Here is a 70,787-nt window from a genome sequence, read left to right on the forward strand (position 1 = left end):
CAGAGGAACATGCAGTGGAATCTTCCCTCATGGTGAGCAGGAGCAGACTCATGCATGGTGGAAGAGTTTTACAAGGCCAGATGGACTCCAGGATGGTGCCGGTGCCAGGAGCATCCCATCAGACTTTAAAACTTTAATGTGGGGATTTGAGCCAGAGCCAAGAATAGGGGTTAGCAAGCTATTTTATTGGGGATTTTTCTTTCTCTGTTCAAAGCCATCTGATTCCACTAGTAGTTAGCCTTGATGTCAACTGTGAATGGTCAATTTTTCAGAACACTAGTGACACCCTCTCAAACACTGGAACAATGAATTGCCCAGTTCAAGTTCTGTAATTCTTCTCAATTCCAGAAGGAAAACAATGAATTTTACATGTGTGTGATTTCTTCCCTGAGAGTACCTATGAAATATTCAGCATTCTCTTACTTAGCTGGGCAATTACTTGCAAAATATCATTTCTAATCCATCTTCATGTTTTCAACAGGGAGTTTGTTATTCCCATTTCCCAGATGGAGTAACTGAGAGCAGAGTCAGGAGACAGCTTACTCCAGGGACTCAGAACCACAGAACAATATGGTGGTGGCCAAAAGTCAGCTCTTATTTCCTGTCTTACAATACACTGCAACCTGGGAATGACCTTTCTGGGCAATATTAGAAACATGAACATATGAAATGGAGAATTTAGATCACAATCCTCTGGATCAAGGCCAGGGCACTAAGATGAGTGTGCTGCTGTTGTGAAATGTATTCTAAGAGTTATTTACTGTTTTGAATGTAATTTAAGGTGAAGCAGATCTTCCATGAAGGCTGCAGGCTAATCCCAACCTCATGGACAATGACTTGCAATTCATGTCAGCAAAGATTTAACCCCTACAGTGTGCAGGGTACTGCTGTGATGGATGTTTCATAAGGAAACCAAGATGAGAAGGAATTTCCCTTGGAAGAACAGCATAAAAATGGATATAGAGATAAAATTTTGGCTCCCAGCCTGTGCATGAACCAGTCCTGCAGATGTGTGTCCCATGCTCCCACCGACCCATCCAGATGAAACTGCCAGGGGATATTCTCTGCTCATTCAAGGACAGTTCCCCTCACTGAGGAAGGATGCAGTCCAAAGCAAGGTTGCCAAACATTTTCTGCAAAGGTCTTGTAAAAGAAGATATTTTAGGCTTAATATTTGTTAATTGCCACATGTTGTCTTTGTATTTTATTTTTATTCTAATCATCTTATAAAAATGTAAGAAACATGCTTAGTTCAGAGACCATAACTTGTTGATCCCTCATGTAAAGGAATGAACACAAGATGTGGATTTAGAAATGAATTCAGAATGATGCTGGGACATCAGAACATTGATTGCAGGTCTTGCATCAGAGGCTATATGCCACTGACTGTTGTGTGTTGGAAAATGATATTGACTTCTGAAGTGTTGAGCCTTCTTTCCAACCTTGCAATAAGAACACAATCAGCTTAAGTCCCTAATAAAAATTCATTTGAGAAGAACTTCAGATGCACTAATGAAGAAATAATTTGTTATTATAAAATTGATCTATCTGAACACTTAGTAAACAATGATAATTACACAAATCATACGCACATGTTACCAATATCTTTTTCATATTTAGGGCTTATATCATGATGCATTTTTAAAACACAAATATTAAAGGACATTGAAAAGTATGCTCCCAGGCCCAGCTTCCCTAGAGCCAGGGCTAACTATCTACATATTTTTCATTGTGTGAGTATTTGTTCAGCCGAAATAGTAAGCCTTTGTCTTTATGCTTTCAAAATAAGACTTCCTTGGTCATCTGGAAGGATGGATTCTCAAGAAGTGGGGTAAAGATAGAGATTACTAATCCCTTGCCTTTTTTCTACACCAAGACTGATCTTAAGTTCCCACACCCTTTCCTTAAAATGTAGCACAATTTAGCAGATGCCAGTCAGGTACAAGGCAGCTACACTAGGATTTACATATCCTTCAAAAATAAGAATGATGCCTTTGCTATATTCAAGGAATTTATAATTTAATTGGATGAAAGAAGAACTGATTAAGTTTTAATTTAAAAGTGTAGGAAAAATATCTCTTTGACAGGCATATGTGAAAACTATTAGAAGCTTGCTAAGTTCCTTCTGGAAATAACTGTTTTGGTTAAAAGTAGATGTAAAAGAGGATAAAGGTGTCTTTAGCATTGAATAAATTTTAGTTCCATGATGGACAAAATGAAAGTTTTTATAGTTATAGATGTTGATACATTTGCTTGCCTTTACAATGTAAAAGAGAAAAAGCTTTATAAACAGGGTTTTCCCAGGGCAGAGGGGAAAGAGCCAACCATGAAGAAATACAGGATTTATACAGAATAATACATTAGTCAACTTGGATGTCATAACAAAATACCATACTAGGCAGCTTAAACAATAGAAATTGTTATGTCTCAACAGTGTAGTGCAGCTCATGGACTATATCCAACTTTTCTTGCAGTTCTAGAGGCTGGAAGTCCAAGATCAGAGTGCCAGCATGGCACTTTCTGGCGAGGGTTCCCTTCCCACCATAAGTGGCGACTTTCTTGCTGTGTTCTCACATGGCAGGAAAAGAAAGAGCTGACTCTCTGACATCTCTTTTTTAAGGACCATCATTTAAGTCTTATTATTTCCCAAAGTCCCCATTTCCAAATACTATTACATTGGGGGTTACACTTTGGGGGGGGGATACACTTAAGTCCATAGGAGCAATATAAGACCATTGTTTAATATCAGATCAAAGATAAGTTTCTCTAGTATGTACTGCTTACGGATTGAGTTGATACACGTGAAGTGCTCAGAAAAGCACCAAACCCTTGAGGACTGCATTCAAGTTTACTATTATTATTTGAATTACATTTGATAGTGCCAAAAATTCACAGGACCATTCTCCTTATAAAATACTTCTTTATTTAATCATCATTACCAACTTTTGTTTTAGCATCAACAATCACCTGATTGTTGTCTGAGAGGAGAATTAATTTTTCCCACTTTATTTGCATGAACTTCAAATAACAATATAATTTAGTTGTATGGGGATTTTGGTAAAACTAGACTTGAGATTTTAATGTCCTTTACAGTAATTCAGTACTTAATCACTTTCAGAAACATTATCTGACAATTTTGGTCAGAACCTTGAGAGCAATGTTGATACTTCATCTCTAATATGAAGTAAGAAAGCCTTGGTTCAAAGCGATTAAGTGTTCAAGGTCAGCTAGGAATGAAGAATCACTGCCAGGATTCCACCAGATCATCTTACCTCATAGACAGTATTCTTCTCTTTAATCCACTGATACCTTTTAGGAACAAACAAAATTCTCCTCTTGAGGAGTTCTGGACAGTGTAGTACATTACCTACTGGAACAAAAACCAACCAAATGCATAGGCAGTTATTGAAAACTGAATGAGGAATAATGTATAGTATTAATGGACATGGTTCCTACATATTTCCTCACACACATCATCCGCTTGTGCCGTGAATAGCTGCCTATAGTCCACGTGCTGGAGAAAAAGGGAGTAAAGACATTAAACTCCTTAATATCAGAAGGTGTTTTCCAGTAATATGACAGAAAACATGTGAAATTAAGTTAGGAGTAAGCAGACTTTTCTTGCCTTCCCTGCATCTACATTTTCCCCCACTTCCAAGTCTACAAATGAAACCCTCTAATCTGGGTAGATAGAAAGGAAGGTTGAAGAGAAAATAAGAGTGTCAAATGCAGAATAGAATTTTTACATCCTTCTAATCCCCCCATAGTTGGATGGCAGATGTGGATGTGTCTGGTGGGAGTACATAAAGCATCCCTTTTAAATCTGAAGATCTGCAAATGGAGAGAACCTGTGTTTTGCTTCCTGCATGAAATCCACTCATTGTTATGTATTGACAGTGGAGCAGAAAGGGTGGTGTGATATAATGGAGCCAGAGGCTGTCCTGTATTCTTGAAGGGGAGCAAATGGTTATCTGAAAATATTCAAATTTCCTGAGTGAGACACAAAAACTATCTGGGAAAGGGTAAGGCCATGGGGCCCTGGGGCAAGTCTAAGGGAACACTGGATCAGAAACCGAGAGCCCAGAGACCAGACTGCTGAAGACCACACAGCTAAATCTTGGAGGATTGCTGGTCTGTAGCAGTCTATCTTGGTTGCTTATGTGGTAGGGTACCTCTGAAGCAGCTCATCAGCAGAGCACCAAGGCAATCCAAGGAAGAAGGAAGAAAGGTACTATTCTTGCTCACCTGTGTTTATTTTTGTGAAATGAATAGTTGTTACATTAGCTATTGTTTATCAACTGCCAACTTTATGTCAAGCACTTTGTATACATCATCTAATTTCATCATAACTTTATGATGTGTAAGTAACTGCATCCCCTCTATAAAACCAGGGAAACAACATTATTTACCTAAGATCACCTGCCAATCATCAGTAAAGACATGATTTGAATATGTTTCTGTATGACTCTAAAACATATATTCTTGAGATTAGAAGGACGAATTTAACTAGTGCACCATTTGTGTCTGATTTTTAAACCACGTGGCCATTTTCTAATCTATGTAACAATAAATGTAATTAAAATTAAAATAAAGTTAATGTTTTCATTAGTGTATTATTATACATAATAGTGAAGTTCATTTTGACATATTCATAAATGCATACAAGATGATTTTCTTCATTTCAATCCCTCAAATTTCTTCTTTCCTCTCCTTATCCCTCACCCAGATCCCCTTCCTTTACTCTATTGATTTTCCATTTATTTATTTAATTGGTGCATTATTGTTATATATAAAATTGGAATGAATTGTGATATATCTTTATATGCACATAAGCTAATGATTTTTTATGACAGTATCTATCTCCATATACTTCCTACACAAAAGCACATTGACATTCACAAGTCACTTAATTCCTTTTCCATCTCCTCTTTGTAAGAGCCCATAAAATGCTGACCCTGGGCAACTAGACTTCAGCTGGGCAGTAGAGCTTTCCTTTCATGGGGATGAGCAGTCAGTGCAGGCTGAGACAATCTCCTGCCCTGGGAGGCAAACAAGAATATATTTGCCTTTTAAGATGAAGGCCCCTTAAAGCATCCAAAGACCTGCAGTTCTTTCTTTGCTCATTACCTACATTATTCTAGCTTTGCAAAGGGTGGGAACATAGAAGAGGAATTCTGGAAGATCCCATGCATTGGGGGAAGGAGGTACAGTACAGTAGTGGTGAATCCTTTGCTCTCTACTCTGGTTTTTTTTCTGAACACATGCTAGTCAGCATCACTAGTTTCCTATCAGATTGCCTATCACTGTGTGGGACAAAGGAATGCCTTATATGAACAAGGGACAGAAAACAGGAAATCAAGTTGTGATCAAATGAAATTTGGGGAATTAGATTTTTATTTTATACCTAATTCTTGGTAGTTGGGGAGAAATAATTATTCCACAGCTGATTTTAGGGGAGGGGAAGAAATACAATGATACCTCAAATTCCTGTGATTCAAAACATTGACCATGTTCAAAATAGGAATGATGACCCATTCCTCAACATCTAAAACCATAAACTTTGAAAAATTAGAAAGAGAAAGAAAGGGCAATAAAGAGGAGAGTGGCAGCATTAGCAGAGGTGGGTTCATTTGTGAGTGGCTTACATTTGTACATGGAGTTATCTGTGTCACTAATTCAGGGTGCATTTATCTCAACTCATTTTCCAGTTAACCTCTGGTTCTTACATGTTGTGTTATCCAGAATTTTATTTTTTAATCTTCTTTCACAGCATCTGGACAATGCTCCCAGGCTGTCCAAATTCCAGGAGCTTAACAGTTGCAAGGAAGTTTTCAATTGAAGGAAGAGAACTGAGTATCACCATTATTCCTGTAGGACTTGTATGAGTTGACAGCTGTGCTTGACTTCTGATGTTATGATTTTCTTTTCCAGCTCACTATAGCATTCCATGTAAAGATCACAAGTCTTCTGAGCTCACATTTCCTTGCACAGCCATCATTCTCTAGGGCACAAACATTGATGCCTAAATGTTTGTGTCTGGAGGACCTCTGATCATGAAACTCACCGTGTCTGCCCTCCCTAACCTGGACAGATTGCATCATCAGTCTGAGTTCTCCCACCTCCCTATATCTAGGCCCTTTACCATCTAATTTTGGAGTTTCCCCACTAAAAAGAAAGTGTATTTCCCACCCCTTAAAAAGTTGGATTTGGCCATACAACTTGCCTTGGCCAACAGAAAAAGAAGGAGGTAAGACTGTGTCACTTCAAAGACTGAGTCTTAAGATGCTTCATGCTTTTTTTTGGTTGTTGAACTGAATTGAGCCACACCAGCCAAGTCCCTCTAGATGAGTTGATCTCTAGAAGACCCACACATATTTGAAACCAGTGGAGCCATGCAGCTATCTATTTGAAGCCAATGGAGCCTGCAACTGAGCCCAGCATGGATTAGCCAACCCTTAGTCAACTTGCCGAGTCCTGAGCTGAATAGAGTTTATGATTTTTGCTACTGATATTTTGCTGTTGTTTGTTCCAAACCATTAATGTTGTCATTATTAACTACTCCATGGACTATTCACCTGTGGTGAGCTCAGACCATCAACTTTGATTTCCCCTTTCCTCATGATAATTTTATTTTCAGACTTTATAAAGCTCTGCTACACCTGACAGTCGATCACTATAAATCTGCACTTTAGGTCACAGGGCTGAGGTCTCAGCTCTTGTCTTCTCAACAGGCCCCTGGGATTCATTTTCAAAAATTTCATAGCTCCTTGCCAGATCTTCTATTGCTAAGGGAACAGGCAAGTTTGTGAGGTCTCAAAAATCAGAATATTCACTTATCCTTATCCAAGAAAATGATAATCTGTTCAGCCAACTCTTCTGTGACTAACAGAGACTTCTGAAGATGTGACTTTACAGCACCTGAAGTGTTTCTAGAAATGCACTACATTATGTAAGCCTTGATCAGTTACCCTACTGTACATATAACTCTAGGGTAATTATTTCATCAACTAATTTTACATTCAAGGAAACTGAAACACAGAAAGTTCAGATGTCTGTGTTAGTCAGCATTCTGTCACTATATAATATACCTAAGATCTTCAACTTATAAAGACAAAAGGCTTATTTTGGCTCATAGTTTTAGGAATTTCGGTCAATGATAAGTTGGCCCTATTACCTTGGGCCTTTGAAAGCAGGAATAATTGTCAGAGTAGAACCATTTATAGCATGGGTATGAAGTGAAAGAATAAAGAGGAAGAGATCAGGGTCCCACAGTCCCCTTCAAGGACATATCCCCAGTGAACTCCAGACCTTGTACTAGGCCCCACCTTTTAAAGTTTCTACCACCTGCCCACAATGTCAAGCTGGAAACCAGGACCTTTGTGGATGTCTAGCCAACGTCTTCCCTAAATTCAAAAACCTAAGGAAAAACAAATACAGGATCAGAAGTAAGAGTTTAAGTTGTCCATTCAGTTTTCTTGGCACTTAAATCATGTAGGGGTGTCTAAGGAAGCCCAATAACTAGTTCCCCTCCTTGGTACAAATTGACAAATGAAACAAAAAATTGGTAGAAGGATAACAAAAACATCCTGTTATGGTTTAGATAGTATGTGTCCCCCAAAAGCTCATGTGTGAGACAATCCAAGAAAGTTTAGAGGTGAAATGATTCGGTTATGAGAGCCTCGACCTAATCCCTAATCCCTGATAGGGATTAACTGGGTGGTGACTATGGGCAGGTAGGGTGTGGCTGGAGGAGTTGGGTTCCTGGGGCATAACCTTGGGTTATACATTCTTTGGTGAGAGAAGTCAGTGTCTCCCCCCTCCTCCTCCTCCTTCTTCTTCTAATTCTTCTTTCTCGTCCTCTCCCCCTCCTCACCTTTTTCTCTCTATCTCTCTCTTTCTGCTTCCTGGTGCCATGTCCTAAGCTCCTTTCCTCTGTCACATGTTTCCACCATGATGTCTTCTGCTTCTGGGGCCCACAGTAATGGAACTGGTCATCTGTAGAATGAGATTTCTGAAACTGCAAGCTCCAAATAAACTTTTCCTTCTCTAAAACTGTTCTTGTCAGGTCTTTTGGTCACAGCATCAAAAAACAAAAACAAACAAACAAACAAACAAAAACTAACGACTAAAACATACCCTTTATTTCTGATGGAAGTTATCTCTCAGTCAGGTAGAACTGTGATACTAGACCCCAATGGGGGAAAAAGTCCTCCTCTAGAAGATCAAAATAAAATACTTTCTCTTTGTGAGCAACTCACTCCCAAGAGGAAGAATAATCTGAACTGAGTATGCCCAGATGTATCAGCCAGTAAGATACTCCATCCTTTCCCAGGGAATGGTGAGTAATGGGATAGAAGAAACCTGGAGTGACACTAAATTATTCCCTTCGACAAAAGGGAAGATTATGAGTTGGGTAAGATATTCCTAAAATATACCATTCTTTATTTAAAATCAATCTAAGTTAGGCTTCATCCATTCCACTTCCTTAAAAACAAGATATATATGACTTCTGTCTCTCTGTTAGTGAAAATAATAGCAGTTTTTCAGTAATCATATTCTGAAATGCAGTGAGGTGGGGTTGGTTGGGGTACATACTGAATCATACTGATATCATACCACATACTCAGCCTTCATCTCTGCTTCTGTATAAAATCAACCCAACTGATCCTAACACAAGAGAAAGCTCTGTCTTTCATTCATTTGTTAACTGATAAGAGACTATCTTATTTCTAAATAAGACTATCTTAATTCCAATAAAGTTGCCATTTCCCACCTTCACATGTAGTAGTGTACACTCGCATACAACTTTTTCTAAAAAACCCATCTGTTAAAAGAATTTAATTTTAAATAGGTTGTCATTTTAGCCTATTTCCAATCCCATTGCCAAGTCCAGCTGCTTATTAGCTTCTTGCAGTCAATGCACACTACACAATAACTGTTTAAAGAATAATAAATGATAGTGGATTCCCCAAACTGATTGCCAAAACCTTTTATAAAGTAGGTGGGAAACAGGAATGGTTCTCATCATATCCTGTCTCCACCATCTTGATTCATCCACAGTGAAAAAGAGAGAGTGTTTGGTTGTGGAAATGTGTATGTGTGTGTGTGTGTGTGTGTGTGCGCGTGTGTGTTTCAAATTGCATTTTTTGGCTACATCTCCAATGAGATGATTAAAGAACTTTAGTTCTTTGCAACTAGCTCAGCCAAAAGTTTGACTATGCTTCACTTTCTCAATATGGTTCTCATTTGCTTTCAACCTCATTCATTTCTTATTATTTGTCTTTCAGAGAAAAATCCAGCAAGAAAAATCAACCTTGAGCTTCGTTAATTAAGACCTGCATTCTTGTTGGTATATTTCAGTAAGACAATCGGTAACTTTTGCCCCACTCTCTGGAGAACCCTTATAATGTGGTTCTATTCATTCATCAGAGCTCCTTATGGCTCTGGGGCCCATCGCGGTTTGGTGGTCCCTAAATCTGTTTTCCTATGGAATCATGGACCTCACATCAGTTTGTAAAACTTACATTTCTCTCTGCAGATTTCCAGCAAGCAACCACTAGGATAATCTCATAGATCTTCATTGGGAAGAAGAGAAGAAGTAAGGATTTTTATGTGACTTTGTGATTTTTACAATAAAATGACAAAAGGTGAACACCAGATCTCTCCTTCCCCCCATCCCAAATATGAAGTATTCCAATTCCCTGTTTACTTGATATGTGATATCATGACCCATCTTAAGCTCAGTCTCATTTTTCATGATAAACAACACACAAAAAAAGGCAGGGAACTTTAGTGTTCTTTTTTCCCAAATGTGGGATGAGACAGAGTCAGGAAGAGAAGCCATATCATATGTCTGCCTCCTGGGCTCTTTCTTTTTCACAGTTATGTCTTGAAAAGAAGACTGATGTGGGTCAGTCATTTTACCCAGCCTCTTGTGTCACTTCCACCAAAATAAAACATTCAGACTGAGGTTCCTAAGAATGGATCTTTAAGGAAAGTCCTCCATCTATTTACTCAACTCTTCTGCTCAAGGCAGTAGTATGGATATTGTAGAGATTTGAAGATTAACTCATTATTTACATAAAAGAAGTCCATATACAGGACAGGGCAAGACAGATATGGAACAGAAAAATGAGATGTAAAGAGGAATGAAGTGTGGGGCAATTAAATATGTCCCTGCATGAGTTTGATACCACTGTGTCTTGATTTGGTTGACCTCAACATCATCCCAATCCTAAACTACTTCTTTTCTAGCATTGTAGCCAGGATAAACATGGTCCAGGTAAGTAGCCAAAACAAAACCCCTTGACCCTGAGGGCATGTGTGGGACAGTCAGTGGTCAGTCTTTCCAATTTTGACTGGGTATAGGGATAGGCCTGAAACATGAATTCCCATCAGCTGACACGAAGCAACTTGTAAGGTTGAGTCCTGGAGCATGCCAACGTTTAGAAGTCAGGAAAATAAGATGTAACAGCAGAGGAGGCAGAGAAAGAGCAGCAGTGAGGCAAGAGAAGAACCAAGGGAGAATTATGAACAAAAGGTCAACTGAGGAATGCATTTCTGACCTCCTGTTCAGATGCCCCTGAGAGCTCAGGATGGGAATGGAGAAAGACACCCTTGCTTTAGAGCTGACTTTGAACTGCAAGAGTAGAAACAAAAACCTCATTGAATAGACAGAAGTGGAGACAATGATTATAGACATCTCTTTTCTAAAAATATCTTGAAAAAGTATTTGAAAATAAAATTAAGGATGGCAGTCAGTGGTTGAAAGTCTAAGCTCTCAGTTAGATGCTAACCTTTTGATGCTACAAAATGATCCCTCCTCTGGTTCTATTGGTTTTCATTTTTCTAAAATAATAGCTAATACTGATTGAGTACTGACTCAGCACTAGTAAACCTTACAATCTTATATACATAATTTTCTTCCATTTAATCTTCATAACAATGCTTTAAGACAATAGTTATTATTAAAACCATACCAAAGATGAGGAAACTGAAGTGCAGAAGGTTCAATAATTTGGTCAAGAAAGTATAGCCATTAAAAAGAGGAGGCAGAATTCAAATAACCAGATTGCCTTTCCAGTCCAAGATCTTCCTCACATGGAGCCCTGCCCATGAGTTCCAGCCCTATCCATGAGTGGCAGAATCAGCCTTTGAAATTCTGAGGCTCTTTTCTCCAATGCCTACCTTGATGTGCATCACTCAATTCCAGTGACTGACTTGGTGGATGGAATCAAAAAGCTCATTGAAGCCCAGGTTTTCTCTGTTCTCAACACTTGTGAATTCTCATACAGCAGGCTTCTGTTGTCTGGTCCTTTCTATTAAACTTCCCATATGCCATCACTGTCACTTGTGATTTATTTAAAATCTGGAGTGATGATGGTGTGCAAGGTAGGAGGGGTAAAGAAGTACTGAAACCTGCCAGGCTATTGGGAGAGGAAAATAACAGTGCCCCTTGTCCCTCATGTCTCTGAAACAAGGTTTATCATTGGAACCAGGACAGGATCTGAGGCCACTATTGTTCCCACTTTTCCTGCTTTATGCTTTCTGAGATAAAAAAAACTGCCCACTGGGAATCAATATTCTGCCACATTCTCACTATCTTGCACACTCACAGCAAATATGTTAGGATGACTTCAACCAAAGTAACAGAAAACCCAACTCAAATGAATTTGAGGATATTTCATCTGAAATAACAAGATGTTTCCAAAGTACAGTGTCTCCAGGACTGGTTAATGCAGCCACTCAATGATGTCACCAAGAGCCCAGGTCATCTCCATCTTTTTCCTCTGCCATTCTCAATACATTGGCTCCTCACACTCAAGCACACTGTTAGGCCAGACACAACAATCTTCAGTGGCAGATCTTTGTGACCATGAGGAAATCTTTCTTAGAAGCTCCCCAGCAAACATTGCTTCATGTTTCTTGACTGGAACAGAGTAACATTCCCACTCCTAAACCAAGCACTGGAATAGAAAATGGACTTTCCTTGGTAAGACTGATCAGCTTTCACCTTGAATAATAGGATTAACTTTGATAAGTACATGACTACGAAGAAGAGTGTGGACACCTGAAAACACTCAAGATTTCAAGAAAGAAGTTGGAGCAAAGTGAGGATTGGTGGGAGGAAGATTTGGGTGTGTGTAGTCTATGGTGTTTGATAAAATAACACCTGAAAACAATTTATTGAATTTTACATCACCCAAACTTGAATCATTTCATCAGTTGTGGAATCTGAGCTATGAGGATATTGAACCTGGGTCAGAAGAGCTTTGATAAGGACAGAAATACGAACATACGGAAAAGGTTGGGAACATGAGCGCTCGCCCTGCTAGAGAGTCATGCAATCTACCTAAGGAAGAGCAGAAAGTCAACTGAAATATTTCTTTATGCCATGTATTGCATTAAGCTATCCACATACCTTATCCTATTAATTCTTATAAAACTATTCTTAAATAGAAAGTATTATTCTCCTATTATAGATGAAGAAATCAAGGTTCAGAGAATTTGGGTACCTTGCCAAAGCTCACATAGTAAGAGTGCGACAGAGAGAATTATGCTGGTTGCTGACAATGGCTATAGTCCTCCTGCAACCTCCAAATCACAAAGGAATTACAAGAACAGAAACCTCAGCCAACAAACATTTGTTATTATCTGAGGTTTTGGGCACCACTTTTGAAGGTATTCTCCTGGAGAGGTGGACTATTTGTGAGCAGGGAGATTTTAAAGAATAAGAATATTAGGGAGTGTTAGAAATGGAGAAAAGCAAGGGGAATTCACAAAAAAACCCAATTGGCTGAAAATAAATGAGCCAAAAATCAGTTTTATAAAATCATTAATGCTAAATGATTCATTGACCAAACTTGCTATTACTAAATTCTTCCTTCTGTTAGTTACTGATAGAGCTTATAGAAATTATGTTGCTTGTAAGAGTTTCAACAGATTTTATAGAGTTTTCCTAATATGGTTTTCCAGAGGCTTTGCCACAGAGGAACTAGTTATCATCAAAGTAATCTGTATATAAAAGAAATTTGTGAGTGTGTATCTTTGATGTAAGAGTGGTCTCCTGCTTTCAGGAATGTTTGAATGCACAACTTTGGGATGGATATCTATGAAGAAATGAAGATTTGCCATATAATCAGCCAGAAATCCCAAATCCACCAGGACATACATTAGGACACCAATATGGTAGCACTCCCCCGCTCCTGCAAGTTGGATTTAGATACTGAAGAATCCTAAATACTGAGTTTGAAATTTCCAGGAGGTGTTGAGGAATCACAGAGTACTGGAGTGACAAGAGTGTAGGTGACACCTGCAGCAGTGGATGGCACCTGTCAGATGAATAGCTCACCTTAAGATACACCATGTTGCTTCAACTTGAGCAATAAGGCTGCCAGCACTCTCCTCTGTGAACTAAAAGCCAGTTATAATGATGGCAGTTCTATTCTTGTAGGTTGGGGCCATGGTTACATCTTTATTTTGTTAATGTATAGGATTGTCACTGGTTGTTATGTTATTATTTAAATTACCATCATCATCATTTGGTAAGTAGTCATCCTACAGAATGGTTCATGAAAGGTGCTGGGCCCATAACTCAGGGGTTGATGACTCAAAACTACCATCCGCCACTAACATTTAAAATTTAGTGTTGGGGGAACCAGGTAGCTTATAAAATTAAGATATTTGTGGGGGTTATACAAAACAGTGCATATAAAATATCAGTTTTATTTTATTCTTTCTCAATCATTTGTCTATTATACTATCAATAAGAATATGAGAATATTCAGAATGTGTTTAATCCCACTGAAGTTGAATACTAGACATAAAGTGGTGAAATCTTTGGGTAACACTGAAATCTGTATCATCTTGAGCAAACTTCTTATCCTTTCTGAGTCCTACTTTCCTAAATATAAAACTCATAGCACCTTCTCCAAAACGTTGCTCTGGAGATCAAATAACATACTCCTACTCTGACCATACTGAGTGATTCTCTCCCAGAGTAGAATATTTACTTTTTGGAATAGATATGGCCAAACTACATTTTTTATTCTCTTAAAAATTATTCAAATAAACACAATAAAAAATAATTGCCTGATAGAAGCATTAAGTCAGCAGATTTCCATGCTCTTTGAAGATTCCTCTGGAATATCAGCCTTCTTCATATCTTCCTCCTTACTCTTGGCCATAGGAATAGGCACCTGCCTGCTGCAACTTCCTTGTGGCCCACTGCTGCCTGCTCAAGCAATTCTGGTCCTCAGCTGCCCCCACTGTAATTATACATCTTGACACCAGGCTGAGGACTTCCTTTCTGTTTCTTTCAGTTTCTTTCCAAGGGTGATCACCACCAGCTCTTTTTGCTGTGTTCTTGCCCCCCAACTTTTCCCCTTCCCCTTTACCCTGAAATCCAGGAACTAATGGGGGTAGATGTCTTTGGTAACCTCAATCTTCTTTCTTTTCTGAACCTCCCTTTTTCCTTCTCTAACACTTATATCTTGATTTCTTTTCTTTCAATCTGTCTTAGTAAACCCTTGTCCCACTAGTTCATCTTACTCTCTTATAGCAAATTCTTCTCCCCTTACTGTCCACCAATCCACTCCCAAAAATGATGGCTGACAGTTTCAGGTGTAACTTCAACTACCTCTCTGAAATTTTGTTGCTCACTTTTATATACACATGTAAATTGCATATATATTATACATATACAAGTTCTGTTATATAACCTAACTACAGTTGTACCTAGGTATCTATAGGAATTTTGTTCCAGGTTGCTCTACAGATACCAACCTCTGAGGATGCTCAAGTGCCTCACATAAAATGGCATAGTCTGCATATAGCCTCATATTCTTTAGACTATTTCTCAATTATTTGTAATACCTCATATGCAGACAAGCACTATACTGTATTGCTTAGGCAATAATGATATAAAGAAAGTCTGTATCTGTTCAGTACGGAAGGTTTTTTAAAAATATTTTTTCAGTTCATGGGTAGATGGATCTGTGGATGTGGAGCCCACAGATCCAGAGGCAGATTATACATACATGTCTAGCATAGGACTTGACACTTTGTGGGCCCTGAATTAAGGACATCTGTCTCATAATCCATTACAGTATGTTCAGTTCAGTAGCCACTAGTCACACATGGCTATCTAAATTCAAATTAAATAATGTTAAATACAACTTAAAGCTCACTTCCTCAGTCACACCAGCCCCATTTCTAATGTTGGTAGGCATATGCAGCTAAAGGCTATTATAATCTATAGGGACATCAATAAGGGTTTTGGGGCAGCATTGCACTGCATCATTTGTTGGTGTCTTTCTGCATCTTTTATATTATTACCAGATCCTTAGAAACCCAGAGACTATGTATTTATACTGCTAGAAAGTGCTCATTCTTTTTCTATTCTGCTAGGTAAAAATTAACATGTAGCTGGGGCTCAGCAGAGACAGAACCTTCTCCTGGGTTGGGAGTGGAGCAGAACTAGAGAATGCTGTCTCCTAGGCATTGGAAGGAATCCCAGGTTCCCTGTTCCCTGTCCCTGAGCTTCTGTGCAGTGCTCTTAAGGCTCTGAGTGAATGGCAGTGATGACATGTTTAATGAAAGGTAAATATTTATGGTCAGTCTCCAGCAGATGTGCTCTGTGGGTGGGTGGGTGAGTCAGCATTGGGGCTGGGGACCCACAGCTATGCTTTGGATCTCACCTGAGAGGCTGCTTGTGCCTAAAGTTAACCTTGTAGTTCTGAAATCAGAGCAAGTGGGGAGGGGTGATAAGGCTATCTGCAACCCTCCAACTCCAGAAGGACTGCAGTGTGCTTGAAGATAGAGCAGTTTTCATTGTGCTGTCTCTGAAAACTCAGAGAGGCACAGAACATCCATCCAGGAGGTGTCCTGGGACACTGCTGGCATCTAGTGTAAAGACAGAGAAATGGCTGACATGCAAAAGGAGGGTCCCAGCCAGACGTTGCTCAGTCCTGTAGGATGCACATTGACAGCTTCTCTCTGACAAGAATGGTAGTCAGCACAAGGAAAGTCTACAGGAGTGGAAAGCTACAGATTTCCATTTCACCCAGTTCACCCATACAACACCCATAACATTGACTTCCAGCACTACCAGGTCCAACCCCCTCTTTTTATAATATATAATTAGTTATTCCATTCACTACTCTTCTAAAATTAAATTCATAGACATTTAAAACATACCTATGTATGTTACTATAAAATGTGTATACAATGAATCAAAATGCAGCCTGTAAAAATAAAAAAGAATCACAACCAATCTAAATTATAATATGTGTTTAAGATTTGGACTTTTACTAGGATGATTTCTTTAATCTTTTAAAAAATATGAAATATAAAGCTTTTTCAGAATAAAAAAATCAGATTATATCTAACCGTAATATATAGGAGAAAACCGTATTATGTGGGAAAAAATTATTTCACTGTTTATGTATTCACAAAGGGAGTAGAACGAATAACTGGATCACATGCGTGCGCATACACAAAATGTTTCAGCAGGAATTTAAGAGAAGCAAGAATATCGGTAAGAAGTAAGAGTGCACAAGATGTGTAGGAAAATAAAAGAGCAAAAATAAAAATCAGCCTGGTTATTGGTATGTGATGAGAAAGAAAAGGAAAAAAACATTAAAGAGAAAAGGAGATGTGTTTTACATTTATATGAATGGAGAATGGAAAAAGGAAAAGAGCTACAGGTGGCAAAACACCAGTGGAGATTAAGAATTCAACAGAAATAGGAAACTAAGAAGTATATAAGGAGCCAGATATGTTGATGCATGCCTGTAACCCCAGTGACTCAGGAGGTTGAAGTAGGAAGATCTCAAATTTGAAGCCAGCCTCTGTAATTTAGCGAGGTCCTAAGCAATTTAGTGAGACCTTGCCTCAAAATGAAAAATAAAAAGGGCTGGTGATGTAGTTCAGTGGTAAAATGCCCCTGGGTTCAATCCCTGGTACCAAGAAAAATGTATTTAAAAGAAACAGATCTCTGAGAATCCACAGAAAAGTGGAGAGGAATTGATAGGAATTTCCCACCCTCTATGAGAGGGGAGCTAGAACTGGCTTACTTGCTTCTTAGTATTGAAGAGGGCATGATCCCATATGACTAGAAAACCAGGGACACTGAGTAGTCTGACACATGAACCACAGCCCAAGGAGTGCTGCTGTCATTGTGTGAGTTGTATGAACAGGCTAAAGCACGCATGCACCTGGTTCACTGTAGGTGAACCCTGAGTTGTCCACCCTGCCATTTGGTTGATGGTGCCCTGTATATCTTAGACAAGTAGCCAGCTTCATACTGAGGTTCTGGTTTATCAAGCACCCACTCTGTCAGAGCTACATTAACAAATTTAAATTTGTGTAACAACTCCATAAGACATATGTTTTAAGCTTCACAAGGATGAAAACCCAGGTTTGAAAAGTCAAACTCAGGTTTGGTCAAGTTCTTGACAGGATGTGGCAGAACCAGGATTTGAATGTAGTTTTATCACATTTGAATCTCATGCTTACCCCAGTAAGTAGGTGGTAGAAAACTACTTTGATTTTGAGTCACCTGAGGCCAGGGCAGTGACATGACTTGCTGAATGTGATGTTGCTGGTGTCTCATGTTCCTCTTTTTTTTTTTTAATTTTTAATTGACACATAACAATTGTACATATATGTGGAGTATAGCATGATATTTTGATACATGTATTATTAAGGTTTGGATATAAAATGCCTCCCAAAAGTTCATGTAAGATAATGCAGAAATGATCAGAGGTGAAATGATTAGCTTTTGGGAGCTGGAACATAATCAGCAATTAATTGATGGGTTATTAATATGGAAGGACTATTGTGCCAAGGGTGAGTGGCAACTGTGGGTAGGTGGGGAGTGTCTAGTAGAAGTAAGTCACAGGGGCTGTGCCTTGGAAACTGCATCTTGCTCTCCTGGTTACTCCCTTCTTTCCCCTTCCTCATAGCCAAAAGCAGAACAGAACTCCTCTGCCATGCCCTTCTGCCATGATACCCTGTCTTACCGTGAACCCTGAACTATGGAATTTGCCCACCATGGATTGAATCTCTGAACCATGAGCCAAAAATAAGCTATTTCTCCTCTAAATTGTGCTTGTCAATATTTTGGTTACAATGATGAAAATCTGACTAACATTCATGCAATGTGTAATGATTAAATCAGGTGATAATCTTATTCATCACCTTGAACATTCATGCAATATCTCTCTACCGATTGCAAAGTTCCTATCTTCTCAGCATTTGCATCATATTTTATGATATTTACATCATATTTTGTTCTAGGGAATCTCAGGAATCTGTTCCAATCTTAAGCGAATTAAATTAAACTTTACTGGCAGGATATGAGCATGGTAATTTATCAACTGTTTTATAATAGAGACCAGAAATCTAAATGTCACTTAGGGCATTTAGTTAAGATCTGTGCTCAGTATGGGAACAATTAGCTAACAGACTGCAAATAAATTCTCTGATTACTCTCAGGGATGGGATAGTGCCTTGTTACAAAGCCTCTCTTGGACATGATGGTGATCTGGCTTGAACATCTGTTGTCAGACTGGTGTTGGGTTTGATCCTGCCTGGTGGGCTTGCTGCTCTGCCATCTGCCCACATTTCTCCTTGAACAATCTTCCTGAACTTGCATGTAGGACCTAAGGTCTCAAGAGTGGAAAACTTTATCCCATCAAGAGTATCCAAGTGTGAAACATCTTGTGAGGGCAGAATATGCTGTGAAATTAGTTTTTAAGAACCAATTTTATGACTGAGTGAGCTGTTCTCTCTAATAGTGACTACAAGTTGTTAGAATGAAGCGTAAGTGAAGTTGAAGTAACCCCACCTTTCCTACTCTGGGAGCAGGAATGTAAACTACTTTGGAGAATTTTTTCTTACAAAGTTACAAATACACATACCCTCTTGCTCGGCAAGTTTCCTGGGCTTTTATCTAAGAGAAATAAAAACATGTTTACAAAAATAATTATGTAAGGAATGTTTGTAGCCACTTTATTCCCAAGAACCTCCAAACTGAAAACAATCTAAATGCCCAACAGCAGGTTAATGGATAAACAAATTTGCATTATGTTTATGTGGTAGGGCAGCATTTAACAATAAAAAATAAACTACTCATACAAAAAAATATACGGTGCATCTCAAAAGTATTTTGTGAATTGAAAGGGGAAATACATTAATCAAATAAAGAAATGTTTAATTGAATCTAGTAATTTAAATTCTAGTGTAGGCATGGTGCTGGAACTCTCCATACTGATTCCTTGTGCAAATGGGAAAGGAGGACCCCAGAATCCTGGAGTGATGAAAATGATAAAATCGTGCACTCAAAATGAGTTTGTTTTATTGTGTGTGGATTATATTCCAGTTGAAAAATGAAACCTCTGAAGTTGTTTCTGCTACTAGGAGAGCTTGTCTGTGTTCTCTTTCTATTCTGCCTTCTTTACTACTTGTTTTCATGCCTCAGACCTTCAACCATCAAGAATCACACCATCAACATTTATTGGGAGTGCAACCTTGCAGAAGGGGAATTGGATGAACTGTATTTTGATGTATAAAATTATGGTCAACCCATCATTCCAGAAATGCATTAAGCAGTTTTTGCATCAAATAAATTTGAACCACAACCAGTGATTGCTGCCTCCCCCTCTGCCTGCTGTCCCACCACCAGAGTATAATAAGAGCTCCAAGCAGCATGCTCAGGAACCCAAACATAATGAGCCCTGGGCATACACAGATTTTCCTGGAGGAGAATTTCTAAATTTAGTGTATTAAGGGGCATAAAGGCAGCTTCCAGCACCTTCTTTTCAAAAGCAACAAAGGCCCTATGAACCCAAGTGGCATAGCAGGCGTGATGAATGCACTTGAACTGAGGGCAGCTCACTCAGCATCCACAGTTTTGGGATCACACTGGGAGTCAGTGGTGCTGTGTATGGGTAAGGTCTGGGGATCTCATTAGATTCTTAGGACTTAATAAAGTAAGCCCCCATAAAGCTCATTATACCAATATAATCCAATGTGTATACTTGAAGTTCACCCTTAGATCTGCTGAAGTCCTCATAGGTTCATTAATACAAACATCAGTCATCAACCTGAGAACCAAACACATCTTGACTTCCACATTACATTGACCATACTCTTCAGTGGGACCATGGTAGAAAGGCAAGAGAGGAGGGAAAAATTAGGTAAAGATGGAAATAAATAATGCTGACTTCATTCTACCCCCGCTTCTGAGTGAATATTCAGTTTGTTTGTTTGTTTGTTTATTGGTACCAGGGATTGGACCCAGGGGTGCTTAAACACTGAACTACATTCCCAGACCTTTTTTTTTTTTTTTTGCGGTACTGGGGATCGAACTCAGGGCCTTATGCTTGGGAGCCAAGCACTCCACCAGCTGAGCTATCTCCCCAGCCTCCCCAGACTTTTTTAAAATGTTTTTTTTTAGAAACGGAGTATTGATAAGCTACTTAGGGCTTCACAAAGTTGCTGAGACTGGCTTTGAACTTGTGATCCTCCTGCCTCAGCCTCCCAAGTAGCTGGGATTCCAGGTGTGCACCACTGCACCCTGCAAGTATTCAGTTTTTAAATAACTATTCTTTAATCCCACAGTAAGCAATCATCATGCACGTACTAGGTACCAGGTTTGTGGGTTGAGTAGTGGGACTCAAGAATATATATATATATAAAACATGGTTCTTGGCCTCAAGGAACTCCAAGTTTGTTGAAGCCACCACTGTGATGGACCAACTGAAGTACAGTGACAAGTTTCTCACACATAGCCAGCTCTGCCCACAGTGCTGAGGAAGGCTTAATGGATTAAAAAATTAGACAAATTAATGGAGTCCTGGGAATGGGTAGGAGTGATAACAATATTCCAGGAAGAAGGAAAATCAAACTAGAAGGTATGGAGGCATGAAAACAATGTGTTTTGGTGCAAATAGAGGCAAGTCAGCCAGGAAGCCGCTAGACCTTTCCTGAAGACAATGGTATTAACTAAATGCATGAACAATTAAATGTACACTCCAAGGCTAAATCGCCTGGCTTTGAATCTTAGCTTTGCCATTTATTAACTATGTGAACTTACTATGTGAACTTACTTAACTATGTGAACTTACTTTCTCTCTGTGTGCCTCAGTTCTTTATGTGTAAAATGGAGGTAAGAATGGTCCCTACCACATGATTTAACATGTGCTAACCCTACAGCATGACCTGCCCTGCAGCAGATGTCTATACATGTTATTAATTATTATTATTGAGGATAATACTGAACACGACAGGTTCACTTCTAGGTGAATGTGAAGCCAATAAGCACAACCAGGAGATAAAAATAATGAAAAAGGCTCATTACTTGCAGCAGTTAAGGAGAGCACTGAGGATAATTCCCAAAACAGTGTCTGCTGGAGTAAAGAAAGCAAGGTTCCCCCAAAGAAAGATTTTATTTGGGAAACTCCTGTGCATATGCTTATAGAAAAGTCTCATCACATGTAGAGGTGGGTACATTACTGAGCATGCTCAGTTTGAAGTTACACTTCTTTATATAATGCAAGTTCAAAAATCAGTAAACAGGAATGCCTTGGGGTGGAGAATTTAGTATGTTAAAGAACAAAGTTTACTCAGTGTTACCTAAAAGGGGAGGGTCAGAATGACTTGGTGATTTGTGCTCATTTTTTATAAGTTTCTCTGAAAGGCCCTATTTGAAACAACAAAAAATTTGAAGGCATGTTGATAGTCATTAAAGGGAAAGTAGTTCACTCCCCTTCACAAACATAGGTGATTGCCCTTAAAAGTACTTGACTGGTAACTAGCAAATTACCCCCTTAAAACATTTCACTCCTTAATCTTGAAGGATTTAGGGACAGAGGTCATTCTTTGGAAACTACTTCCTGCTTAATGGAGGTGCTATTGTATGTATCCTCTTTAAATGAGTGAAACTCTCTTTAAAACCATATCTTGAGCTCCCTTTGCAATTATTTTACTATAACATTTTGAAACACATTTAACTATGACATAATTCACAAGTAAAATGAACATCCCTAATTTAAGTAACCTAGGAAATACAGACAATGATCTGGGAAGTCCAAGAAAACAATTTTAAGAACGAATCATTTATTGCAGGTGTTTCTGGTGATATCTATTAAAGCCAGGATGCCTGTGTTTTTTTTTTTTTTTTTTCTTAACCCTTTCGAGGTGCGTTACAATTTCAGCAGAAGTGTTTAAAATAAACACAACAGAAAGTATTCACAATAGCGCTGTCCATGTCTTGCTTGACTAGGATATAATCTAAAGCAATTCCATTATCAAGCACTACTTTAGCTAATGATTCTATTTCTTTCTGCTGAACAGAAATGGCACAGTTTCATGTACTCTACTCCCAGGGTGAAAGAGAGATTTCTATTCACATGTTCAAGAGCTCCTAATCTTCACCAGGGCAAGAAGGTTCTACCAAACATATTCTGAAATCCATCTATCTTTCTGGTAGCCAGATAAATAGTTATGAGGCTCTTTTCTAATTCTTGAGAACAATTTTCATAAGCTGACCTAATGCTTAGTTTCTTGGAGCCAGTGGAGAGAATGAAGCACAGCCAGATATCCAAACAGGTAAGGTCATCGAATTCTCCAGCTGTCTAGACATGCATATGCCTATGAGATTCCCTCAAAGCCCTACACAAACAAGCAGGTATTCTGATGGAGTATACAGGACTTCTGAGAGAGTGTTTAAATTTAGCACTGAGTTGAGCAAATCTTCCTGGACTGGATCAAATCAGGGGCCTATAACCCAGTGGGGTTTGAACTTTTCATTGGTATACTAACAAGTTCAAAGTTATTGAACAGGTCTTTAAAAATTTATCAGAGGAGTGTGTACTCTGAGTAAATAATGGCAATTCACATTCTCAAAGTTCTTGATGTAACTCAAGCTCCTCCACAGGGAAGTTAATAACAAACAAGTGTTGAGGTAAGTCAGGTCCCAGGTGATCACTCTTACTTCATTATGGAGAGCTTTTTATCATATCTCATAGTGAAGTTAGGAGCCATGGAAAAGTTAGTTACTGACTAGACCACAGGGTCTATATGGTCATGAACTGAGGTTTTTCAGTGACATATTCAACTCTTTGTTAAATTTCCCATCTTAGCCAGGATTTGGGAGATTCTTATCATAAATTTACCTTCCAATGTAAATGCAAGAAAACAACAATATAAACAGAAATCATACTGGCTGGTTCCTAGGGAATAACAAATCACAAAAAAGTCTTGCCCCATTTGTGATTGCTTGCAAGTGCCATTAGTTATAGCACATCTGCATTGAATATGGTTTCAACCTTTGGTTAAGACACAAGAGCATAAACATTAAAGACCAGCAACTATACAGGTAAACAAACCAAGAAAGTAGGGCAAAGGAATCAACCATTGCTTAACTCTACTTACTTATTTACTTTTCTCGCTTCAATGTGAGTCCCGGTCCCAGTTCACAGGGGTAGGCATTTCTGGGCTCACCCAAGTCTTTGTGTTCCTGCTTGTAGTTTACTTTGGTGTGATGAATCCAGGGAGATATGCCTTGAAATTTAAGGGAAGATTAAGTATTAAGATCAAATAAGGCCCTGTTCAAATTTAGATAAGCTGGACCTACAGGAATTCTGACTTACAGATTTTTAAATATACCAATTCCCTGGTTCATAGATGTGGAATCTTGTCATTGTAGGAGAAGTAAGATTTAAGTTTGCATACCTATTAAGATGGACATTACATGCCTTAGATTGACTCTGTGTTTTATCATCAGTTCTAAATTAAATATCAGGGTGTATTCCAGAGCTAGGTCCCTCAGAAAGAACTGAGAGCAGTTGAGCTTCCCATTGGGAACAGCTCTTATAATGGTCAGAGTAACAGGTAAAGTTTTGACCACATATCCTGAACTTCTTGGTACAATTTGGCCAAAGTGTTCTTAGGCATGCAACTGACCATTTGAAGTCTGACTTGGGTCCCCAGGCTGCATGTAATCTCCATTGCACTCCAAGATCCTGGGAAACCCCACCCACTATCTTTGAAATAAAGCAGGTCCATCCTCAGTTTGGATGGACCAGGAGAGCCTAAGCCTCAGGATAATTTCCCTTATGGTCCTTTTATAACTTCTTCAGCTTTTTCTGTTCTGCAAGTGAAGACCTCCGTCCACCAAGTAAAAGTATCCAAAACACCTAGAGATATTAAAATCCTCCTGGGATACAGTGACTGTAAAACCACTTTCCAGTCCTGTCTGTCCAGTATGTGCAGACTTGTACTTCACTTGCTAAACAAGGGAGTACAGGTGGCCTTGTTTAAAAGTTATTTTGTGGGCATTATATACAGTTCAGGCAGTTTCACTAGGATCCCCTGTAAGTTTGGGGTCCTTATTATTCTAAGAAGCCAGTTGTATAGGGTTTCTTTTCCATAATGAGTTGAATTATAGACAAATTTAATAATTGCCCAGGCCACATTTTCTGGCAACCAGACCTTCCCTTGCTTGTCTGTCATCCACCCCTCTGAGACAGGAGATGTTTGGAAACCTGTCATTTTGGTTTCTTCATGTCTTCTTCCAAGTAGGAGGGGGCACATTTATAGAGAGGAAGGGAGGGAATTGAAGGCAGATGGAAAATCTATCCAGACAGAGGTACATGCTTAGCTGTGACATCAGCAGCTCCTTCCTCCCACACCCACACCTTCCTCCCACTCTTTCTACAGTCTTCTTTCGTGATTCATTCCTTCTTTGCCTCCATACCCAAGGGAAATGACCCCATGTCTTCCCTGTGGCCCACATCTCTTAGCTATTTCACACCTGCCATTCCCACAGATGAAGTCCTCTTCTTCCATGGAGCTCTGCTCCCTTCCTAGAACTGTTCTCACTTCCCTGAACCCTGTTCCATTTTCCATATCACTACTTATTCCTTGGCTCTCAACTTAGCATGCCACTCTGTAACCATGTGCTTTTGTTCACTGATCTCTAGATCCTGGCATACCACTTGGTTGCCATCCTTCACAAACCTTCTGCCACTTGCTCAAACCCTTAGAACCTGCTTACATTTTTAGTTTTGTCCTTTCTTCCAGCCATTCTACTTAAGGACAGAAATTTTATTTTCCCATACAAAATTTTTTCTTACCCCCAAATATTCTCATACTTACAACTTCATTCATATGTCTCTGTATCCTCCTGACTGGTTTCTATCTACCTTATTTCCTTCCTTAAATTTAGATTTTGAAATAATCCATACAAAACATCCAAATTTAGATGGTTATTCTTTCCATCATAAACACAGCTTACTTTCTTTTCGTATTCTTCTCATTAGAAGTACATACATTAGAATTTTAGCTCTTAGTAAACTTACTTGTTAATTAAGACCCAGAAAAGAAGCCATTTTAAACTGTTTATCCACATGCCAACAATTTATGAAAGCACATTTATTAATAGACCCCAAATATGTTGCTTTTGATAGAATTTAGGAAGTCAAGCATACTTGAATTTATATTTAGCACTTGATATTTCAGTATTTCAATTTAATTAGAAGTGACTCAGATGTTTTCTCTATACATAACTTTCAAACTTTAAGTTACATGAAGAGTACACTTATAAACATTTAATCCATTTACATTTATTTATTTATTCATTTATTTTTCAGGGTACCTGGGATTAAACTCAGGGACACTCAAAGACTGAGCCACATCACCAGCCCTGTTTTGTATTTTATTTAGACACAGGATCTCACTGACTTGCTTAACACCTTGCCATTGCTGAGGCTGGCTTTGAACTTGCAAACCTTCTACCTCAGCCTCTCCAGCTGCTGGGATTACAGGCAAAGGCCACAGTGACTGGCATTGCATTTATTTTTAACGATTATGCCTAGGTTATCCATGAAACCAATCCCACAACCATAGTTATTTTGAACTATTTCTTTGTCAATGAAAAAAAAATTGCTAATAGTTGCCACATTTGAAGCATAGAAAGCAATGGACTCTGCATATTTTTAATCACGAGACAAGATGATTCAGTAAATAAATCTATGAGCTTATAAAAGATATTGAATCAAAAATTCAATCCAAATCATATTCCTGACAAAATGGAACAAGTTAAGGTCCCCTATTCATATGACTAAACTTGAAGATTTTCACGTGTTGCCTTAGGAAGGCTGTAAACCCATGTGGTCCACATCACAGGTTGGATAGATAAGAAACCAAAAACCTTAACATGTGAGTCCCATAATTGCAGTTTAAGAATTGTCTAGAGGTGTTTCCAAGAAATATTCTAAATTAGGAATATTGATCAAACAAAATATTTAATTAGGTGTACAGATCCAAAAGTGAATTCACCAGGAAAAAACCATAAATTGCTACCCTGAGCTCAATAATGCTTAAGAAAGAAAGAAAGAAAGAAAGAAAGAAAGAAAGAAAGAAAGAAAGAAAGAAAGAAAGAAAGAAAGAAAACACTGCCCCAAAAAGCTGCCAGATGGGGATACTTGTTGCCCACACTAGCTACCTAAAGGCTGGAAAGAAAGATTAGTCAAAATGCAAATCCCACAATTCTCTACCTACCTGGATCTAATTTTCTAATTTGGTTAAAATTTGGTCTAATTTTCTAATTTGGTTAAAAGATTTTAGAGCATAAAAGTAAATAACTGGGTTCTGGAACAACAACAATAATGATAATGATGATAACTATAAACATTTCCCTTCAGAGTTACTTTACTCTGATGTAGATCTGCAGGAAGCAGAGATCTTCCACTCTCCCAAACTTTCAATTGCCAACAACCAATACAGAGATTTTTCTTAATCTGCCAGACCTCCTCAGAGGCTTTCTATGGCCAGGTGTACCCAAACATCATCTTTTTTTAGGACAGAGTTGTCTTTTAATCTATTACTCATTTATCTGTTTTTCTTTTTTTTAATTACTGAGTTATGTACTGTCATTTATCCAAGGAAATTTCCAAATGAAAGTTACAGAGTGGCTGCAGAATTCACCCACAGGATGATGACAGTTCATGGTGAGTATCAGGTATGAAGAGAACACTTCTCCTGCCCTCTTGTGACCTGTTTCTGGCAACAAAGTAGAGTTAACCCAGGGCAAGCTGCCACTCCCCATTGCTTCTCCTGTCAGGAGTCAAGTACAAAAGGAGAGTGAGCTTTGAAGAGAGAAGTCCTAGCTGGGTCATCAATTGGTTAGTGCAAAGACAATAAACTCAACGGGAAGAGAAGAGAGGGAAGAAAAATGCATTATTTACAACAAGCAAGGAGACCACTGGGGATAATTTCCAAAGCAGTATTTCCCCAAGCAAAAAAAGCAAAATTTTCCCAAAGAAAATTTATCGAGAAACTCATACATATTCATATAGGAAAGGCTTATCATAGATGCAGAAGTGGGCTGACATTCTTGAGCATGCTTAGTTTGAAGTCATGCTTCTTCACACATTGCATTTTTAAAAACAGGCAGATAAAAATGCCTCTTGGTAGAGAATTTAGTATTAAAATGAGCAAAGTTTACTCCAGGTTATCTAAAAGACATGAGTCAGAATGACCTGGTGATTTTAGCTGGTACCTAGTAAGTTTCTCTGGAAGGCTTTATCTGAAACAGCAGCAACAAAAACCTTTGAAGGCAGGTTAACTATCATTGGTTGAACCACCCCCTACACACACAGGTGATTACCCCAAAAAGTACCTGCCTAGAGGCTACCAACACTATTCTCATTTGTTAGCATTTGCTGGTACTAAGCATAATGCTGGGCCCATTAAAAGGGGTTGCAGCTTTTTCCTAAAAGCACAGGTAAATCTCCTATGAGAACCTATAGTATTCTATCTACTACAGGCACTTAGATGTATTAACTCACTTATTTCTTATTATAGTGGCAGAAATGTGAGGGAATGAGGCACAAAGAAACTAAATAATATTTGGAGGTTAGTAAGTGGCCACAGATGGGAGCTCAGGCATGCTCCTATGAACTGCCTTCTGGAAGGGAGGAATGTGGTCAAAGATTGGAAAGTGCCATGGAAAGTGTAAACCAAGGGGTTGTAGGCAGGTTCATGAGCTGACCATGAGCACAGAACATGGGCTTGATTAAAGGGGAAACCTGCTATACATCTCCAGGTTCAGAGAGCAGCTTTGAAGGCATTTTTGAGGTAATACCGCCATCGAGTGGTCAGAGAACAGATAGCACTTAACTTCCAAGAAAATGCAAAGGAGCTTTGAGTGGGTAAGGGGTGAAAAATCAGAGGGAAGGTTTTTCTTTTTTGCTCTAACTACAGATTCTTTAAAGCACGGGCGGATCCCTCTGCCACCGTCATCAGATGATCCCACAGTTTCCATGTGCCATGTATGTGATCAGCCCAGGTTCAATGAAATCTGCTCATTATTGCTGAAAAGCTTTGGACAAGGTAATAAACCTGCTGTAAGATTCGAGTAAAATAATGCCCACAATGTGTCTGGTTCATCACAGCACTTAATAAATGTTAACTGCTCTTGCAAGAGCTGGGATAGAAGAAGAAAGGAAGGACCTGGACCAATTAGAAACCACTCAGCAATGTTTAGTGAACCCTGACAGGAATCAGTTGGAAAATTCATGGGAGAATCAATTCTTTTTGTTTGTGTACTTTTGTGTTTTCTCTGCTCAGCCTTCACATTGCGTTATTGAATTGTATCTCTTCTCGAAAACAGTGGTTGTCCCTGACTCCCACATTAATCTGTCTGAAGGGTATGAAGGGTATGAAGGCATGAAGGGTACTACACCGTGTGCCCCTCAGGTACTCCCATCCTGGGTCCCCACTGCTCCTAGTCTCTCTTCCCATCGCCATCTCCAGATAGCCCTTCCTTTTCAAACACCTGTTCTTTCGTAATTCTTGACCGAAAATCACCCACTCCCGTCCACTAACCATCTTTGATAAACAGGGGACAGCTTATGGTTTGGGAGTGAATAAATAACTAGTTTATTTAGAAGTTTAACTTTACAATGAATTCAAGAGTCTTGTAAGATTTTGTAAATAACTTCTTTTGATTCAGAAGTTTGACCAAATTTGACATTCAGGAAAACTGTTTCCTTACTCAATTCCTACATTTTTCTATCATTTATCATCTCATAAAGTAATACAGTTACAGATTAAAATTTTATTTACATGGCAGAAAGAGAGAGAGAGAAAACTTCTTTTGGGGTTGAATTTTGTAAAATCAAACAAGTTCATTTCAACTAACCTCACTCTGACCTTGTTACTTATTACCACAAAGCTAAATTAAAAGATTAATGTTTAATTTAGAACTTGTCCTTTACTCCTGAGCTATGGGCAGTGAGTTGCTGTTTCCTAGCACATCCAGCACGGAGCCAGGCTCTGTGTGACTGCTTCTAGACACCACATTCTCCAAGTGCTTGAAGACCTTAGGATCAGGTTTGTTGTGGGTGCCTCAAGTGTGCTTGAAGCTGGGGACGGGAGATGAAGCCACAGGTAGCACCCTGCTTGTGTGAGGCATGGTGAGAGCTGACTGTGAGTCCACAAGGCAACAGCTATGAACAAAGGGGGAGGTCATATGAAGACAGGTGGTGGGGACACTCATGATGTGGCAGAGGAAGCCTTGACATCAAAGAGATTACAGACAGAGAAGGTCAGGTACAGTGAAGTTAGATCTAACAAACACATGGTGGAATATTTACATGTGTAATTAGGAGGAAAAGTGATTCAAAATGTGTTCATTTGAAAGGGTTCTGAAAATCTAAAAGGCAAAGTTCCTGCCTAATATATTGATTACTATTTCCTGGCCACAAGTAGGAAAAAAAAAAAAAAAAACAATGGCAAGGCTACTACTTCTAAAAAGCAAAGTTAGTATTTCTCAAACAACTAGGCTGATGTTGTTTCTTTTGGAATATTCACTTGCTTGGATTTAGCTACGGATTCTTTGTGATGAAATGCCTCTGGGGTTGCAATCAGGTCAAGGCAAATCTATTCATCAATTTGCGAAGAACTGTACAAGAACAGTTAACAAGATAGGGTGGTATTGGTAGAAGGCGAGGGTGGTGTTGGCATAAAGATAGTTGAGTGAAACAGGATAGAGTTTGGAAATAGGACCAAGGGAGAAGTGGTTTTTAGGGTCAACTACCTCCCAACAGTAGGCACAGCTCCCAAAGCCTGTACTCTGAACCACTCAACTATTCCATCTTTTACAAGATACTGTGGTTCTCACAAGCTTCCTTAGGTAGATAGTAGTAGTCTACTGTAAAGGGGGTATTTCCTGCTGTGTCCCACTTGGATGAGGGAAGGGGTTTCTGTTGGAGGATGGTGCCAATTCTTGATTAATCACTAAGAAACTTAAATAAACAGAGGAGCCAATAATCCCTTCAGTCGGAAGTAGGTGTGATGGATTGAGCCGTGCCAAGATCTGGCCTCTAACAAGATGGGGAAGCCCAGCTTCCCTTTATTTATAGCCAAACAGGTAAAGCAGACCGGGAGGAGTGTCTTCTGTGAGGAAAAGGATGGGGTGGAGTTGAGGAAGTCATTTGCTTAGAGAATTAGCATTTCCTCAGGCAGTGAGCCACTTCTGTACAGAGTTGCCTACCCCAGGCTATCTGAAACAGTTTCCCATGTCTGCCAGTTCCTGGGAGTCAGACCTCTATATCCCATGGCTCCGCCAAGCCTGATTCTGCTGGATATGGCTGGCTTCCCACATTCTACTATTATAAATAGATGAGAATAGGAGCTTATGCAGATGAATTTGAACATCATCTGTGGGATACCATTTGAAAATATTCTCAAATTTCCAGGTAAGTCTCCCCAGAAAAGCACTCTCTCTTCTTATACTCTAAGTCACATCAACAAACACAGGATGAATGCTGCAGTCTGACTTCTCTATGTCAGAGACTGACAAGACCTAGGGCTTTTGGTTTACTCTTTAATGTTTAGTATAATGCCTAGATATTTTAGTTAGGCCAAGTTAGGCTAGCTTGTACTAAAAAATAGACCCTGAAATCTTAGTTGGTTAATACACAAGTATTTTTCTCTTGTTCATATAATATCAGCTGATGTCCAGTGCTACTCCTTTCCAGGTGGCACTTGGGGAACCCAAGCTACCATTATCTTAAAGCTGTACTTTCTGGAAGATATGACCTTTGATTTGTTGTAGTAGGAGAAAAGAAAGATGGAGGGTCACATACTGGCTCCTACAGCTTGGTTTAGAGCTAACACATGTCACTCCCATATCCTGCCCATATAACTCTGTAATATAATCCTGTCTGTCTTTCAGCAACTGGGAAGCATTAGGAGCTCAGGGAGAGCAGTACATATTTTGATTGAGAGCATGCTTTGATGAACCCTGTTGGATAAACTAACAAGCAAATCTGACACAGGGTAAAAATGACAGAATATAAGGTTTAAATCACAGTATTATTCTAATCTTGAAAGAGCTTTCAACTTCAGAGCCATGAAAATGTACCTTTCAACAGGAATGATGAAAGTAGACCTGCTATTTATTGACAATCTACTTTATGTAAGGAACAGTTCTAGACACTTTACATGGCTATAAGATTGAACCTCATGAGGAGCCGCATGTTACTATTCTCCTTTCAGAAACTAGTTTTTCATGGAGCCATGGTGAGTAACTAGCAAAGCTGAGATGTGAGCCTTCAGCCAAGTCACAAAGTTTATGAAAGAGTCTACCTTTTCTGCACTGGTTCCCTAAGCCTATCTCAAAACTATTTGAATAATAAACGATCTTATTATTCTTAATAGAATAAGAAAACCTCCAACTTTTCAAAACACCATGTGAACACTTGTACCAATGTCCCCCAGTATGCCTTGACTAGACATCTCTCTCCCCCTATAGAAATCACACACTGTACAGAAGGGCTGAATTTCAAAACTCTACTCAAAAAGCATTTGTTTGGAACTCAGAACATGTTTTGCCATAGAAAAAATGTTACTAAAATAGTGATTGTATTCTCAGATGACTGCAAATACTCACTTGGTTCATGAAGTAGCAGAAAATTGGCCTATTTGCAATGCAAGTGACTATAGAGTAAACTTGCTCTATTGCTAGTCATTAACCAACACTGCAAACTGAAAATTGTGTAATAAATGGTTTCTCTTATTTCTTATGATTGCTGATGGTGAGAAACAGCAGTCTTAATTAGAGAAAGAAAGAATTCAGTGGAAATTTTAAAAAGGACTCTTAGGTGCCTCTGAGGGCATTTCCAAAGGCTCTTGAATTCTTTACAAAGTCTAATATGATTTTAGCATATATTGACTTTTTTTTTTTTTTTGGTTTTTGACACAAGGACTAAGTAACATGAATTTCATCAACCATAATAGAGTTATTTTTGGTTTACAAATGGACAAGGGAAGGGAATAGGAGAGATTAGGGAGAGGGAAGAAGGAATGAGAACTATTTCCCTGAGAAAATCAGTCAATAGTTTGGAAAAACTGAGGAAGGAGGAAGAGGCATTTATATGTAAGACTGCTTTTGATTACCATGTCTGGAAGCAGGGAAAACAGGTACTCTGAGAACCTAGTGCTCTCCTCAAAGGTAGATGAATTGTGAAACAGTTCCTACTGGAGCCATAAGGTGGCACAGCAGGCCAGAACAGCTCGAAAAAGAATAAGAGAAAAAATAAGGTTGGGGAGAAGGAGTCAAGGCAGGCTGTGAGCACTGAGCTAGTCTTTGTTAGCAGATGTATCTAAATAATGTGCTAGTTCTCTCTTTTGTACTTTATAGCCATGAAGTAAATGCTGAACTAGAATGTTCATATGACCTCATCTAACCAGAGGCCTTTGTATTTATGGGAAACACAGAAGAGATTCTGAAGGACCTCACTCAGCCCAACCTTTAATTTCTGGTGCCTTTGAATTAAATATGAATTAAACTGAAATATACAAAAACCCTTACCTTTTCAAATGAAGGGACTGAGGTTTAGAGAGAAGTAACTTGCCTCCACTTGTTGAACTAGTGTCAGTCACCTTCTCCTTGAAGCAGGCTCCCTGCAGCTGCCACGAACACCAGTAGGACCAAGCAAATTTACTCCATATGTCCCACTTTAAGTGCAGCCTCCTTTGCTGACATTGGTTAAGCAGAATCAGCAGGAGGGAAGGAGGAGGCAGAATGATGAAATCAAGTGTAGAAAAGTGAGTTTCTAGGATTCTTAGCTCTATGCAGAGAATCTAAATCTCAAATAAGGAGGAGTGAATTCTGGTTGTCTAGCAGAATTGCTAGTTCATAAAGAGCACTGAGTGTGGAGGAAGGCCACCTGGGTTAATTTTTTAATCCTGCTATCAAGCTCAGACACAACTCTCCTCTCTAAGGTCTATCTCGACTCCATCAAGAGCAGCTGTTCTGTGTTCTGATACTGACGGATGGGATCTGTGGTGATTAGAACCTGAAGAGGCAGGATGGTGGGCAGGTAGTGACCTAATCCAGGTGACAAGAACTTCAGAATGAGAATCACATAAATAAGTCCTCTGACCCAGAACTTCCCAAACTCTTTTGACCCATGAAAGTCAAAGTTGTCTGATTTATTTCCAAGACCCCAAACATCACGATCCTTATGGCAAAACATGCTCACAGCTCAAGAGAGGATGTTTCATTACTAGGAAGGAAAACAGGCAGATGGGAGAGGTTCAGGGCTGGTGGACTGAAGAGGAGAAATTATTTTTATGCAAACCAGAATAAAACAAAGACATGACCATCATGATGTGGAAGGTCCTGAGACCTTGGCTCACAAAGTGTGAGGGTTCAGAAAGAGGCCAGAGTTGATCCTAGGCTAGCAGAGACCGGGAATCAGTTCTTGCCCCATCTAACTGGAATGGTGCCTGTCAGACCCATACTGTGTCCCTGTACCTTTCCTGCCAAACAAATATAATCCTTGGTTCCCTCAGGCCACCCCCATGTCAGAAACATTCTGGTTTCAGTTTTACTCTGAGGACTCACTTGCTGTTATTGGGAATCCAAGTTCTTCTCTTTCCCTCATCACCATAAGTTGGGAACTTCTTAGGCACTCATCTACCTCAGTCCTAGTGGCATTTTCCACTCCTGGGATGATTGCCTTCTGCACCAGGGATCACAGTGTCCCTGCAACTCTGGGCCCCTGATCCTTCTGCCACCATCCAAGCCATTGCCAGAGGCTTCCATGGTTATAATCTCTTTGATAATTCAGCTGACTCTGCCCTTTGAAGCCGTTATCCTTGAGGCTGAGGAAGCATCATCCCACGTAGGATAATATTCCACCAGCCTTGAACAGTTTAATGTCTCAAACCTGACTCTCAGAACGCAGCCTTGATATTATCTGTCATTCCAAAGAAACTTGGCATGAGTTCTAGGGAGGCAGGCCAGAGGTCTTGAAGAACACATCCATTAGTGACAAAGATATGCACCTTAAAGTGATCATCAGGGGCAGACTTTGTCCCCAAACCCCCTGCCCACCCTGTGTCTCTACAGCCTACCCTGAGATTTTTACCCTGAGATTTCCCTTCCATACATACAGCAACTCTGAGAACCCAGAGTTCCTAAAGTGACACCAATGTGAATCACATGAATAATTTGAGATGTTAAAAAAAATAAACTTCTTATGTAGCCTAACTGTATCATGTCAGATTGCATTACTAAAGAAAGCAAGGTCTTCCTCAAAGTGCTCATGAACTCCGATCCAAGTCTGTGATCAGGGAAAAGAGTCTGAACATCAGACTCTTTAGCAACAGGTACCAATGAATGTCTCTGCCCTTTTCACTTTCTTGTCACTGGTCAGCTAATTGTATCTAATTGTTTGTTTGTTTCAAAATAAAACAAAATGCCTGAGAAGGTTAAAAGAGGAAAAATGAACCAATGATATTAGAATAAGAGCTGGCACTTGGTCAATGTGCAAAAAAAGGACTTTAATTATTTTCCTCCTGTCTCTTCTTAGATAGTTGGAGTAGAAAACAAACAGAAGAAAAAACACTGGAATGGAAATGAACTAAAATGAGAATACAAGAAAACCAGTAGATAACTTCAATTTTCCCTTTAATTTCAGGGAGTTTCAAGTCTGATATGGTAGCAGACTGAACTATATAAAAACATATCGTGCTAAGTTCTTCCCTCCCAAATTTAGGAAAAGCTTTGAACAACCAAATTATCTTTCTCTTCAATTCTAAGTCTTATATTGTTTCTCTAATAAGAATGATAGACTAAGTACTCCACTAAGCTTCACATGGTATTGTGGGAAGCCATCCTTGTTCAGCAGAATCAGACTAGATTGAGCCACAGGATGCAGAGACCTGGCTTCTAAGAACTGCTAGGAAGCATGTGATGCTGTGTGGGAGTGGTTCCCGGTCTCCTTTTGGAATTTTCCCCCTAAGAGAATGGCTTCCCTAACTCCACCCTATCCTGTCCATCACAGAAGAAGCTCCTCCCAGTCCTTGCACCCTTTACGTGTATATTATAAAGGAGAGTTGGGTGACTCTATGTTGTTGTAAGGGACCAGAGCTGGTATGGCCAGACCGGTCATGTCCCCTCTCTCATAAAAAGAGTATTGGTTCTTGTGTGATCATTGAGTAGATAAGTTTTGGGTAATAGATAGGAAAATCGCCAACATCCTCCTCTAGCAGTTAACACTTTTCTCCTCCACGCGGGATGTGGCAGACAGGACCCCCACGTGTTATAAAAATAAAAAATGCACAATTATATTTTTGACTCTATAAAGTGATTTTAAATTCAATATCACATAATTTATTTGAGACAACTATTTTGCTCTTTACTCTTGAACTGAAAATGGAGAACATCATCTTACAAACCACCAAGAGACAGGATTCCAGAACCACATCCTATAGTAATTTACTGCCTAATCTTTCATGAGATATTCATTTCCTATGCCTCATTCTCTTCAAATGCAAAACAGGGAGATTAATACCTCATTAATTCTAATGCTTCATGGGGAAACAGAGAAACTAATGGATAGAAGAAAAGCTAAAGGAAGATTATAAAAAGTATAAAATACAATATAACAGTGTTTGTTCAACATAAGGATATTAGGGTTAATGCTTTAACTCCAAGCAGGGCTCCAACCTTATTTCCAAGTGGTTTTCAAAGGACATAATTTACACTATTCCAGGCAAGTAATTTTGAGTGAGTATGAGCCATTTCTCTTGGATTATCCATAAACTTTGTGTAGTTTCTGTGTTAAAAATATTCAGGAGAGCGTCTGTGAAGGTGTAACATACATGATTTCAGAAGTTAAAACCTGGTGTGGGGAATTCTCATCCAGTAAAGCAGAGAGACGACATATATGGGAATGTTCATTCAAGTAGTGAGCATCTATGAATGTTTACTTAGTGTCACATACCATCCTAAAGCCCAGGGATAGAGTATATTTGGGGTCCCAGGTTTGATGCTTCACTAGGAGGGTTCACAGGGCTCAGCATATAGTTGAGACTATGACTTATTATACTGAAAAGATGCAAAGCAAAATTAGCAGAGGGAAAGGCTCAGGGTACAAAATCTAAAGGAAAGCAGGTATAAGCTTCCAAGAGTTCACTCCCAGTGGAGTCCAGGCAGGATGCAGTTAATTTTCCCAGCCCTGAGATGTGAGCTTATTAGAAAGCTGTCTACCATCTGTCTACCAAGGAAGCTTATTAGAGACTCAAAGCTTAGACTTTCATGTTGGGGATGTTCATTTGGTCATTCTGTACCAACACCCTAGACTCCCAGAGAGTAAGCAGATGTTCAGCATAAAAAATGCTGTTTGTACAAATAGTTCGCATACAGTGAGCCGTTCCTATCAGGGACCCTGCTGAAATGGAAGTTCATAAACACCAGTCAAGGTCTAACATTGCAAGCAGGACTTTAAAAAATAGCATTCTTGGACCTACTATATTAATTCCTTTATGCATACAGAATTATAAACATGCAATTGCAATATAGGTGGATCAATGCAATGATTAACTCATTGGACTAAGGTTTATTGATCCTTCAGTTTGTCAGACTCAACTCAGCACCAGAATAGCTTCCTGCCTATCCAATGACAAGGCTACCTATGGAAAGATCCTCATCCTTCCCTCCATCTGGAACCCAGAGGCAATTTATTTCTGTTACGTAACTTTCCATTAAGCTCCTTAGGTTAATGTTACAGGCTACTTCTCTGTTTGACTTCACTGGATTTTGGCTTAGTTCAGGATGCCTTCAGGACAGTTCTGCCCCATCTCTACCTCAGCTAATATATCCAGCATCCACATTACATCAGCCTCTTTGGTCCCCTTGCCCATTAAAGAAACTAAACCCATTCCTGTTTGAAGTTCTAGTTCCTGGGATCTGTCCCTTTTCTCAGTCAAACTTAAAATCCTTTCTGTTTCTACTTGCAGTCTTTGGCTAAGAAGGGAGTTGACTGGAGCTTTGAACTTCTGGTTTCTCAGCCTTTCCTTCTGGAGTTCTTTCATGTAGGAGCCCTATGTACTGTAACTGACTGTAACTGCTGCAATTGCCCACAATGACTGATCCCACAGTCCTTGCTCCTATTAAAGAAATGAACTGATGACCCCAAGTGCTCCCCTCTTTCTTCTTTCTGGAACGGGTGTATCAGAAGTACCAAGCTCCAGGTTTATGGTCAGACTATACATGAATACATGGAAGCAACGTATGCTATTTTCCTGGCCTCGAAATTAGCAAAAATAACAAAGAGATAGGTGATGATATTTTGATCTCCTAATGATATAAACAAACATGTTTAATGTCCCAGACAAGGAGTCACCAAAAAATTCAGCTGCTTCTCTCCCCTATGTCACCCATAGTTTCAGGTAATTCAAATACCTGAGGTTCCTGGGAGCTCCCAGTTCATTCCCTATTTTCCTCCACGGGAAAGGAGAGAGTGAATCTGGAGACAAAAAATAAAAAGTATTTTTTGTAATAATCTCTTAAGAGGTGGTAGGATCTCAACTTGATCTGGGGCAGTGTGTACTTTGTAGGGACTGAACATGAGGGACATTTAAAAGACAAAATAAGCAGGACTTAGGAATGGAGGTGGGACATGGAGGAATAATACATGGTTCCCTGCCTCCTGGCTTGGGTATCAGGTCTTGGACAGTAACTCCATTAAGTTAAAGAAAAAAGAAGATCAATATGGCACCCAAGCAACTTCACACTTCGGTTTCCCTTCTACTCTTCTCTACATCTGAAGTGTTCTTATGAGATTTTTTATTTTGTTTTTTGAAGATCCAGAAATGCCATTGGTGTGTTTGAAAGACTTTGAAGCACATGCACGAGAGCGGCTGTCTAAGTCATCTTGGGATTTTATCGAAGGAGTTGCTGACGAAGGCATCACTAAGGATGACAACATTGCAGCATTTAAAAAGTCTGTTCTTCCATATTCTTCCTATTGTTAAGCTAAGTTGCATTGGTTGGGAGCTCCTTAGATACTGGTAGTGCTGGTTTCTGCCTCCAAAGAAAAAAGAATACTCAAGATATAGTAATATGGATTTTTGTTGTTTTGATTTTTTTTTTTTGGTAGGGGAGACAGGGAAAGGAAAAGGGCTGGAGAGAAGATGGATAGAGGAAGAATATATCTTAGAACAAACACAAGTGAGTCATCCTCCCTTTGTATTCCAGCAATTTTGCAACTTGAAAAGATAGGACAAGGTCCCAGGAAGACCAGCCATAGGGCAGGGAACAGAAGCATGCTACACAAGTCTAGATGCCCTCAACTCTTAAACTTCTATCTTGGAGGAGAAAATGTGAGACAGGAAAGTGGACTTGGGTTTGGAGAAAATATGAAAACCCAGCAAGTCTCCAGGATAATAGAAGATTGTTTCAAGGGAGAAGAGATGGACTTATAAAATGGGGGATAGAGCATGGATCAGCCAAGAATAGCTATAGACCAAGTCTGGTCCCCTACCTATTTTTGTTTGTGTAGGCCACAAGCTAGGAATGGTTGACATTTTTAAATGAGTTGGGGCAAAAAGTAAAGGAAGAAGATATGTAAAACTTACAGATGTGTCACTTAAGGATGGGATACATTCTGTGAATTGCATTGTTAAAGAATTTCATCATTCTGGAAACATCATAGAGTGTATTTACACAAGCAAAGGTGGCTACAGTGTCACTAGGTGATATAATCTTATGGGACCTTGCTCATATATGGGGGTCTGTTGTTGACTGAATCACCTTTATATGGCACATGACTATATATAAACTTCAAATCTCAGTGTCCATAAATAAAGTTTTTACTGAAATACAACCATGCTTAGTTATTTACTATAGTCTATGGCTACTTTTGTGTTACAAAAAAAGAAATGAATAATTCTGATGGAGACCCCCTGACTCTAAAATTCTAAAATCTGACTCTTTATAGAAAGTTTGCCAATACCTGTGATAGATGAGTCAGGAGAAAACTGACAATGGGACACAAAATGAACCTTCTATTCTGTATTTTCATACTAAGCTGGAACAACACTGGGCACTTTAAATGCTTTATCTCAGTTTGTCTTCACAAAAGTGTTAGGAAATTGAATTATTGCTCCTATTTCACTGATGAAGTAACTAAGACTCACTCAAGCTTGCACAATCAATTTTGAGAAAATCCTTCTAAGTTTGTGTACAGTTTTCAATAATGAGACTCAGTTTTCATTCAACTAAAAATTATATTTTACAGATGTGTTACATATGTATTATTTATAATTCTCTTACCTTTCTCTAAAGCAGTTTTAAACCAAATAATCAAATGAATTACCATCCTGCAACAAAGCCATGATTATTTTTTGTCATTTGTCGTCTTTTAGTGGCTCCTTCTTACTTACGAGAGAGAGTTCTTTCCCAGGAGAGAATGAGCCTGGAACTTCTTCCTACCTCTTCTTTCCTTTTCTAGTCCTTGTTAGGATAGATCAATCAAGTTGTCCAAGCACTGAAGAGTCTAGTAAGGGAGGCAGACCTAAAAGACACAGACTCCGGTTACAGCATGGTGGGGCCTGGCATGGAGCACCGTGCACTAGCAGTTCAGAGAGGGCTGGGTTTGTGTGGAAGTGGATGTTGGGAGCAGCTGCCCAAAGATGAGCCTGGACCTACACTGCTTACTCAGGATCAGTCAAATGAACCACCAAGGATTCATGGGACCTAAGCTGACTTAGACCCGCCAGGAATTAGGGGGCCCCATCACCATGCTGGAGCATAATCACACCAATAGAACTTTTCCTTGTTGTCTAGCACAGAATCCGCCTTCGTCCCAGGTTCCTGAGAGATGTGTCAGAGGTGGACACCAGGACCACAGTCCAGGGGGAGGAGATCAGTGCTCCCATTTGCATCTCGCCCACAGCCTTCCACGGCATCGCCTGGCCTGACGGAGAAATGAGCACAGCCAGAGGTATAAACTAACCCCATCTTTAGACTTCCTTCCCAGAATGCTTAAAGCTGTTTGTATAACATTTTACCTAAAGTTGAGGAAACACCCAGTATTCGTAATAGGAAATAGAGTGGGAGAAGGACCACTGATGAAGAGGAGTGTGCTAAAATCCCACCAGGTCATCATTCAGAAGAAGGGTGCTGTCCTGCTGAATTGCAGTATCTGTGGGGAAAGGATGCTCCATGAGTAGGCCCCAAGGAGGATCCCCCGGGTAGGCCTGTCTCTGGCCCTTTAGGGATCAGGGATGGGGCTGAATGATGAATTTCTGAATTTAGAGTGACAAGAAAATCATATTAGGTCCTAACACAAAGCCCTGGCAATTTCTCTTGTGTAAATGTTCCATTTCCCTTCTCAATTGACCTTGTCAGCTTCCTTGACAAAAAGCTCTTTTTTTTAACTGTGTGTTTATCCTTCCTAGTAATTTCTCCATTTTCTCCCCCATGTCTTCTACCAATACCAATAATAATATTAATATCAATAATAAAAATGAAAAGAGATGGTACTGAAAATCCTCTTGGGATTCTGTAATCTTCATTCTAGGCTAAATCTGGTTTTGTTTTGTTTTGTTTTGTTTTGTTTTGCTACTCAGAGCTTCTCTGGGGTCTTTTTCGTTGACTCTGTGATGCAGGAGACAATGAGTCCAAGGATTCTAGAGCTGAAAGTGACATAACCAGGTCTAGTTAGGGTGAAACATGAATTTCTTACAAATATGACTAGTTATTAAATCTGCACAGCTGAATGTATTGGTTTGGGGTAGTGTAAGAGAATGAGGTACCTCCCACTGACATGAGATACTGGTATTAATTTTTGGTTAGGCCAAATTCTCTGCCCATCGTTTGTAGCATGGTGACATTATCTGTCAGAGTAGCTCCCTGAAATGATGAAAGTAGGAAGTGAGAAATGCACAGTTCTGTGGTAGTGGTGACATCAATATCATCACCATTGTCACGATCAACCACCTTATCACTAGCTTTGTGCAATACTTAGGTTTGCAACTGAAAGAATGCTTCCATATCTAGTATGTTATTTAGTCTCCCAACAAAAGACAGATATTATTTTTTCCACCATTTTATGGATAAAGAAAATGAGACTTAAGGTCATACAGCAAGGAAGTGGTAGAGCCAGTATTCTTCTATCTGAGATACCATGCTGTTTCTATTCCACCTTTTAGACTTTTCCACTGGAACTGAGTTCCCCTTCCTCTGGCCTCTCTAATTCCCTTCCTTCATTAAGGAATTCTTAAAGTTGCTTTCTTATCTGAAGGCTGTAATATACCCAACATAGTTCTGGGGATTAAATGATATCTCTGGTTGGAAACATTTTATTATGGGGTATAGTACTTGTAAGACAAATGGCACGGAAGAGGACATAAACGGTCTTTAGACCTCTCAGTCTGACCAAACCATCTCCAGTCCCTGCCCTACAGGGAAGCAGAATGAAGTCAAGTTCTAACTTCACTCAGGGTAAGTTGGCCAGGGACAACACAGACTCCTAGGGCTTCTCACGCCCTCCAACCTAAGTCATGTCCTTTCCTTTGCAGCTGCCCAAGCAGTCGGCATCTGTTATGTCACCAGTACATTTTCCAGCTGTACCCTTGAAGACATTGTCACTTCTGTTCCCAAAGGCCTCCGATGGTTCCAACTTTATGTGCAGTCAGACTGGCAGCTAAACAAACAGCTTATCCAAAGGGTAGAATCCCTGGGTTTCAAAGCTTTGGTAATCACTGTGGATGCACCCATAATTGGCAAAAGGAGAGAGGACATTAGAAATCAGTTCAATTTGAAGAAGAGATTACTGCTACAGGATCTTCGATCACCTACAGAGGTAGGAAAGATACCAGATTCAACATGCAGGCAGTACAAAAGGCAAAATTCCTTCCTTCTTTCCTCCTTCCCTTGCATCTTCATTTCCACAATTATTTTTTGAGTGCCTGTCCTGTGCCAGCATTAGGATGCAGCTGTTCAAAACAAAGATCTGATTATCGCTCCCAGACAAGCAGAACACAAGACCAATGTTCTCACTTCTGGAGCTGCCCAACTTCTGAACACCAGTAGTATTCAGGCCAGAATTGGATGTTGAAAAATAGGAAAGCCCTGGAAAGGAATTTTTCAGGATTAGGAGAGTAAACTAAAGTTATCCAATATTTTCTAGGTCATGGCATACTTAGAAGATGACAATTGTAGATAGCACATGTAGGTACACTAGCTTCCTGAAGAGGATGCTCACAGTCAAGCTGATTGGCCTATTAATCCAGGCTCTGCCTTGCTGCCTTGAAAACTAAGGAGTCAGTATCTCTGCACACTTACTACTCACCCCTGGAGCATCAGAGTGCTGCAGCACATCTGTTTGGAATATTTGAATTAAGTGACTGCATGGGCACTTACTTCATTAAAATCTTATATTTGAATGGGATGGAGTACTCCCATCTCAGAGGGGGAATACCACAGTAAAGCTGGAATTCCTTTGACTATCAAAGAGGTGGTAATGACAGTCAATGGGCAGCTGTGGTACCCAGAGCTATTGGAGATCCTCAACAGCTCTCCTTAACCACAAATTGGCCTTCAGATGCTCTGAAAACTTTATCCCAAATTAGGTACATTAGGATTTATGGATATTTGATGCTCATGGTGAGTCAACTGTAAATATTGGGTAATATCTGATTTAGGATTCTTGAATTATTGCTTAGGACTTAGCCTGTGAATGTATCAACCACAAAATGTCAAACTGACCAGAAGATATTTCTGCTTATCCATCTCATGTGATAAACTCTGAATTCTTTTAAGAGAGACCCTATCTTATCTTCTTTTGTGTCCCCATATTTTAGCATAATTATTAAGCAAGGACATAATCAGTGGTTAATGAAAAAGGAACTGAAGTAGAAATTCCTTTATATGAATTTCGTTAGAGAAAACAGACAGAAGCATTTTGGATTTCCTTGTTCTTCCTTTCTAGCTTAGAAACGGCAACTCTCTAAATGTATCTCTTCTTTGGAATAAGTCAAGCAGTCTTATAGGAATTCAGGACTGACTTACCTTTTTATTCTCCACAGAGAAATTCCATGCCTTGTACCCAGTCCTCTTCCATAAATGCATCTCTCTGCTGGAATAATCTCTCCTGGTTTCAGAGCATAACTCAACTCCCCATCATCCTCAAAGGGATTTTGACAAAAGAGGATGCGGAATTAGCAGTGAAGCACAATGTCCATGGCATCATTGTTTCTAATCATGGTGGGAGGCAGCTTGATGAGGTTCCCGCTTCAGTAAGTAGCATGACTTCAGAGGGAGGGAGGTGTGATTGTGAGGCTGTGTGTGTGTGTGTGTGTGTGTGTGTGTATACATCAAAAAACTGCAATCTGGTGCCATTCCCCTCTCCCTTACCCTATGTATCCCCATGATCTTAAGGATTGTTAATCATTACAATAGCCTAGTGTTTACCAGGCTATTTTTTTTTACAAGCTTCACAAGTATTGTCTTTATGTCTTTTGACAGTGCTGCAAGACAGGTATATCCTTATTTTACAGATGGGGATATTAGAGTTAAAAAATGTCAAGTAACTTGTCCAAATTCACATAGATAACGTGGTTGAGGTAAAATAAGAGCAATGCTTCAGGCACGGCAGTTCCTGCCTGCTGGAAGAAGCCTTCAGATTGAAGTCTGTATGTCTGTGTGGATTGTAACCTTATGTTTTTCCACCTGACACATCCCAGGAAGAGGCAGTGCCTCACTTAAGCTAATAACTAACTGTCTTTCACATTAAAACCAAAAATCACCCCAATGAATTAATTACTAAAGCCAACAAAGGCCTGTAATTTTCTTCCCTAACCCATATAGATGAAGTTTTGCAAGAAGATAGGGAGGAGAAAGGAGGCAGGAAGAGTCTTTAAATCGGAAGTAGCTAATGACTTATTTTCATGGAGATGTATATGTTATCTCTTTTCAAAAGCCTGTTTTATTGCTGTTTGACTTGTGTTAAGAAAGAAAAGTGAGGTTTTTTTGTCCCAAGGTATTTTGGGCCATTTTATTATGTAAACAAAATGTGCAGATAAATTATAAAATATACATTAAAAAAGATAAAATCACCCAAATTTCATCCCTATTATTAATTTCAATATTTTTGGTATTTCTTTTTCTTAAAAAAATTTTTGTTCTTTTTAGTGTTTTTGGTACTTTTTGCCATCAACTTTCTTAATGCAAATACTTTTTCTATTAAAATACATAATATTTTGTAATTTTCCTTTTTAGTTTGATAATGTATTAGGAGCAACTTTTTGTTTCAATAAATATTCTCCTCTTAATTGTTTTCATGAATACGTATTTTATTTAACAGAGATTTATATGCTTCTTACTATTTGCCAGGCACTGAGTTAAGCACTTTACAAATGTTAATTCATTTAATCTCATAACATTAGTCTGAGTTTGGCTTAATTTCATTTTACAGATGAGATAACCAAGGCAGGGGGAAATTTGTTCAAAAGTTGTTTAAGATTTGGCTTCAGCTATTTTTGACTTTACCTCCTTCACTACTTTTTATTTTTATTTTTTAAATTTTGATTCAATGGGGTACAACTTTCGTTTCTCTGGTTATACACGAAATAGAGTCACACTATTTGCGTAATCATACATGTACATAGGGTAATGATGTTTTCCTCATTCTATTATTTTTCCTTCCCTACCCCTCCTCACCCCTCATTTTCCTTTGTACTATCCACCCTTCCTCCATTCTTGCTTCCCCTCAGTCCCCAATTTTTGTATTATCAAGAATACAAGCAACAATAGGTGTTGGCAAGGATGTGGGAAAAAGGTGCACTCATACATTGCTGATGGGGTTGCAAATTGGTGGAAAGCAATATGGAGATTCTTCAGAACACTTGGAATGGAACTATCATTTGACCCAGCTATCCCACTCCTTGGCCAAACCCAAATTATTTAAAATTGGCATACTAGAGTGACGCAGCTACATCCAAATTTATAGCTGCTTAATTCACAATAGCTAGATTGTGGAACCAACCTAGATGCCCTTAACAGATGAATGGATAAAGAAACTGTGGCATATATACACAATGGAATATTATCCAGCCATAAAGAAGAATACAATTATGGCATTTGCAGGTAAATGGATGGAGTTGGAGAATTTCATGCTAAATGAAATAAGTCAATCTTAAAAACCAAAGGTCAAATGATTTCTCTGAAGTGGATGTTGATCTCCTACTTTTAATAGTACATCATATGACTGGACAGTTTATGTAACTATCTATTGTCCATCATCTGTATTACTACCAATCTCATTATTTAAACTAATGCATTGATGACCACCTTTAAGGTTAAAATCTTTAGCACATTCTCAGTTACTTCTTAAAGATAAATTTCAGGAAGTAGAAACACTGCAGCAGCCCTTTGATTTGTTCCAAGATTTGTGATGCTTGGAGGGTTCAGGTGTCAACCAGTCTCCTCCTCCTCTCCCCTTCCTCTCCCTGGTAGAAAGCACAGGAATGACCAGTCCACAGGGGAAGCAGAGGGTGCACTTGGCTATACCTCTTTGGTAAAAGCTGGACTGAAGGGACTGGGTCCGACCTCCTACTTTCCATTCCAATTCTTTCATTTTTTTTTTAATTGCTTCTTTTTAGTTATATTTGACAGCAGAATTCATTTTGATATAATTATACAAGCAAGGCATATATCTTATTCTAGTTATGATCCCACTTTTGTGGATGCACATGGTGGGGTTCACTGTGTTGTTTTCATATATGTATGTGGGAAAATTATGTCAGGTTCATTCCATTGTCTTTCCTTTTCCTATTCCTCTTCCTTCCTCTCTATTCCCCATTGTCTAATCTACTGAGCTTCTATTCTTCCCCTCACCTCCTGCCCTTATTGTGGGTAGCTTCCACATATCAGAGAAAACATTTGACCTTAGACTTTTTGGGACTGGTTTATTTCACTTAGCATGATGGTGTCCAGATGCAGCCATTTGCTGGAAAATGTCATAAAGTCATTCTTCTTTATGGCTGAGTAATACTGCCAACTCTTGACCTATAATCATAGAGGAAAGTGGGTCTTTAGTGAACACACTGAGCTCTCACCCAACCCTGGCAAGAATGCCTACAAGCCTACTTCTAACACATCCTGTCATTGACATACAGAGAATGCAAAAACCTTGCAGGCCTCTTGGATTGCTGAAATGTGCTTACCAGATAGGAGGAGAAAGCAAGAGCCCACAAGCAGCAAGCAGGGTAGAAGGTAGGTTACTGAAACAAAACTAAAACAAACATTATACTATATGTTTCAGGATCTCATTCATCAATTTAGCTAGTCCTATTCCCTTGGGAGGACTGAATAGTGAGTAGAGAAAGAGGCCAACTAATTTCCCACTGTACTTCCTTAATAGAGAACAAGTTCTGGCTTACACACTGAGCCAGAGAGAGATTTAGGAGAATTTCTTCTTCCAAATTACGGTGATCAAGGTGATCAACCATTTGTCTTAACAATCAAATCCAAGGTCATCCAGGGACAGCATCAAGATTAGTGTGAAGCTAGTGAGATGCTCACCTGGATCCAGAACTTTAAGTGGGTGCCAAAAGACTTAGTAAGATAAATATTTCAATACACTATTTAAAAATTGAAAATTAATGCAAAAGAATCTACAATGAACAAAATATCAATATTTTAAACAAAGACAGGATCTGACCCACATCTATATAAACCTGTCTCATTTACTTCACCTTCATCTTTACCCTGGATCCAGTAAAATTTTGTTTATACAAATTAACCTTCAGTTTGCAAATCAAAATTCCCCATTGTTTGTTTTCTTAAATGTTTATACTAGTGCATTATAGTTATACATAATAGCAAGGTCCATTTTAATATAATAATACATACATGGAATATAATTTTTTCCATTTCAGTCCCTAGTACTTCCTCTTTCCCTCTGTTCCTCCTGCTACCTATTCCCCTTCCTCTACTCTACTGGTCTTCCTTCTATTTATTGATTGATTTTTAAATTAGTGCTTTATAGATATACATAAAGGTAAAAATCACTGTGGTGTATCATATATGTACATAGCATCATTTGGTCAATTGCTTTCTCAGATTCTCTCTTTGATTTTTTCTAATATTTCAATTCAAATATCATTTTTTTTTTTTTTTTTGGTGCTCTCATAAGTTTTCTGCCTGTGGCCAGTCCCTCACTTATTCCAGGCTAATGCCAGCCCTATAATACCTGATATATTTTGAATAAAGATCCCATTTCTATGAGGCTCCATATCAACTGTCCTTGTGTTTCCACAAGGATAAGTCAGCTATTGTCCTCAGAAGTCTCCAATGAATATCCTGATCTGACCTATTATAAACTCTAAAACCACACTGTACCCTCAGGTGAATTCATCCCTTCTTCTTCCAAAATTATTGTCAATTCCATTGTCCAATGTGGCTAGAGGGGTTTGTCCGTACAAATACTTTTTTTCCCATAACATCATTGAAATATTACAAATAATACTTGGACATGAATTTTCTCCAGTTATTACACGTGAGTCCAAAATGTATTCAATTATCCCCTGTGTTTGTAAATTAAAGCACAGTTTTCTTTTCTCACTAGTCTATTCTGCTCAGTCTCAGCCAGGTAGCATTCTGACCGGTTCCTCTGTAGCAGAGGCCCACTGGAACCCAACTCCAAGTCCTCTCCTCTGGCATTGCTCAGTGACGCACAAAACAAAAACCTTGAGGTTAGTTCGGAATGCCTCCTGAGACCCTCTTCCTAGACTCCTGAGGGGCCTGCTATCACCCTCCTCAGAGACTTGGAGGTGCAGGAAGCCTGCAGTGGCCCTGGGCACCTCTGAGAGTCAAGGCCTGTCAGCTGGAGCTGACATGATAAGATAGAAAATTCAGGAAAGAAATGCAGCCAAAATGATAAGTTGCTTTTATTCTGTCTTTCAAAGGCTTGCGCTTCACTTTCACAACACTGCTGCTGCATTCCTCTTTCCTTTTTTCAGATAAGCTGTGAGGGAGTTAGGGACTAGTTGGCCAAACATGGCGATATAAGGAATGCTTGCAATTAAGTTTCCCAAACAGGCTGTAGTCCAGATACAAGGCCATGACTGACCATGCTCCTTTTGATAGAAACAGTGCCTAAGCAGTGGAGAATATTTCTGATGATGCCACCCTAGCAACAGAGATGGCAAAATAAAATTGAAAGTCTTAATGTGAAAGTGAACATCATAAATGGAAAATGTCCCTTGTTTGGAGATGAAAAGAAACCAAGCATTTCTTGTAACAGACAAGACTCAAAGGCAAAGATGGAAACAGGGATAATCCTCAGAATCTCCCTGAGCTTCATGAATGTAGTTGCAGCTGCTGTTGATAAACTCAAGCAGCCTCAAGCATGGCCCCAGTTTGGACTTCCTGGTACTATGGGACTGTGGGAGGGCACCCACCCCACCACCCACTGAGAGTCAAATCAGAAATTCCTGCTTTTCAGATTGATGCCTTGTCAGAAGTGGTGGCTGCTGTAAAAGGGAAAATTGAAGTGTATCTGGATGGCGGGGTTCGAACTGGTACTGATGTGTTGAAAGCTCTGGCCCTTGGAGCTAAGTGCATTTTTCTCGGCAGACCAATCCTGTGGGGTCTTGCCTACAAGGTAAGAGTGGCAAAATCAGAAGCACTAGGAAGATACAGAGATCTTGCTCATTTCCACACTTTTCTGTCGTTCACCCTCCAACCTCACCACTTTTTGAGGTGCCTGAGGATTGTCACACCTCATCCACACCTCCACATGCCTGATAGATGCCACAAACTTTCAAGAGCTCTTATCCCTAACTTTTCCTCTTTGCTTTAATTTCTTCCCCAGATAATTCTAATGTCATAGATATTCTTCAACATCCCTGCCACAGTTCTGACTGTATCTACAGTTTATACCCAGCAAATGGTCATAATATTTCTTCAATCCTCTTTTTGAGCCTCTGTCCTTTTTATCTTGGGAGCAGGGTGAAGATGGTGTTGAGGAAGTTTTGAACATTTTAAAAAATGAGTTCCATGCTTCCATGTCACTTGCAGGTATGTTTTTTTCCCCCCTGATTTGGGGCTTTAAGTGGGAGAGCTGCAGAACAGGAGCAATAGTCCTTCCCTTGAATGAACCTTTTCCTAGATGTCCAGGAGAGAGAAGAGGGAAGAACTGTCTTAGACAAAGATCAAGCACTATTCTCTGCCAGTGGAAACCCAGAGCTTTCCTCAAGATCATTGCCATTTCTGGAGAGCATCACCTCTGTCTCTGAATTCCTGACTCTGCTGAATGAGTTCAGTTTACAGGCTGTCTACAGATCCCATGCCTACTGTTTGTGTTTACTTCAATCAACCCAGAAATTCAACCTTTTCATATGTTTCTATTTTTACAAAAAGACCGATTCATTGGTTAATTTTTTAAAATAGATTTTGCTAATATTATATCAGGGAGACAAAGGAGCATACATCATAGATAGGGAAAAAACATGAAGTTGAGCATCACACCACCTGTTACTAAATTCCTTCAACCTTCTCATCACTAGGGATTTCCCACTGTCTACCTGAGTCCACAACTCTCCAGTCCCATACTAGCTTCTCTTTCTCCCTTCTCTTTTTACTTCTTGTCTGAAGAGACTCTCTTGAATTCCTATATGCACTCTCTTCTATAGTCCTCATTTTGTATATTAATTGAGATCTTGTGCTAAAAAAGATCTCCTTTGACAGAACTTTGCATGAAAAGCAGCTGGTGTAAGGGAGACTCAATCCATCTCCTACATTATCCCTGAGTCTGTCCTTCCTTGGCAGATGCTTTCAACACTCCTTCACCTTATCAGAACTTAGATAAAGTTCAAGGATATCTACTCTACACAAGGTCGATTTTTTAAAATGCTAAAGTAGAGTTTTTACCCTGACATTTTGACACAATAAAACATGACATTGACATGGGTACAGTGTCATAAAATAATTTCCAATGCAATCAGAATTATATGATTCATGCTGTGAATATATTTTATCAGGAATTAATTAATCTAGGAAGGCAAAGATGGACCCAACTACAATGTCACTTCTACAGAATTATGACAATCCCAGAGGAAAGACAATGACTTAGGATTGAACCAAAAAGAATGGGTCACTTTGTAAGTCAACAGACTTGAAAAACTCCTACTGTTCCTGGGCTAGACACTTTTCTGCACAAGTCCCTAAGTCAAAAAAAAAAAAAAACTTTTATTTTTTTTTTTTTCCTAATGCGTCATCCCATGCCTGTGAAATGAGAAAAAAAAAAAAAAAACTTTGTTACTATCTGGTTCTTTCAGGCTGCCGGTCAGTTGCTGAGATCAATCGTGACCTGATCCAGTTCTCCAAGTTGTAAGGAACTACTGAGACTGCCTGCAGGAGGGCAAACTCACAACATGCTGTTCAGTGATGTCCTGCCTGGGCTCCGTTCTAACCAGTGGCTTATGCCCTGCCCCCTCAAACTCATCATCCTTGTGCTTTCAAGTACTCCAAACTCCCAATCCTCCTCAAATGTTCCCTTCTTTGCCTCACTGCCTTTTATGTGTTGTTCTTTGGCTAAAATTCTCGCCTGTAATAAAATATCTTTGAAAAGCAGGTCAACAATGATTGGATACAGCTAATGTGTTATATTTTTCACATATCCTATGCATCTCTATGAAGTAACTGTGGGACTTTGTACTCTAGAAAAAGGAGCTATACATACAAAAATACCCCCCCCCCCCAAATTACACTTCTATCTACATATAGTAGGGAGTTTATATATTTGAGGACATTGTGTTTGGAGCCATATGGATTTGATAGTCTGGACTGCAACTGTTGATCTCTCAGTATTTCTGTCTTTGCATGAAATGGGAATTATACTACCTGTCACAATAGGTTGGGAGAAAGATTAAGTAGAATAATATGTTTCCAGTTCAGAATACAGAAAGCAACTAGATGCTTAAGAAACAGTAGCTATTATTATTATTGTTTGACAAATTTCTTTTTTTTTAAAGTATAGTTTTACTGAGATAGATTCTGCCATAATTCAAATAAAAGTAAATTTTATGCAATAATAAGGATATATCACAAGAATTTAAAGAGCAGAAGAAACAAAATATGAAAGAATATAGTTTGATTTCAATTATATACACTTGAAAAATATTGTTTTGGGGTGCATACCTACATAGAAAGATATTTTAGAGCCAAGGAAATGATAATTACAGAAGTCATGTGAAAGGATATCTCCAGATTAGAGAAAAGCAACAGGCATGAATTTTTAAGTAGGGACCCAGGAGAGCCTGAAATGATAGTGGTGTTGTTCTGTGACTTAGACAATGATCATGTGGGTTTTTATTTATAATTAAATTAGTTTTGCATATTTTCACACCTTTATGTACCATTTTTTAAAAGGCCACATACTCTCAAATGATTGACATCTACATTTGCTTATGGAGCCCATATCAATGCCTGATGGGCATATAAGTCCTTGGACACACAGCAATAACTCTTAACACTTATCAGGAGTTGCAACCCATAGATCTGCAACAACTGGAATCAGGGGAAAAGATAGCCCTGGATTAGAGATGGGGAACCCTGGATTTTCACATGAACTTTCAGCCTATTAAACATCTTTTTCCCCTGGCTGGGCCCATTTCTCCTGCTGCAACAGACAGGGATGAGTTATCTGATCTCGTGATACCTGTAGTTCTTAGAGCAATAGGAAAGTGCTGATTATCGTCCCTGTGATAGACTGCAGAGCTCCCACAGGTGTACATCCAAGATCATAGACTCCTCCAAGGAGATGGCTATGTCCACTTTAAAGCTGCCCAGGTGGTGTTCAGCATTCAAACTTCCACATTCCTTATGGGAAAATAAAGGGTGGTTTCTACCGCGCTATTTGTACGAATAAATAGGTGCTAACATGTTATGGAGACCACCTGCTTGAGAACTATCAGATAGTCTCTGTCAGGAATATGTTACATGCAGAAAGCCCGGTTGGCCCCAGGAATGGGAAGAAGCCTGCCATTGCCTGACTACCTGGCCATCATGCCATATTAGTCAAAGCATCAAAATAATCCAGTTTGCTGAGACAACCTGACTCACTTCTCTGTGTCTGGGCTTGAGTATAGCCTTGGAGAAAAGTCCTCGAAATCCTTCAGATGGCACCATCAAGCTGTGGGATGCATGGTTCTGGTTTTGACTGGTAGAAAGAAGCCCCCTGATCTGAGGAATTTAAATTAAAGACAGAAGTGCAAACTGGTGACATTAGAATAAGTAAAGGGGAAGTGAATGACTTGTCGCTGGGGAGAATGTGGGGCATAAAGGAGACCAGACTTTCTACTTTTTTCAGATACCCAATTCACCTGACCCAGGGTAATTCAGGACATTAAATGCTGGGCCAGATAATTATAACTAGCTCAGGAGTTGTTTATACTTTCATTGTTATAGAAGAAATACAAGAACATTTTATAGATCAGAAAAATATTCTTTAAAAAACTTGACACTCCCACAACCTAGAGATCACCCCAATTAACAACTTTGTTCATACTGTTTTTCTTTTATCAAAATCAAATCATATGTAAATGCGATTTTGTAATCTGCTTTTTTATTCCAGGGTCTCCATTTTTGCAGATCAGTGAATATTTATCTTGTCTAAAACCCTTACCATATTATAATGTCACCAATGGACCCATTATTGTCCACTACAACTAGTTTTTCCTAATTAGTTTGGCATTCATCTATTTGGTATCCTATATGATAGCTAATGGATGTTTACTTTATAATTTTTTTATTTTAATTAAAAATCATAAATTTACATAAGGCAATGTTGTTTGATTCATTCTGTTATTTTTTCCCTTCCCCCCTCCCCTCCCACCCCTCTTTTCCCTCTATACATTCCTTTCTTCGTCCATTCTTACCACCCTCCTTATCCCTAACCCTAAACCTAACCCTAACCCTAACACTAACCCCTGCTATCCCACCCCATATGTCCTCATCCGCTTATCAGCGAGATCATTCGTCCTTTAGTTTTTTGAGATTGGCTTATCTCACTTAGCATGATATCCTCCAATTTCATCCATTTGCCCGCGAATGCCATAATTTTGTCATTCCTCATGGCGGAGTAATATTCCATTGTATATATATGCCACAGTTTCTTTATCCATTCATCAACTGAACGGCATCTAGGTTGGTTCCACAATCTGGCTATAGTGAATTGAGCAGCTATGAACATTGATGTGGCTGTATCTCTGTAGTATGCTGATTTTAAGTCCTTTGAGTATAGCCCAAGGAGTGGGATAGCTGGGTCAAATGGTGGTTCCAGTCCAGCTTTCAGAGGAATCTCCATACTGCTTTCCAGAGTGGTTGCACTAGTTTGCAACCCCACCAGCAATGAGCAATGTATGAGTGTTCCTTTTCCCCCACATCGTCGCCAACACCTACTGTTGCTTATGTTCTTGATAATCGCCATTCTAATTGGGGTGAGATGAAATCTTAGGGTAGTTTTGATTTGCATTTCTCTCATTACTAGAGATGTCGAACATTTTTTCATATATCTGTTGATTGCTTGTACATCTTCTTCTGTGAAGTGTCTGTTCATTTCCTTAGCCCATTTGTTGATTGGATTAATTGTATTCTTGGTGTAGAGCTTTTTGAGTTCTTTATAGATTCGGGATATTAGCGCTCTATCTGAAGTATGAGTGGCAAAGATATTCTCCCACTCTTTAGGCTCTCTCTTCACATTACTGATAGTTTCCTTTGCTGAGAGAAAGCTTTTCAGTTTGAATCTATCCCAGTTGTTGATTCTTGCTTTTATTTCTTGTGCTATGGGAGTCCTGTTAAGGAAGTCTGCTCCTAAGCCAACAAGTTGAAGATTTGGACCTACTTTTTCTTCTATAAGATGCAGGGTCTCTGGTCTGATTCCGAGGTCCTTGATCCATTGTGAGTTGAGTTTTGTGCAGGGTGAGAGATAGGGGTTTAATTTCATTCTGTTGCATATGGTTTTCAAGATTTCCCAGCACCATTTGTTGAAGAGGCTATCCTTTCTCCATTGCATATTTTTGGCACCTTTGTCTAGTATGAGAAAATTGTATTTATTTGGGTTTGTGTCCGTGTCCTCTATTCTGTACCATTGATCTACCTGTCTATTTTGGTACCAATACCATGCCATTTTTGTTACTATTGCTTTGTAATAGTGTTGAAGATGTGGTATTGCGATACCCCCTGCTTTGTTCTTTCTACTGAGGATTGCTTTAGCTATTCTGGGTTTCCTATTCTTCCAGATGAATTTATAATTGCTTGCTCTATTTCTGTAAGGTACATCATTGGGATTTTAATTGGCATTGCATTGAATCTATATAGCACTTTTGGTAGTATGGCCATTTTGACAATATTAATTCTTCCTATCCATGAACATGGGAGGTCTTTCCATCTTCTAAGGTTTTCTTTAATTTCTTTCTTTAGTGTTCTGTAGTTCTCCTTGTAGAGGTCTTTCACCTCTTTTGTGAGATTGATTCCCAAGTATTTTATTTTTTTTGAAGCTATTGTGAATGGGGTAGTTTTCCTAATTTCTCTTTCTGAAGATTCATCACTTACGTATAGAAATGCATTGGATTTATGAGCATTGATCTTGTAACCTGCTACTTTACTGAATTCACTTATGAGTTCTAAGAGTTTTCTGGTGGAATTTCCAGGTTCCTCTAAATATATAATCATGTCATCAGCGAACAGGGATAGTTTGAGTTCCTCTTTTCCAATTCGTATCCCTTTAATTTCTTTGGTTTGTCTAATTGCTCTGGCTAGAGTCTCAAGAACAATGTTGAATAGAAGTGGTGAAAGAGGGCATCCCTGCTTTGTTCCAGGTTTTAGGGGGAATGCTTTCAGTTTTCCACCATTTAGAATGATATTGGCCATGGGCTTAGCGTAGATGGCCTTCACAACGTTAAGGAATGATCCCACTATCCCAATTTTTTCTAGTATTTTGAGCATGAAGGATGCTGTATTTTATCAATTTTTTTTCTGCATCTATTGAAATAATCATGTGATTCTTAACTTTTAGTCTGTTGATATGGTGAATGACATTTATTGAATTCCGGATGCTGAACCAACCTTGCATCCCTGGAATAAAACCCACTTGATCGTGGTGCACTATCTTTTTAATATATTTTTGTATGTGATTTGCTAAAATTTTGTTGAGAATTTTTGCGTCGAAGTTCATTAAGGATATTGGTCTGAAATTTTCTTTCTTTGATGTATCTCTGTCTGGTTTAGGTATCAGGGTGATATTGGCTTCATAGAATGAGTTTGGGAGGGTTCCCTCCTCTTCTATTTTATGGACTACTTTGAGAAGTATTAGAATGAGCTCTTCCTTAAAGGTTTTGTAGAACTCGCCTGAGAACCCATCTGGTCCCGGACTTTTCTTTGTTGGTAGGCTTTTGATGACCTCTTCTATTTCATTGCTTGAAATTGATTTATTTAAGTTGTGTATATCTTCTTCGTTCAGTTTAGGTAATTCATATGTCTCTAGAAACTTGTTGATGTCTTTGAGGTTTTCTGTTTTGTTGGAGTATAGATTTTCAAAATAGCTTCTAATTATGTTTTGTATTTCATTCATGTCTGTTGTGATATTTCCTTGTTCATTCCAAATTTTAGTAATTTGAGTTTTCTCCCTCTTTCTCTTTGTTAGCATGGCTAAGGGTTTATCAATTTTGTTTATTTTTTCAAAGAACCAACTATTTATTTTGTTAATTTTTCCGATTGTTTCTTTTGTTTCAATTTCGTTGATTTTGGCTCTGATTTTAACTATTTCCTGTCTTCTACTACTTTTGGAGTTGGTCTACTCTTCTTTTTCTAGGGCTTTGAGCTGTAATGATAAATCATTTATTTGTTGATTTCTACTTCTTTTCTTGAATGCACCCCATGAAATATATCTTCCTCTAAGTACTGCTTTCATAGTGTCCCAGAGATTTTGATATGATGTGTCTTTGATTTACTTCTAAGAATTTTTTAATTTCCCTCCTGATGTCTTCTGTTATCCATTCATCGTATAATAGTGTATTATTTAATCTCCAAGTATTGGAGAAGTTTCTGGTTTTTCTTCTGTCATTTATTTCTAATTTCCGTCCATTATGATCTGATAGAGTACAAGGTAGTATCTCTATCTTCTTGTATTTGCTAACAGTAGCTTTGTGGCATAAAACATGGTCTATTTTAGAGAAGGATCCATGTGCTGCTGAGAAGAAAGTGTATTCGTTCTTTGTTGGATGGTATATTCTATATAAGTCGGTTAAGTCTAAATTGTTGATTGTGTTATTGAGATCTATGATTTCTTTATTCAATTTTTGTTTGGACGATCTACCAGCGGTGAGAGAGGTGTGTTACAATCGCCTAGTATTATTGTGTTGTGGTCTATTTGATTTCTGGAATTGAGAAGGATTTGTTTGACGTACAGGGATGAGCCAATGTTCAGGGCATAGATATTTATGATTGTTATGTCTTGCTGATTTATGCTTCCCTTAAGCAGTATGTAATGTCCTTCTTTATCTCTTCTGACTAGTTTTGGCTTGAAGTCCACATTATCTGAAATGAGGATGGATACTCCAGCCTTTTTGCTGTGTCCATGTTCATGGTATGTTTTTCCCATCCTTTCACCTTTAGTCTATGGGTATCTCTTTCTATGAGATGAGTCTCTTGCAGGCAGCATATTGTTGGATTTTTCTTTTTAATCCAATCTGCCAGTCTATGTCTTTTGATTGATGAGTTCAGGCCATTAACATTCACAGTTATTATTGTGATATGATTTGTATTCCTAGTCATTGGACTCATTTTTGTTTTTTGACATGATTTTGTTTCTTCTTTATTTGGCTATTCCTTTAGGCTAGTTCCTCCTGTTGCTGGTTTACATTGTTGTTTTCATCTCTCCCTCATGGAATATTTTGCTGAGAATGTTCCGTAATGCTGGTTTTCTTTTTGTAAATTCCTTTAGCTTTTGTTTATCATGGAAGGATCTTATCTCATCGTCAAATCTGAAAGTAAGTTTTGCTGGGTATAAAATTCTTGATTGGCATCCATTTTCTTTCAGGGCTTGGTAAATGTTGTTCCAGGCCCTTCTAGCTTTTAGGGTCTGGATTGAAAAAGTCTGCTGATATTCTTATTGGTTTCCCCCTGAATGTAATCTGATTCTTTTCTCTCGGGGCCTTTAAAATTCTCTCTTTATTTTGAATGTTAGGTATTTTCATAATAATGTGCCTTGGTGTAGGTCTGCTGTAATTTTGCATATTTGGAGTCCTATAAGCCTCTTGTACTTGGTTTTCCATTTCATTCTTCAGATTTGGAAAATTTTCTGATATTATTTCATTGAATAGATTGTTCTTTCCTTTGGTTTGTTTCTCTAGGCCTTCCTCAATCCTAATAATTCTTAAATTTGGCCTCTTCATGATATCCCATAATTCTTGTAGATTCTGTTCATGATTTCTTACCATCTTCTCTGTTTGGTCAACCTTGTTTTCAAGATTAAATATTTTGTTTTCAATATCTGAGGTTCTGTCTTCCATGTGTTCTATCCAATTGTTTATGCTTTCTATGGCATTTTTAACTTGGTTTATTGTTTTCTTCATTTCAAGGATTTCCGTTTGTTTTTTTTTTCAGTATCTCTAACTCTTTATTGGAATGCTCTTTTGCTTCCCTTATTTGCTCTTTTAACTGTTGATTAGTGCGTTCATTTAATGCCTGCATTTGTTCTTTCATCTCCTCGTTTGTTTCCCTGATTGTTTTAATTATGTACATTCTGAACTCCCTTTCGGACATTTCTTCTGCTGTGCTGTCATTGGGTTTTATTGATATAGTATCTAGGTTTGTTTTGGACATTTTCTTCCCTTGTTTTCTCATATTGGTCAGATGTCAGTGGGTCTCTGTGATATTGTAGATTTTCTCTATTGTCTTATAGTGACCCTGTAGATTTCCAGTGTATCCCCTACCAGCCTTCAGTAGCCAGAAGTCTTGGATTAATTTGATAATGCAGTGCTTCCGAAGAACGCTGCCCCTAGCCTGCTACTGGTTCCAGGGAAAGAGACCTGAAGAGGTCTCTTGCTGCCCAGCCCTGGTCCCAGAGGCTGGTTGTAGGTCGGAGGTCTCCACTGGCTTGGGGACTTGTGGCTGGCTCTGTGTAGACAGGCTCTCACTGGGCGGTTTGCCAAGAGAAGCTAGCCTAGTGAGGCGCTTCCTGCCGGAGGAGGCTGGGCTGCTTCGACAAATTTCTATTGATCTTTCAAAACCTTGTTCAAATGTCACTGAATCTTACCTTAACTACTTGCTCCCCGACACTTATGTATTTTATGCACCCAATATTACAACCTTTATTATATTATATTTTTTTATTCTCTTATCTTTCTCCACAAGTAGGCTATCAATGGCTCCAGACCAAAAAAATTTAAAAATTGTATGCTTGATACTGGGTTTGGCAAATAGTAGCATCTTAGTGAACATTTGTGGGGTGAATGGATGATAGATGATGGATAAATGAATAAAAGAGAGATGGAAAAATGAATAAATGTCATATCAGAGTAATCGGACCAGTAGTCAGCTAGAATATATTTCTAGAACAGAAGCACTCATTTGAATAAGATCTAATACTTGAAAACATCAAAAAAATAGGAAAGAAAATCTATGTCCTACATAAATAGTCTCAGAACTAGTTTCCCCATGTCTTTCTTGCCGTTGGCTACTTTCTGTTCTCCATATAGAAGCCTGAGAGATTTCCCGAGGGCTTTTTAAAAAATCTTTTAAGATTTGTTTTAATGAGTTGTACATGACAGTAGAATGCATTTATACATTTGGAAAGATCCTACATAAATGGAGTGCGATTTCTCGTTTCACTGATTGTACATATTATAGGATCACATCAGTCATGCAGTCATATATGTACATGAGGAAATAATGTCTTTTTCACTCTACTATCCTTGCTACCCCCATAACTCTGAGGTTTTCTTAAAAAATAAAATATATATCTTGATTATAAAACCTTTATGGCTTCCCATTCCACTTAGTATAAACTCTAAACTGATCATCAGGTCTCTGAGGCAGGGCATGATCTGCTGATCCTAGGATCTCTTTTCTTAATCACTTCCCCTTCCCTCAGTATGCACCAGCCATATTGACTCACTTTCTGTTCCTTAAACAAGCAAAACTCTTGACTCTGGTCCTTTACATTTATTATTCCCTATACATAAAATGTCATTTTCCATCCTCTTGCCATGGTTAACTCTTTCCTAATGTTTGGCTGTCAGCTGAAATGTCACCTCCTGAAGGAGGTGAGATTCCATCCAATCTAGAAAAGATTGTACTCATCTAATCACCCATTTTTCCCAATTAACCTTATTTTTTACTTGCTAATTATTATCTGCAACAGCATAGGAAACTTAGTCAGTATTGCTCAGTGCTAGGTTCCCAAGAGTCTAGAATCATTTCTAACACCAGAAAGGGCCTTGAATAAGTATTTATTAAATGACTTACCCTAGGAAGTCAAAGATTGATCAAACTATATTGTGGTGTCTGGACAATTATGGCAATCCCAGAGGAAATACCATAAGTTAGAATGTAAGGAAGAGGAATGGTTCACTGTCTAAGCCAAGAGACATTCAAAGTTCCTATAATTCCTGGACTGGATGCTTTTCTGCCCTTTTATAGTTCCATTTTTGTCCAGTTTATCCCACATAACTAAGGACTGGTCAAAGGAGCATTAAGGTGAATACTGAAAGAGAAAACAGACCAACAGCAGCCTCCCTGGTCATAACTGCTAATGCTATTTACCTAACCCAAAGACATGTATGTGGCACACATCACCTATATACTAAAAAAGTATGATGTGGTGGTAAGAGATATTTTCTTGCTTACTTATGATTAGGGTATTCTCAGAACCCAGAACCCAGAAGTCAGAATAAGTGAACAACCAAACTCCAAAGTCATCAATCATTTTATTTCATTTTTTATTTGTTATTTTTAGATATATATGACAGTAGAATGTATTTTGACATATTATACATACATGCAGCATAACTTATTCTAATTAGGATCCCATTCTTGTGGTTATACATAATGTGGTGTAATACAGGTAGTGTATTCATAGGAAAGTTATGTCCTATTCATTCTACTGTCTTTCCTATTCCCATCCCCCACTTCCCTTCATCCTTCTTTGTCTAATCCAATGAACTTCTATTCTTCCCTCTCCTAGCCCCTTATTGTGTGTTAGCATCCATGTATCAGAGAGAACATTTGGCATTTGGTTTATTGGGACTAGCTTATTTCACTTAGCATGATAGTTTCCAGTTCCATCTATTTACTGGAAAAAAAAACCATAACTTCATTATTCTCTATGGCTGAAGTAATAGTCTGTTGTGTATATATTTATCCATTCATCTGTTGAAAGGTACCTGGGTTGGTTCCATAGCTTAGCTATTGTGATTTGAAGTCCTTTAAACAATGACGTGGCTATGTCACTGTAGTATGCTGATTTTAAATCCTTTGGGTATATACCAGGAACTGGGATAACTGGATCAAATGATGGTTCTATTCCAGGTTTTCTGAGGAATTCATACTGTTTTCCAAAGTGTTTGTATCAATTTTCAATCCTACCAACAATGTGAGTGTACCTTTTTCTCCACAACCTCACCAACATTTATTGTTAATTGTGTTTGTGATAACTGACCTTCTGATTGGAGTGATATGAATCTTAGTGTGGTTTTAATTTGCATTTCTCTAGTTGCTAGAAACACTGATCATTTTTTCATATATTTATTGTCTATTCATATTTCTTCTTCTGTGAAGTGCCTATACAGTTCCTTTGCCCATTTATTGATCAGGTTATTTGTTTTTATGGTGTTAGGTTCTTTGAGTTCTTCATATATCCCAGAGATTAATGCAAGTGGCGAAAATTTTCTCCCATTCTGTAAGCTCTCTTTTCATGTTCTTGATAGTTTCCTTTGCTGTGAAGAAGTATTTCAGTTCGATACCACCCCACTTATTGATTCTTGATTTTACTTCTTGTGCTTTCAGAGTCTTATTTGAGAAATGTGGTTCCTAAGACAACACAATGGAAATTTGGGCCTACATTTTCTTCTAGTAGGCACAGGGTCTCTGGTCTAATGCCTAGGTCCTGAACTACTTTGAGTTTTGTGTGGTTCAAGTTCATTTTACAACTTATGTATTTCCAGGTTTCCCAGCACCATTTGTTGGGGAGGCTATTTTTTCTCCAATATATGTTAATGGCACCTTTTTCTAGTATGAGATAACTGTATTTATGTGGGTTTGTCTCTATGTCTTCTATTCTGTTCCATTGGTCTTCATGTTTGTTTTGGTGCCATGCCATTTTTTGTTACTACAGCTCTGTAATATAATTTAAGATCTAGTATTGTGATGCCTCCTGCTTCACTTTTCTCACAAAGGATTGCTATGGATGTTCTGGACCTTTTATGTTTCCAAATGAATTTTGTAACTAATTTTCTATTTTTATGAAGAATGTCATTGGAGTTTTAATAGGAATTTCATTAAATATATATGGTACTTTTGGTAATTTGGCCATTTTGACAATATTAATTCTGCCTATCCAAGAGCATGGGAAATCTTTCCATCTTCTAAAGTCTTCACTTTCTTTCTTTAGTGTTCTGTAGTTCATAATAGAAATGTTTCACCTCTTTTGTTAGAATGATCCCCCCAAATGATTGAGGCTATTGTGAATGCAGTAGTTTTTCTAATTTCTCCATTAGTTGATTCATCATTGGCATACAGGAAAGCATTTGATTTATGGGTGTAAGTTTTATATCCTGCTACTTTATTGAATTCATATATGAGTTCTAGAATTTTTCTTGTGAAGTTTTTTGAGTCTTCTAAATATTAAATTATGTCATCATCAAATAGGGATAGTTTGAGTTCTTCTTTTCCTATTTGTTTCCCTTTAATTCTTTTCCTCTAATTGCTCTGGTTAGAGTTTCAAGGACTACGTTGAACAGAAGTGGTGAAAGAAGCATCATTATGGTGTTCCAGTTTCTAGAAGGAATGCTTTCAATTTTTCTCCATTTAGAATAATGGGTTTAACATGTATAGCTTTTACAATGTTGAGGTGTTTTTCTAGTGTTTTGATTGTGAGTGAATGCTATATTTAGTCAATTGTTTTTTCTGCATCTATTCAGATAATCATGTGATTCTTGTCTTTAAGTCTATTGTTGTGATGAATTACATTTATTGGTTTCCAAATGTTGAACCAACCTTTCATCCCTGGAATGAACTCCATTTGGTCATGGTGCACTATCTTTTTAATGTTTTTGTGGGTAATTTACCAGTATTTTATTAAGAATTTTTGTTGCTATGTTCATCAGGGATATTGGTCTGAAATTTTCTTTTCTTGATGTTTCTTTGCCAGGTTTTACTATCAGGGTGACACTAATTTCATAGAATGAGTTTGGAAACATTCCTTCATTTTATGTTTCATGGAATAGTTTGAGAAGAATTGATATTAGTTCTTCTTTGAAGGACTGGTAGAACTCAGCTGAAAATCTTTCTGGTCCTGGGCTTTTCTTTTTCAAAAGTACTTCATAGGTTTTTTTTTTTTTTTAATTAAAAATCATAAATCTACATAGGGCAATGTTGTTTGATTCATTCTGTTATTTTTTTCCCCTTCCCCTCCACCACTCCCACCCATCTTTTCCCTCTATACAGTCCTTCCTTCCTCCATTCTTACCACCCTCCTTATCCCTAACCCTAAACCTAATCCTAACCCTAACACTAACCCCTCTTACACCCCCTTATATGTCCTCATCTGCTTATCAGCGAGATCATTCGTCCTTTAGTTTTTTGAGATTGGCTTATCTCACTTAGCATGATATCCTCCAATTTCATCCATTTGCCTGCAAATGCCATAATTTTATCATTCTTCATGGCGAAGTAATATTCCATTGTATATATATGCCACAGTTTCTTTATCCATTCATCAACTGAAGGGCATCTAGGTTGGTTCCACAAGCTGGCTATAGTGAATTGAGCAGCTATGAACATTGATGTGACTGTATCTCTGTAGTATGCTGATTTTAAGTCCTTTGGGTATAGCCCAAGGAGTGGGATAGCTGGGTCAAATGGTGGTTCCAGTCCAGCTTTCTGAGGAATCTCCATACTGCTTTCCAGAGTGGTTGCACTAGTTTGCAACCCCACCAGCAATGTATGAGTGTACCTTTTTCCCCACATCTTCGCCAACACCTATTGTTGCTTATGTTCTTGATAATCGCCATTCTAATTGGGGTGAGATGAAATCTTAGGGTAGTTTTGATTTGCATTTCTCTTATTACTAGAGATGTTGAACATTTTTTCATATATCTGTTGATTGCTTGTACATCTTCTTCTGTGAAGTGTCTGTTCATTTCCTTAGCCCATTTGTTGACTGGATTATTTGTATTCTTGGTGTAGAGCTTTCTGAGTTCTTTATAGATTCTGGAAATTAGCGCTCTATCTGAAGTATGAGTGGCAAAGATATTCTCCCACTCTTTAGGCTCTCTCTTCACATTACTGATAGTTTCCTTTGCTGAGAGAAAGCTATTCAGTTTGAATCTATCCCAGTGGTTGATTCTAGCTTTTATTTCTTGTGCTATGGGAGTCCTGTTAAAGAAGTCTGCTCCTAAGCCAACAAGTTGAAGATTTGGACCTACTTTTTCTTCTATAAGATGCAGGGTCTCTGGTCTGATTCCGAGGTCCTTGATCCATTTTGAGTAGAGTTTTGAGCAGGGTGAGAGATAGGGATTTAGTTTCATTCTGTTGCATATGGATTTCCAGTTTTCCCAGCACCATTTGTTGAAGAGGCTATCTTTTCTCCATTGCATATTTTTGGAACCTTTGTCTAGTATGAGAAAATTGTATTTATTTGGGTTTGTGTCCATGTCCTCTATTCTGTACCATTGATCTACCTGTCTATTTTGGTACCAATACCATGCCATTTTTGTTACTATTGCTTTGTAATAGTGTTGAAGATGTGGTATTGCGATACCCCCTGCTTCGCTCTTTCTACTGAGGATTGCTTTAGCTATTCTGGGTTTCTTATTCTTCCAGATGAATTTCATAATTGCTTGCTCTATTTCTGTAAGTCACATCATTGGGGTTTTAATTGGAATTGCATTCAATCTGTATAGCACTTTTGGTATTATGGCCATTTTGACAATATTAATTCTTCCTATCCATGAACATGGGAGATCTTTCCATCTTCTAAGGTGTTCTTTAATTTCTTTCTTTAGTGTTCTGTAGTTCTCCTTGTAGAGGTCTTTGACCTCTTTTGTGAGATTGATTCCCAAGTATTTTATTTTATTCGATGCTCTTGTGAATAGGGTAGTTTTCCTAGTTTCTCTTTCTGAAGATTCATCACTTATGTATAAAAATGTACTGGATTTATGAGCATTGATCTTGTAACCTGCTACTTTACTGAATTCACTTATGAGTTCTAAAAGTTTTCTGGTGGAATTTCCAGATTCCTCTAAATATATAATCATGTCATCAGCGAACAGGGATAGTTTGAGTTCCTCTTTTCCAATTCGTATCCCTTTAATTTCTTTGGTTTGTCTAATTGCTCTGGCTAGAGTCTCAAGAATGATATTAAATAGAAGTGGTGAAAGAGGGCATCCCTGTCTTGTTCCAGGTTTTAGGGGGAATGCTTTCAGTTTTCCACCATTTAGAATGAAATTGGCAATGGGCATAGCATAGATGGCCTTTACAATGTTAAGTAATGTTCCCATACCCCAATTTTTTCTAGTGTTTTGAGCATGAAGGGATGCTGTATTTTATCGAATTTTTTTCTGCATCTATTGAAATAATCATGTGATTCTTAACTTTTAGTCTGTTGATATGGTGAATGACATTTATTGATTTCCAGATGTTGAACCAACCTTGCATCCCTGGGATAAAACCCACTTGATCGTAGTGCACTATCTTTTTAATATATTTTTGTATGCGATTTGCTAAAATTTTGTTGAGAATTTTTGCATCGATGTTCATTAAGGATATTGGTCTGAAATTTTCTTTCCTTGATGTGTCTCTGTCTGGTTTAGGTATCAGGGTGATATTGGCTTCATAGAATGAGTTTGGTAGGGTTCCCTCCTCTTCTATTTTATGGAATACTTTGAGAAATATTGGAATGAGCTCTTCTTTAAAGGTTTTGTAGAACTCGCCTGAGAATCCATCCAGTCCCGGACTTTTCTTTGTTGGTAGGCTTTTGATGACCTCTTCTATTTCATTGCTTGAAATTGATTTATTTAAGTTGCATATGTCTTCCTCGTTCAGTTTAGGTAATTCATATGTCTCTAGAAACTTGTTGATGTCTTTGAGGTTTTCTGTTTTGTTGGAGTATAGATTTTCAAAATAGCTTCTAATTATGTTTTGTATTTCACTCGTGTCTGTTGTGATATTTCTTTGTTCATTCCGAATTTTAGTAATTTGAGTTTTCTCCTCTTTCTCTTTGTTCGTGTGGCTAAGGGTCTATCAATTTTGTTTATTTTTTCAAAGAACCAACTGATTATTTTGTTAATTTTTCTGAGTGTTTCTTTTGTTTCAATTTCATTGATTTTGGCTCTGATTTTAACTATTTCCTGTCTTCTACTACTTTTGGAGTTGGTCTGCTCTTCTTTTTCTAGGGCTTTGAGCTGTAGTGCTAAGTCATTTATTTGTTGATTTCTACTTCTTTTGTTGAATGCATCCCATGAAATAAATCTTCCTCTAAGTACTGCTTTCATAGTGTCCCAGAGATTTTGATATGATATGTCTTTGTTCTTGTTTACTTCTAAGAATTTTTAAATTTCCCTCCTCATGTCTTCTGATCCATTCATCATATAATAGTGTATTATTTAATGTCCAGGTATTGGAGAAGTTTCTGGTTTTTCTTCTGTCATTTATTTCTAATTTCAATCCATTAAGATCTGATAGAGTACAAGGTAGTATCTCTATCTTCTTGTATTTGCTAACAGTAGCTTTGTGGCATAAGACATGGTCTATTTTAGATAAGGATTCATGTGCTGCTGAGAAGAAGGTGTATTTGTTCTTTGTTGGATGGTATATTCTATATAAGTCGGTTAAGTCTAAATTGTTGATTGTGTTATTGAGATCTATGGTTTCTTTATTCAGTTTTTGTTTGGCCGATCTATTCAGCGGTGCGAGAGGTGTGTTAAAATCACCTAGTATTATTGTGTTGTGGTCTATTTGATTTCTGGAATTGAGAAGGATTTGTTTGACATACAGGGATGAGCCAATGTTCGGGGCATAGATGTTTACGATTGTTATGTCTTGGTGATTTATGCTTCCCTTAAGCAATATGTAATGTCCTTCTTTATCTCTTCTGACTAGTTTTGGCTTGAAGTCCACATTATCTGAAATGAGGATGGATACTCCAGCTTTTTTGCTGTGTCCATGTTCATGGTATGTTTTTCCCATCCTTTCACCTTTAGTCTATGGGTATCTCTTTCTATGAGATGAGTCTCTTGCAGGCAGCAAATTGTTGGATTTTTCTTTTTAATCCTTTCTGCCAGTCTATGTCTTTTGATTGATGAGTTCATGCCATTAACATTCAGGGTCATTATTTTGATATGATTTGTATTCCCAGTCATTTGACTCATTTTTGTTTTTTGACATGATTTGGTTTCTCCTTTATTTGGCTGTTCCTTTAGGCTAGTTCCTCCCGTTGCTGTTTTGCATCATTGTTTTTCATCTCTTCCTCATTGAATATTTTGCTGAGAATGTTGTGTAATGCTGGCTTTCTTTTTGTAAATTCCTTTAGCTCTTTTTTATCATGGAAGGATCTTATTTCATCATCAAATCTGAAAGTAAATTTTGCTGGGTATAAGATTCTTGGTTGGCATCCATTTTCTTTCAGGGCTTGGTAAAAGTTGTTACAGGCCCTTCTAGCTTTTAGGGTCTGGATTGAAAAACCTGCTGATATTCTTATTGGTTTCCAACTGAATGTAATTTGATTCTTTTCTCTCGCGGCCTTTAAAATTCTGTCTTTATTTTGTATGTTAGATATTTTCATTATAATGTGCCTTGGTGTGGGTCTGTTGTAATTTTGTATATTTGGAGTCCTGTAAGCCTCTTGTACTTGGTTTTCCATTTCATTCTTCAGATTTGGGAAATTTTCTGATATTATTTCATTGAATAGATTGTTCATTCCTTTGGTTTGTTGCTCTAAGCCTTCTTCAATCCCAATAATTCTTATATCTGGCCTTTTCATGATATCCCATAGTTCTTGTAGATTCTGTTCATGATTCCTTACCACTTTTCTGTTTGGTCAACTTTGTTTTCAAGATTAAATAGTTTGTCTTCAATATCTGAGGTTCTGTCTTCCATGTGTTCTATCCTATTGGTTATGCTTTCTATGGAGTTTTTAACTTGGTTTATTGTTTCCTTCATTTCAAGGATATCTGTTTGGTTTTTTTTTTCAATATCTCTAACTCTTTATTGAAATGCTCTCTTGCTTCCCGTTTTTGCTCCTTTAACTGTTGATTGGTGCAATCATTTAATGCCTGCATTTGGTCTTTCATCTCCTCGTTTGCTTCCCTGATTATTTTAATTATGTACATTCTGAACTACCTTTCTGACATTTCTTCTGCTGTGCTGTCATTGGGTTTTATTGATATAGTATCTAGGTTTGTTTGGGACATTTTCTTGTTTTCTCATATTGGTCAGATGTCAGTGGGACTTTGTGATGTTTCAGAATTCTTCCATTGGCTTATATTGTCCCTGTAGATTTCCAGTGTATCACCTTCCTGCCTTCAGTAGCCTGAAATCTTGGAGTAACTTGATAATGCAGTGCTTCCAAGGAAAGCTGCCCCTAGTCCTCTACTGGTTCCAGACTTGGAGCTGGCTCTGTGTGGAAAGGCTCTCACTGGGCGGTCTGCTCTGAGAAGCTAGCTTGGAAAGGCGCTTCCCGCCTGCGGGGGCCAGGCTGCAGACTGCTTGGGGAAGTCCCTTGCTGCCCTGTCCTGGTCCTTGAAGCAACCTGTGGGCAGGAACTCGTCACCCTGGTTCAGGGATTTGAAGCTTGGTTCTGTGCAGAAAGACTCTCACTGGGAGGCCTGCTCTGAGATGCTGGAGAATATGGCCCTGTGGGAGGAGCCCACCGCCGGAGTGCACAGTGCCACCTGGGGAGGACTCTAGCTGCTCTGCCTTACTCTAATGAGCCACCCGAATCCGGGCCTGCCACCCAGGCAGTGCTTCACTGCTTCACCGGGTGGGGGAGACTCACCCCGAGGCTCTATTTTAGTCCAAGTCTCTCAATGCCTCCCCTTCTTGAATCCTGGGTTCTGGAGTGACTGGAGATGCAGTCACCCTCTAGTCCATCACTCTTGGATCCCTTCCTAGGCTTTTTTAAAAAATTGTTTTAAATGTTTTAATTTGTTCTAATTAGTTGCACATGACAGTAGAATGCATTTATACATTTGATAGATCCTACATAAATGGAGTATAATTTCTCATTTTTCTGATTGTACATATGGCTTTTGAAGGTGTTTTCAATTTTATTGCTTGAAATTTATCTCTTTAAATTTTCTATGTCCTCCTGATTCAATTTTGATAGGTCATACATCTAGAAATTTGTTGATGTTCTCAAAATTTTCTGTTTTATTACAGTATAAATTTTCAAAATAGTTGCTGATTATTGTCTGCATTTTGGCAGAGTCCATTATGATATTTTCCTTTTTGACACAAATTTTAGTAATTTCATTTTTCTCCTTCTCTTGTCTAAGGGTTAATCAATTTTATTATTGTGAAAGAATTATCTTTTTGTTTCATTGATTTTTTTGAATTTTTTGTTTCAATTTCATTGATTTGGGCTCTCATTTTAATTATTTTCGGTCTTCTGATTTTGGTGTTGATTTGTTCTACTTTTCCTAGGGCTTTGAGATGCAGTGTTAGGTTACTTATTTGATGACTTTCTATTCTTTTAATGAAAGAGTTCTATGAAATGAACTGCCTTCAGAATGTCCCAGAGATTTTTGTTTGCTGTATAGCTATTCTCATTTACCGCTAAGTATTTTTTGTTAATTTCTTCCCTGATTTCTCCTGCCATCCATTGTTTATTCACTAGTGTATTATCTATTCTCCAGGTGCTAGAGTAACTTAGGAATCATCGATTTCTAATTTCATTCTGTTATGATCTGAAGGAAGGCACAGTATTCTCTCTCTCTCTCTTATTTTTTATTTGCTAAAAGTTGCTTTGTGGCCTTAGATATGGTGTATTTTAGTAAAGGATCCATGTGCTGTTGAGAAGAAAGTGTATTCCATCATTTGTGGATAAAATATTGTGTATCTGTCTGTTATGTCTAAATTATTAATTATATTTTTTAGTTCTACATAGTTTTTGTTTGGAGGATCTATGCAGTGATAAGGAAGGTGTGTTAAAGTCACCCAGTATTATTGTGTTGTGGTCTATTTGATTTTTGAAATTGAGAGGGTTTATCTGATGCTCTGTTGTTTGGGGCATACATATTTATGGTTGTTATGACTTATTGATGTATTATTCCCTTAAGCAGTATGAAATGTCCTTCTTTGATCCCTCTGATTAACTCGAAGACCACTTTATTTGATATGAGAATAGAAACCCCTGTTTGTTTATGAGATCCATGTGAATGATATGTTTTGTTCCATCCTTTTTACCTTTAGACTGTGGATGTCTTTGCCTATGAGGTGAGTCTCTTGGAGACAGCATTTTGTTGGGTCTTGTTTTTCAATCCATTCTGCCAGTCTATGTGTTTTGATTGATTAATTTAACCTATTTACATTCAAAGTTGTTATTGAGAAATGATTTTTCTCAGTAATCACCGTCATTTTGATTTATTTCTAGTTTTTAATTTGAATTACTTCCTCCTTGATTGACTAATCTTCTAATAATCTAATCTTTTGCACATTTTCATGTTTATTTTTCATTTCTTCTTCATGAAATATTTTATTGAGTATATTTTTTTTATTGTAAACAAATGGGATACATGTTGTTTCTCTGTTTGTACATGGTGTAAAGGCATACCATTTGTGTAATCATAAATTTACATAGAGTAATGTTGTTTGATTCATTCTGTTATTTTTTCCCTTCCCCCCACCCCTCCCACCCCTCTTTACCCTCTATACAGTACTTCCTTCCTCCATACTTGCCCCTCTCCCTAACCCTAACTCTAACCCTAACACTAACACTTCCCTCCCCCCCATTATGTGTCATCCTCCACTTATTAGCGATATCATTCGTCCTTTGGCTTTTTGACATTGGCTTATCTCACTTAGCATGATATTCTCCAATTTCATCCATTTGCCTGCAAATGCCATAATTTTATCATTCTTTATGGCTGAGTAATATTCCATTGTATATATATACCACAGTTTCTTTATTCATTCATCAATTGAAGGGCATCTAGGTTGGTTCCAGTGTCTGGCTATTGTGAATTGAGCAGCT

At 38.4% G+C, this 70,787-nt stretch overlaps 1 protein-coding gene across 2 annotated transcripts; it reads left to right on the plus strand.

Annotated features, from left to right (window-relative positions):
* Nucleotides 1-29,282: 29,282 nt before the first annotated feature.
* HAO2 (hydroxyacid oxidase 2) lies at nucleotides 29,283-51,291 on the plus strand. Of its 2 annotated transcripts, XM_079103471.1 has the most exons (8): nucleotides 29,283-29,403; nucleotides 38,174-38,312; nucleotides 40,162-40,313; nucleotides 41,893-42,176; nucleotides 43,402-43,611; nucleotides 48,822-48,980; nucleotides 49,327-49,396; nucleotides 50,656-51,288. In XM_079103471.1, the coding sequence occupies exons 2-8, from the start codon at nucleotides 38,182-38,184 to the stop codon at nucleotides 50,709-50,711; spliced, it is 1,062 nt and encodes a 353-aa protein (XP_078959597.1). In that variant the 5' UTR covers nucleotides 29,283-29,403; nucleotides 38,174-38,181; the 3' UTR covers nucleotides 50,712-51,288. The 2 variants fall into 2 exon arrangements, with proteins under 2 accessions (XP_078959597.1, XP_078959598.1); XM_079103472.1 differs by lacking the exon at nucleotides 29,283-29,403 and having other exon boundaries at nucleotides 50,656-51,291.
* The last annotated feature ends 19,496 nt before the right edge of the window (nucleotides 51,292-70,787 follow it).

The sequence above is a fragment of the Sciurus vulgaris genome, assembly GCF_902686455.1.
Source record: "Sciurus vulgaris genome assembly, chromosome: 1".
NCBI classification, from domain to species: Eukaryota; Metazoa; Chordata; class Mammalia; order Rodentia; family Sciuridae; genus Sciurus; species Sciurus vulgaris.

Excerpts from the sequence above, each read along its gene's own strand:
- HAO2 (XM_079103471.1), top strand. The coding sequence starts at position 38,182 with ATGCCATTGGTGTGTTTGAAAGACTTTGAAGCACATGCACGAGAGCGG. Across the intron at positions 43,612-48,821 it reads TTGATGAGGTTCCCGCTTCA|ATTGATGCCTTGTCAGAAGT; the intron begins GTAAGTAGCATG and ends CCTGCTTTTCAG. Across the intron at positions 49,397-50,655 it reads TGCTTCCATGTCACTTGCAG|GCTGCCGGTCAGTTGCTGAG; the intron begins GTATGTTTTTTT and ends TGGTTCTTTCAG.